Genomic DNA, 72,089 nt, shown 5'->3' with positions numbered 1-72,089 from the left:
AGGTCTTCTGCCCATTTTTGGATTCGGTTTTTTGTTTTTTGATATTGAGCTGCATGACCTGCTTGTAAATTTTGGAGATTAATCCTTTGCCAGTTGCTTCATTTGCAAATATTTTCTCCCATTCTGAGGGTTGTCTTTTTGTGTTGTTTATGGTTTGCTTTTCTGCACAAAAGCTTTTAAGTTTCATTTGTTTATTTTTGTTTTTATTTCCAGTTCTCTAGGAGGTGGGTCAAAAAGATCTTGTTGTGATTTATGTCATATAGTGTTATGCCTATGTTTTCCTCTAAGAGTTTGATAGTGTCTGGCCTTACATTTAGGTACTTAATCCATTTTGGGTTTATTTTTGTGTGTGGTGTTAGGGAGTGTTCTAATTTCATTCTTTTACATGTAGCTGTCCAGTTTTCCCACCCCACTTATTGGAGAGGCTGTCTTTATATTCTTGCCTCCTTTATCAAAGATAAAGTGACCATATGTTCATGAGTTTACCTCTGGGCTTTCTGTTCTGTTCCATTGATGTATATTTCTGTTTTTCTGCCAGTACCATACTGTCTTGATTACTCTAGCTTTGTACTGTAGCCTGAAGTCAGGGAGCCTAATTCCTCCAGCTCTGTTTTTCTTTCTCAAGATTGCTTTGGCTATTCGGGGTCTTATGTGTTTCCATGAAAATTGTGAAATTTTTTGTTCTACTTCTGTGAAAAATGTCAGTGGTAGTTTGATAAGGATTGCATTGAATCTGTAGATTGCTTTGGGTAGTAGAGTCATTTTCACAAGGTTGATTCTTCCAATCCAAGAACATGGTATATCTCTCCATCTATTTATATCATCTTTAATTTCTTTCATCAGTGTTTTATAGCTTTCTACATACAGGTCTTATGTCTTCTTAGGTAGGTTTATTCCTAGATATTTTATTCTGTATGTTACAATGGTAAATGGGAGTGTTTTCTTATTTTCACTTTCAGATTTTTCATCATTAGGGTGTAGGAATGCAAAAGATTTCTGTGCATTAATTTTGTATCCTGCTACTTAACCTAGTTCATTGATTAGCTCTTGTAATTTTTTGGTAACCTCTTTAGGATTCTCTATGTATAGTATCACGTCATCTGCAAACACCGACAGCATTGCTTCTTCTTTTCCAATTTGGATTCCTTTTATTTCTTTTTCTTCTCTTTTTGCTGTTGCTAAAACTTCCAAAACTATGTTGAATAATAGTGGTGAGAGTGGGCAGCCTTGTCTTGTTCCTGATCTTAGTGGAAATGGTTTCCATTTTTCACCATTGAGGACAATGTTGGCTGTGGGTTTGTCATATATGGCCTTCATTATGTTGAGGTAATTCCTGCTTTGCCTAGTTTCTGGAGGGTTTTTATGATAAATGGGTGTTGAATTTGTTGAAAGCTTTCTCTGCATCTTTTGAGATGATCATATGTTTTTTCTCCTTCAGTTTGTTAACATGGTGTATCACATTGATTGATTTGTATATATTGAAGAATCCTTGCATTCCTGTAATAAACTGCACTTGATCATGGTGTATGATCCTTTTAATGTGTTGTTGGATCTTGTTTGCTAGTATTTTGTTGAGGATTTTTGCATTTATATTCATCAGTGATATTGGCCTGTAGGTTGCTTTTTTAATGATATCTTTGTCTAGTTTTGGTATTTGGGTGATGGTAGCCTTGTACAATGAGTTTGGGGGTGTTCCTCCTTCTGCTATATTTTGGAAGTGTTTGAGAAGGATAGGTGTTAACTCTTCTCTAAATGTTTGATAGAATTCACCTGTGAAGCCACCTGGTCCTGAGCTTTTGTTTGTTGGAAGATTTTTAACCACAGTTTCAATTTCAGTGCTTGTGATTGGTCTGTTCATGTTTTCTCTTGCTTCCTGGTTCAGTCTCGGAACATTGTGCATTTCTAACAATTTGTCCATTTCTTCCAAGTTGTCCAAATTATTGGCATATAGTTATTTCTAGTAATCTCTCATGATCCTTTGTATTTCTGCAGTGTCAGTTGTTATTTCACCTTTTTCTTTTCTAATTCTATTGATTTGAGTCTTCTCCCTTTTTTTCATGGTGAGTCTGGCTAATGGTTTATCAATTTTGTTTATCTTCCCAAAGAACCAGCTTTTAGTTTTATTTATCTTTGCTATAGTTTCCTTCATTTCTTTTTCATTTATTTCTGATCTCATCTTTATGATTTCTTTACTTCTGATAACTTAGGGGTTTTTTGTTCTTTCTCTAGTTGCTTTAGGTGTAAGGTTAGGTAGTTTATTTGAGATGTTTCTTGTTTCTTGCGGTAGGATTGTATTGCTATAAACTTCCCTCTTAGAACTGCTTTTGTTGAATTTCATAGGTTTTGGGTCATCGTGTTTTCATTGTCATTTGTTTCTAGGTATTTTTTGAATTCCTCTTTGATTTCTTCAGTGATCTCTCAGTTATTAAGTAGTGTATTGTTTAGTGTCCATGTGTTTGTATTTTTTACAGATCTTTTCCTGTAATTGATGTCTAGTCTCATAGCGTTGTGGTTGGAAAAGATACTTGATACAATTTCAATTTTCTTAAATTTATCAAAGCTTGATTTGTGACCCAAGATATGATCTATCCTGGAGAATGTTCCATGAGCACTTGGGAAGAAAGTGTATTCTGTTGTTTTTGGATGGAATGTCCTACAAATATCAATTGAGTCTACCTTGTTTAATGTATGGTTTAAAGCTTATGTTTGCTTATTTATTTTCATTTTGGATGATCTGTGTATTGGTGAAAGTGGGGTGTTAAAGTCCCCTACTATGATTGTGTTACTGTTGATTTCCCCTTTTATGGCTGTTAGTATTTGTCTTATGTATTGAGGTGCTCCTATGTTGGGTGCATAAATATTTACAATTGTTATATCTTCTTCTTGGATTGATCAGTTGATCATTATGTAGTGTCCTTCTTTGTCTCTTGTAATAGTCTTTATTTCAAAATCTATTTTATCTGATATGAGAATTGCTACTCCAGCAATTTCTTTCTTTTGATTTCCATTTGCATGGAATATCTTTTTCCATCCCCTCATTTTCAGTCTGTATGTGTCCTTAAGTCTGAAGTGGGTCTCTTGTAGACAGCGTATATAAGGGTCTTGTTTTTATAACCATTCAGCCATCTGTGTCTTTTGGTTGGAGCATTTAATCCATTTATATTTAAGGTAATTATCAATATGTATATTCCTATTACCATTTTTTAATTGTTTTGGGTTCGTTAATGTAGGTCTTTTCCTTCTCCTGTGTTTCCTGCCTAGAGACCTTCCTTTCGCATTTGTTGTAAGGCTGGTTTTGTGGTGCTGAATTCTCTTAGCTTTTGCTTGTATGTAAAGGTTTTAATTTCTCCACCAAATCTGAATGAGATCCTTGTTGGGTAGAGTAATCTTGGTTGTAGGTTTTTCCCTTTTATCACTTTAAATATATCCTGCCGGTCCTTCTTGCTTGCAGAATTTCTGATAAAAGATCAGCTTTTAACCTTATGGGGATTCTGCTGTATATTATTTGTTTTTTTTTTTTCCCTTGCTGCTTTTAATATTTTTTCTTTGTATTTAATTTTTGATACTTTGATTAGTATGTGTCTTGGTCTGTTTTTCCTTTGATTTATCCTGTATGGGACTCTCTGTGTGTCCTGTAGTTGATTAACTATTTCCTTTCCCATATTAGGGAAGTTTTCAATGATAATCTCTTCAAATATTTTCTCATTCCTTTTATTTTTCTCTTCTTCTTCTGGGATCTCTATAATCCGAATGTTGGTGCATTTAATGTTGTCCCAGAGGTCTCTGATACTGTCCTCAATTCTTTTCATTCTTTTCTCTTTATTGTGCTCTGCAGTAGTTATTTCTACCATTTTATCTTCCAGGTCACTTATCTATTCTTCTTCCTCAGTTATTCTGCTATTGATCCCATCTAGAGAATTTTTAATTTCATTTACTGTGTTGTTCATCACTGTTTGTTTGCTCTTTAGTTCTTCTAGGTCCCTGTTAAACATTTCTTGTATTTTCTCCATTCTGTTTCCAAGATTTTGGATCATCTTTACTATCATTATTCTTAATTATTTTTCAGGTAGACTGCCTACTCCCTCTTCATCTGTTTGGTCTGGTGGGTTTTTACATTGCTCCTTCATCTGCTGTGTGTTTCTTTGTCTTCTCATTTTGCTTAAGTTACTGTGTTTGGGGTCTCCTATTTGCAGGCTGCAGATTCATAGTTCCCATTGTTTTTGGTGTCTGTCCCCAGTTGCTAAGGTTAGTTCAGTGGGTTGTGTAGGCTTTCTGGTGGAGGGGACTAGTCCCTGTGTTCTGGTCAGTGAGGCTGTATCTTGTCTTTCTGGTGTACAGGTCCTTGTCTGGTTGTGTGTTTTGGGGTGTCTGTGACCTTATTATTATTTTAGGCAACCTCTCTGCTAATGGATGTGGTTGTGTTCCTGTCTTGCTAGTTGTTTGGCATAGAACATCCAGTACTGTAGCTTGCTGGTCGTTCAGTGGAGCTGGGTCTTGGCATTGAGATGGAGATTTCTGGGAGATTTTCACTGTTTGATATTACATGGAGCTGGTAGATCTCTGGTGGAGCAATGTCTTGAGCTTATCTCTCCCACCTCAGAAGCACAGCCCTGATGCCTGGCTGGAGCACCAAGAGTCTGTCATCCGCACGGCTCAGAATAAAATGGAGAAAAGCAAGAAAGCAAGCAAGCAAGCAAGAAAGAAAGAAAGAAAGAAAAAGATAAAATAAAAATTTAAAAATGTTATTAAAATAAAAAACAAAAACTAATTATTAAAAAAAATTTAAGTAATTAAAAAGAACAAAAGAAAGAAGGAAGAGAACTACCAAACCAAAAAGTAAATTCAGCAATGATAACAAGTGCTGAAAACTATACTAAAAACAAAACAAAACAAAACAAAAACCACAAAAGAACGGACAGACAGAACACTAAGACAAATGGTAAAAGCAACGCTATACAGACAAAATCACACACAGAAGCATACACATACACACTCCACAAAATAGAAAAAGGGGAAAAAATATATATGTATATATCCTTGCTCCCAAAGTCCACCTACTCAGTTTGGGATGATTCGTTGTCTATTCAGGTATTCCACAGATGCAGGGTACATCAAGTTTATTGTGGAGATTTAATCTGCTGCTTTGAGGCTGCTGGGAGAAATTTCCCTTTCTTTTCTTTGTTTGCACAGCTCCCAGGCTTCAGCTTTGGATTTGGACAGCCTCTGCGTGTAGGTCGCCTCAGGGCGTCTTTTCTTTGCTCAGAGAGGACGGGGTAAAAGGAGCAGTCAATTAGGGGACTCTGGCTCACTCAGGCCGGGGTGGGGGGAGGGAGGGGTACCAATGCGGGGTGAGCCTGCGGCAGTTGAGGCCAGCATGACGTTGCACCAGCCTGAGGCGCACCGTGCGTTCTCCTGGGGAAGTTGTCCCTGGATTCCGGGATCCTGGCAGTGGTGGGCTGCACAGGCTCCCCGGAAGGGAGGTGTGGATAGTGACCTGTGCTCGCCCACAGGCTTCTTGGTGGCGGCAGCAGCAGCCTTAGCGTCTCATGCCCGTCTCTGGGGTCTGTGCTGATTGCTGTGGCTTGCACCCATCTCTGGAGCTCTTTAAGCAGCGCTCAGAATACCCCCTTCTTGCGCACTAGGAAACAAAGAGGGAAAAAAATCTCTCTTGCCTCTTCGGCAGGTCCAGACTTTTCCCCGGACACCCTCCTGGCTAGCCGTGGTGTGCTAACCCCTTCAGGCTGTGTTCACGCCACCAACCCCAGTCCTCTCCCTGGGATCCGACCTCCGAAGCCTGAGCCTCAGCCCCCAGCTCCCACCCATCCTGGCGGGTGAGCAGACAAGTCTCTCAGGCTGGTGAGAGACGGTCGGCACCGATCCTCTGTGCGGGAATCTCTCTGCTTTGCCCTCCGCACCCCTGTGGCTGTACTCTCCTCCGTGGCTCTGAAACTTGCCCCCTCCGCCACCTGCAGTCTCCACCCATGAAGGGCCTTCCTAGTGTGTGGAAACCTTTCCTCCTTCACAGCTTCCTCCCAGAGAGGCAGGTCCCTTCCCTATTCTTTGTCTATGTTTTTTCTTTTTTCTTTTTTTTTTTTTTTTTTGCCCTACCCAGGTACGTGGGGAGTTTCTTGCCTTTTGGGAGGTCTGAGATCTTCTGCCAGTGTTCAGTATGTGTTCTCTAGGAGTTGCTCCACGTGTAGATATATTTCTGATGTATCTGTGGGAAGGAAGGTGATCTCCTCGTCTAACTCTTCTGCTATCTTGAAGCTCCCCCCTGTAGCTGAGTATTTAGTTCAGATGTTTCCCTGGCACTGTACCAATAGCATCTTTGATTACTCTTCCCTATTATTATTTTTCATCTAAAAGCTCTTTCTTGTTGTTTCCAAACCCATTTAATATTAGAAATTGTGCTGCAGTGTACTATGTATTCTATGTTTGTTTATGCTTTTGTTTTGTTATAAGTATAGTGAATATTATGAGATATATATATATATATATATATATATATATATATAATTTTTTTCTGAAAAGGAAGTTTTGTCTATAGACCAAACATGAACATTCAATTCAAGTTAGTGTAAATGTTTATGATTTTTGTCTAACTTAGTTACGTTCCCTGATATTTATTTGAAAAACCTTGGTTAGATGAAAGAGATCTATATACTCATAAGCTTAATAATGAACTAGGCAATGTAGATTCAGTATTAAAAACCAAAACACACCCATTTAGGTGTTTGTGTTCCAAAATACACCCATTTAGGTCTTTGTTTTCAATGTATTTTCTTTTCCAAGTAGCCAGTTTTATGAGGTTAATATAAAATCAAAGTTATTTAGTTATTTGTTCTCAGTACATGAAAGGCAAAACATTTCCAAACTAAGTCACATTTTTACTGAGATAGACATCCTCAATATATTTATTTATTGTTCTCATGGTTCCAAGAAGAAAATATATGAAATCTATGAACAGTTTGCTTATATCTTATCAAATGATTATGGCAATACACGTTTCTCCTGCTCTCTGAAACTAGAGTGCTTCTATGAAAACTTTCTCAAGCTGAAATGGTGTAAAGCAAAACAATTTTCACTTTTCACCTTTTTTTAGTAAAAGTGAAAATTCTCTTCAGATTTCTTTCTGTTATCAGAAACAGGTACTAACATAGATCTTCCTTTGTAAAAGTGAAGTGGTCTAAAGCAAACTTTTGAAAGGCGAGGGATATCTGTAATCTAGTTGAGGATGTTAAATGTGACCATCTCATATTTACTGCAGGATGGCACTGCTTACCATCTTCTTTTGATTTAAAATGACTTCTTTCTTGTAAGTTGCTCTTTAGTAATTAAATATATTTGCTGTTTTTGATTCCAAGTCTGATGACATACAGATTAACATTTTCTGTGTTTTACTAGCACAAAATGCTTATGGAGTGAGTCCTTCAATTTTATACTAAAGTCCTTCATTTGAATTGGTAACATCGATGACTTAGACATATTTGTTTTGTAAGAGAATGAATGAATGAATGATCAATTTATAATCTAAATTAAACTGATGAAAATAGTTTCAGAACTAAAAATTGAGGTAATTACTCTCTTCTATTAGTACTGACTTTTAGTTCTTCTTTGAATACATATTTTGTCTATATGTGAACCTTAAAGTTTCTCAGTATTTTACTGTGTGCTAATGTATTAAAAATAAATTATTTACAGTTAAATACTCTATTATGATTTAAAAGCATTCTCTCTTTGAATGTGTATTTAGATTTAAAATTCTTATGGGTGGAAGGGCAAATGAGATCTTTGTAGTTCTTGCTGTATATTTCTTAATTAAAAAAGAAAAATGTGGGCTTCCTTGGTGGCACAGTTGTTGAGATTTCGCCTGTCAATGCAGGGGACACGGGTTCGTGCCCCGGTCCGGGAAGATCCCACATGTCATGGAACGGCTGGGCCCGTGAGCCATGGCTACTGAGCCTGCACGTCTGGAGCCTGTGCTCTGTAACGGGAGAGGCTACAACAGTGAGAGGCCCGTGTACCACAAAAAAAAAAAAAAAAAAAAAAGAAAGAAAAGAAAAGAAAGAAAGAAAAAGAAAAAGAAAAATGTTTTGCACAGGTCTATATAGAAGCTTTAGCTATATAAAATGTAAAATAATAACAATGGCAGTAATATAACTTTCAATACAATCATCTAAAAATGGCAGACTTAACAGATACAAATATGATGCTAGCATATTTAATGTGCTACGTGTGTCATCTTTAACACATGCCCAACGGTTGTGATGAAGGGTAAAACCAGGCTTTATGCTATTACTCGGATTCAGTTATAAGGGATTGTCCACCCAGAGCAGGTGGCATTGTATGCACTGTCCTATTTAAAAATCTTGCCATTTGGCACCTAGGCCCTGAGGCAGAATTCCAACCAAATTGTCAGTAGGAATGACGCCAACCTAACAGATGAACGGAAGGCGCCAAAGCTGAGAGTCCATGTTCACGTATCAAATGTGTTTATTTACAGCAGGATTCCCAGTTATAAGTCTTCAAACATGTTCAGAAAAAACTGTGCCAACATGAAGAGGTTGCCCTGCCTTTAATCCCCCTAAATCAAGGATTAACCTTGAATTTATTTTTAGAGATGCAATTTAGCCACAAACCTCTGTTATCTTTTTAAGCTGGAGGAAGAATAGGTAGTTTTGGATTTTTTTTTTTTAAGATTTATTATTTATTTATTTAATTATTTTTGGCTGCATCGGGTCTTTGTTACGGCACGCGGGATCTTTGTTGAGGCATGCAGGATCTTTCATTACAGCGCGAGACTTATCTTTAGTTGTAGCATGTGGGTTTTCTCTCTAGTTGTGGCATGCAGGCTCCAGGGAGTGTGGGTTCTGTAGTTTGTGGCACAAAGGCTGTCTAGTTGAGGTGCGCGAGCTCAGTAGTTGTGGCACCTGGGCTTAGTTGCCTTGCAGCATGTGGGATCTTATTTCCCTGATCAGGGATCGAACCCACATTTCCTGCATTGGGAAGCAGATTCTTTACCACTGGACCACCAGGGAAGTCCTGGATTTATGCATTTAATTGCTCAATCCTTTTTTGTTTATCTGGTTGCTCATTATAATAATAATAAGTTAAATGCCATTAATTGAAAATTTTGTATTGATTGTATTCATACTAAACTATTGTTTATGAATGATACAGCAATATAACATATAGGCCTAATTTTTTAAAAGGATGAAAGTTGATTTCCTTAATATTCCCACAATATTCACTCAAAGCTATAAGTAAGGCAATGAAAAATTACCTACGTTTCACCTTTACAAAAGAGTGAAAATTAATACTTCACTGGGTCATTTTACCCACAGATGACTCGATGAAAATGTGTGACAGGAATAAATTGCAAGTATTTTGTTGAGAGACTCAGTGTGATTGTTCTTAAAAATCTTGAGGGGCTTCCCTGGTGGCACAGTGGTTAAGAATCTGCCTGCCAGTGCAGGGGACTCAGGTTTGAGCCCTGGTCTGGGAAGATCCCACATGCTGTGGAGCAACTAAGCTTGTGCACCACAACTACTGAGCCTGTTCTCTGGAGCCCGCAAGCCACAACTACCGAGCCCACATGCTGCAACTACTGAAGCCCGCACACCTAGAGCCCATGCTCCACAACAAGAGAAGCAACCACAATGAGAAGCCAGCTCAAAGCCGGCGCAACACAATGAAGAGTAGCCCTCGCTCTCCGCCATTAGAGAAAGCCTGTGCACAGCAACAAAGATGCAATGCAGCCAAAAATGTTTTTTGAGTTATTTTTTTTAAATATGTAACTAGGAAATGTTTTAGAGAAAACTGTTGGACAATTACTGTGTTTACTAAAATGGACTAATATGTAGTCCTACTTGAAGTTTAGTGGCTGTATAGTAAAATGTACTGAGACTAAGTCTGATTCTCAAAGGTAGTTAGTGCACTTAGTTATTGGTGTTCTCTTCACATAATTTAGCAATTGACAGGGCAACAAAGTTAAAAAATAAATGCAAGTATTTAAAGGACACAGTTTACAAAGAAAATAAGTACTAAGAGAAAGATAATTCTTTTAGCTGTTTCTAGTGTGAGAACAACATGAAGTTTCAAAAGGCAAACTTGCTGTAAAAGTAAAGCATCCAGCTGCTTTATAATCCATATGAAAGCCAAATGCTAATCTCTAGATTGTTTTACTAGATTGCCTCAACATAAGATGCCATTCTTATGAAAAACTTTATGATTTTGTGAAATAAGTAAAGCATGACAGTTATAGGAATCTTAGACAATAAAGACGTGCACAAAAAAAATGGCTATCAGATCACTCCAAATACATCTGTCTTTAAAATGCAAATATTTTGTGCTATTTGTACATGTGTTCATATTAAAGTGAGATCACATAAAATGTGTTTAGTACTGAAATCTGTTTTTTATTTTTTTGTTTAAAATATATTGGTACCATCTCTTAATTTAAAAAACACACCTATTGCATCGATTTCAAATTAAGGGTGTATTTCAGGACACTTAGATTGTTTGTAATTTTGCATCATTAAAAAAAGAAACTGTATAGTTCCTTTACTATAGCCTGGAGAACAGGTTTAAGTGTTATCTTAGGTTCTAACCCTGTAGATGGTATTGCCTTACTTAATGTTACACATTTTTGTAAGCATTTTGAATTGCCCTCCAGAAAGTTAACTCTAGTAAAAACGCACACCAACAATTCATGAGAATGAGTTCCCCTACAAAACAAAAAACACTAACTGTAATCAAAAAAAATTATCATTTACCATCTGATAAGAAATAAATAGAATGTCATTCAAAATATTTTTTCTATTATTATGAATGACTGAATTATTTGGCCTTGGTTTTATTGGCCAATTTTATATTTTGTGATTCCTTTATTTGAATGTAAGATCCAATGGTAAAAAGTTTATTTTGTTTTGTTCAATTTTCATCTCCAGTAACTAGAACAATTTCTGTAACATAGGAGGCACTATCTTCAACTATTTTGTTTAAATTAAAATTTTTTGAAGCATCATTTCTGTTCTTTTTTCATTTCTACTGGCATGTTGGCATGTGTGTGTTGATTTGTGTTATGTGTGTTTCTTTTAACTGTAAAATTATTAATCTCTTGTCTGCCAAAAATGAACGTTTATTTTTTTCCCAATTACCTGAAATATGTTTATAGCATTTTATCTGCTTCCTTCCCTCCTTCTCTTTCTAATTTTTATCTTAAAATATATACTGTTAAATAGCTCAATCTGTTTCCTTTTGCCTTTGGAGTCATGCTTAGAAATCTGTCATTTTTAAAAGATGTATATTTAAATCCACACTGGATATTTTTTTCTAAAAATGTGTTAGATAAATAGAATTTTCTCTTAATTTCTAACCTGTTATCCTAACACTATTTATGAATTAGCTCCTTTTTCCTGAAATTGAGTTATATATATACTACATATATTAAATATCTAGGAATGTTTGGCCCTATTTCTCTAGCTTTTGATCTATTCTATTGATATGACCATTTTTCCCCTAGTACCTTGTAGTTTTCATTCAATTGATAATGTGTTTTTATAGCTGATAAAGTCCTCTTTACTCTTGATTTCATCTACATGCTGTCTAAATTTTAATAAATATTCATTAAATATGAATTGTTCACCTTATTCTTCATTAAACATGTTTTGAGTTAGTCATCTTAGTCATTTTTTTTTCTTCCATACGTATTTGAGATTTATTTTGGAGGGTTTTTTTTTTTTTTTTTAGTGCCCTACTTGTTTTTTAAAAGAATGTTAATGCTTTGGTTAGAAAAGCAATTATACGCCAACAAAGATGTTAAAAAAAAAGATATTCCAATTTTAAATCAATAAAGGATATATTTTGCAAATAAACATATTTTGTATTTAGGTTAGGAAATTACCTCCATGTCTGTTGTGCCAGTCAACCTGCAGCATTACTTAAATTTAGTTATCTGGACTGTGAAAAATCTAAAATGCCATGTGGCTGCTGCCATTTCTCTTGTGCTTCCATCAGTTTGTTATGTGTTTCCTACCTTATTATTAAAAATGTATTGGCCATGAGTATGTAAATATGAAGTATGTAAATATGTAAATATGAAGTTTGCTGCATATCCACGTATATGGAGGTAAAACTTCAGACACATAAGCATTTAGCTACAGATATCTAAAAATAATTTTCCTTTATCTTAAAATACTGTTTTGCAATCAAGAAAATGTATCATGAGGTAGAATTGTTTTTCACACAGGTAAAGTAATCCTAATCATAGTTAATGAGCAATATACACTTTCCAAAGCCTTTTATATCAGTGGCAGATGAAGAATTCTTACAAAAGAATTAAATGTCAAGGCAAACAAGTATAAGGTTTGTATGGTCAAATCATACCTTTTAAGTGAGGATATTGTACTTGAAAGAGAAAATAACCTCCCATTCAGGTACAGGCTATTCTGAATTCACACATGAAATGCTGCCTGAAAATGAGTGTAACATTTCAAAAAAGGTATGTTAGGTTTGGAAAAGCCAAGAGAACAAAAATGAAATGGTCAAGGGCAGGCGGTTGTTTTCATGGAGGATGCCCTTGAAGTTGCCAGGAGTGGGTTGTGGGGAGAGCCACACTGAGCTCCTCCAATTTTGGCACATATAACTGACAGTATCTCAGTCTCAGATGAAGTGCCACATTAACACAACCACACAATCTGTCACTTGTATTAGTCTAGATTGTCTAAGATGTAAGTATTGATAGGAAGTAATATGTGCGGGACATTTATTCAGGGAAGAGGGAATGGAACCAGACAAGTCTGGAAGAACCTTTGGATGATGTTGGAGGTCTGACCTCTTAAAGAAGAGAAGAAAGAAAGGAAGTGAAACATGTTTTTAAGAAAATTCTAGTAAAGGTATCAGGCAGTCTTGTACCAATGTCCCCACTTAGGGGAGTGTTTCCCAGAAATGGTCCATCTTAGTACATCTGTCATGCTCGGTCATTGATTAAGAGCAGCAGTGAGAATCACAGCTTCCATCCAAACGGGTTCTGCATCTCATAAAAGGCAGCAACTGCGGCTGCAAGTCATATATGTAGGAGAGCCCATAGATATATTGTCATGGCAACCAAAGCATTTGACACCTGTCCCCGCCGTGTTTGTCCTTCTAATCTGGATGCCTCTTCTAACTCTCTTCTCTACAGACTTTCTGATTCTTTATTGAAGTATAAATTATAAAGCTCAGGGGTCAAGTGAGAGAATAAATATGTGTTGTTACATGATTAAAGTGTATGCACAGTGTGAATCATATAATATAGAGTTTGGGTAAATTTAAAATAGACATATTCAAATATATCCCAAGTAAAGAGGATCCTCTCAATTTAAATCAGTTAATGCGAAATTTCAAAGTAAAAGCTCTTTATGTAATTAGACAGCAAAGTGCCACTAACCACTTTTGTTACATTTTAAATGCTTCTTTTTAATGTATTATTTATAATGTTTTGTTCTTTATCAAGGGTTTAAAACTTTCTCCAAAATACTTCTGAAAACTCTGTTTCAAAGTAGATTAGCTATTTTAACTTCTGTTATAAATAATGTAGTTACACTTTCTTTTAAATACAAGTTTAAGTTTATAGCTGATGGAAGCAGGAAGCTGATCACACTTCTCCTAAAAAAAGTGATTTTTTAGAAAAGTATATTGACCAAGAAACCGTTAAGAACTCAAGAGTTCTAATCATGGTGGTCAGGGGACTCTATAAGCTAGTGGTTTAGGGAAGCTTGTCTAGTTTCATTCCCATTCTTCATCCCTGTGGGAGAAGGGATGAAAGGATGCCAGAGCTCTTGGGGCACAGCTGATCCAGAGTGCCAGAAAAGACAAATTACAACTCTCAAGAGATGGGAAATAGTCACAGAAATGAATCACACTTGCTAAGGTGGTAATAGCTGATTGTTGTATGGTAAACAATTCCAGAAAGACTTCGCTGCCAAGAGCCTGAAGGTTAAGGAAAAACATCAGGCAGAATTTCTGACTGCCAATCTGAATTCCAGGTGAGTCAGAAGAAAACCTTGTAATAAAAGGTTATATGTATGATCAGGGTGAATTAGGAAGACAAGTTAAATAGGATTTAGAATTAATGTGCTGCATGTATATTGTCATTTCCTTAGTGAACTGGTTCTAGGGGAATGATAACCTCTTTTTATGAATTTTGAGTTTACTTAATTTATTAATATATTTTAATTAAAACACAAGAAATGGTGTATAACACCCTAATAGTAACCTAAAATACGATAAGGTTATTAGCCAACTGTCTTCCTGAAAATCAATCTCTGAAAATTCCCATTCTGCTGACAAACACATGTTTGCAAATTGGAATCTTGAACACACACGCTTGGGCACTTAGAGGGGAGCTGCCAAAAAGGAAACAAAGAAAATCAAACTTCAGTTATGAATGGAGAAGCAATGCAAAGAGTGCTATAACTTACTCACGTATGAGGGAAAGAAGACTGTATTCTAGTGGAACACACGAGGCCAGGATAAATCACATGACTGTTGTATATGACCTTCTTTCAATAATTAGGAGAAAAATGAATCAAAAGGAAAAACTATCTCCTTACTCTTTGTGAAATATTTAGAGAAAAAACAAAAAAAAAGCATGAAGGCTTACATAAAATGTTCCTTTCCATTAGTATTCATAACTGAGATTGTTTTGGTTAGTTTTATCCAGTTTTATACATTCCAGCTTGCTATATTTTAAGAAGATATTTAGTAATAAAAATGTCTGAACAATTAAAAAATATAAATTTCATCAATAGCATCAATTTAAAAGACATTAGGTTCATATCTCTATACATAAAATTCTAATATTAAGATGACTGTGTATTTAACCACTTGCATGAAAGATTAATATAGATGTTAATTACATGTTTTTGATAACTGAATGCAGTGGGAAAGGGCATGGGTATTGCAGTCACATCCATGTGGAGTTAAATCCTCTATATACCATGTATTCAATATCCGGATCCTGTCAAAATTCTGATTCTCTAACTAAGCTTCTACTTGTTCATCTATGCTATGGGGAAAATGATACCATTATTGTAAAAATTGGGGAAAAATTTCCGTGACTGTTTTTGAAAGTATCAGTACTCATGTGGTAACTATCCAACAGTTGTTTCCTGCATGTTGCAGAATAAGACTGAGTGCTGCTTTGTCTTATTTTAGAGCCACCTTCTAGTTAACCTGTTGAGCTTTGTTTTTATGAGAGAGCTGAGGAACTGTCGTTTTTCCTCTCTCACTGCCACTTTAGTCTCTTTAGGAAAGTTTGCTTCAGTGGAATTTCTAGGTTCCATCCTTTCCAGGGCTGCATAAAAATTTGAAATATTATGGCAAAATGACACCAAAAAAACATAATTCAAAAAGATACATGCACCCTAATGTTCATCGCAAAACTATGTACAATAGCCAAGACATGGAAGCAACATAAATGTCCATCAACAGATGAACAGATAAAGAAGACATAGTTCGTGTGTGTGTGTGTGTGTGTGTGTGTGTGTGTGTACAGTGGAATACTACTCAGCCAAAAAGAAGAATGAAATAATGCCATTTGCTGCAACATGGATGGACCTGGAGATTATCATACTAAGTGAAGTAAGTCAGACAAAGAAAGACAAATATCACATGGTATTACTTATATGTGGAATCTAATAAAAAATCATACAAATGAACTTATTTACAAAACAGAGATAGACCCACAGACATAGAAAACAAACTTCTGGTTACTAACAGGGAAAGAGAGGGAGGGATAAAATAGAAGTTTGGGATTAACATATACACACTACTGTATATAAAATAGATAATCAGAAAGTACTGTTTAGCACAGGGAATTATACTCAATATTTTATAATAACATATGAGGGAAGAGAATCCAAAAAAAGAATAAATATAGATATAGTTATATATGTATAACTGAATCAATTTGCTGTACATCTGAAACTAACACAACATTGTAAATCAACTACACTCCAATAAATAATAACTAAATAATTAGACAACAAAAAATATAGATTTTTATCTAACTAATAGCCATCCAGTAGTAGCATAACTAGATGGCAGGCAAGTCACTGAATCCTACATTTTCACAATGGACTTTCATATTAGGACCATTATAGGCTGACACAACTAAATCTTATCTTTCACTTGCCAATATTGAATTTTCATATAGCAGCTGTTAAAAAAATTTTGAACTATTGCATAGTGATATCATCCAGCCAACAGAGCTCATAAAGTTTATAATATTGAAAATAAAAAAAGATATGAAGAAATAATTAGGTGTGCTGAAAAAAGCCACATCTTCAGCATCAGTCAGATGGTCTGTGCTTCCATGTCTTCAAGCACTTGAAGCAGAACATATCTTTCCAAAAGCCAGATGTTGTATCAGTTATACAGACAGATTTAAGAAGAGCTCATTTATAAATGGTTCGTCTTTGTAATACCTCCTTAACCCTTAAATAAGCAGCAGGTGGCTGTTGATGTTGCCCTTACTGAAAATAAGATATTTGCTAGGAAAGCATTTTATGTGGTTTTATTAATTCCTTCAGCAAGTGTTTACTGACTGTGTCCTATGTGCTAGGCATAGTTCTAAGCACTTGATACATAAGTTAACATAAAGGACAAGATCTCTGCCCTCACAGAGTTTACATTCTAGTAGAGGGAGACAGAAAATAAACAACACAAATATAACACACACACATAATCTAAGGCATTTACATAGCAAGTTAGAAGGGGATAAATGTCAGAAAATAAAAAGGTGGTCAGAGAAAAGTTTGTACTAGGTGTTGCAATTTGGAATAGAATAGTCAGGGTAAGACTCATTGAGAAGTTGACATTTGAGCAAAAATTTAATGGAAATGAGCTTAAAAACTCCTTTTTTCTTCTTTTTTTTTCTTTTCCAAAATGAAAAGATTTAGAAGTCCATTGAGATAGTTTTAAGTTTTCTTTCTGTTCCTTTATCCTCTTTTATAATAAAGAAGCTAAAAATTTGAAAAGAAAGAGCAACTCTAAGCCAAATAATATTCTGAATTGCTCAGGTAAATAGTGTAGTTTTAGAAACTATTCATTCTTCCTCGTCTTCTCATTTTCCTTTTTTTCAAAATTCTAAGCCACCTCCTTCTATCTTATTCTTCTGTCACAGTCCTAAAATGTCTGCCTCCAGAGGGTGCATGAATAATCACAAAGATTCTTAACATGATCTCCTTATACAACTAAACCCATGAATGTCATGAAATATGGCAATGTCAATTCATCAGTTCACAAAGAATACCCATGATATGAAATCTGCACAAGACAGTAAATCCATGATTGGATTATATATTGCTAAGCTAAGGATAATATTTTATAAAATATAGGTACCTTTATACAATGATATTATACTTCATAATATCAATACATTTATGAAGTGATATTATAGGTAATATTTTGCTGGCCTTAATGCTCAGAAAACAGAGTATATTTTACATAGGGAAATTGACTTTTTTTCTGTTTCTATAATTATCTAGCAACAGTATTGTTGGAGAGGAAAATCTCTGGGACTGAGATTTCTCTGGATTAAGTTAAATAAAACATATCAGAAAATGTATGTATCAAAGATCACTGAATCCTATATTATTTTAGGATTATGTTTGTTTTTCACTGTGTATATCAACATGAAAAGTTGGCTGCTGCTTTTAATGTGTAGCCAGTAAAAGGAACTGTGATGAGATGAATATTTCAGCTTAAAAAAATTGTCTTCTAATATGAGTCAACATTAGAAGAGATCAGTAAGCAAGGAGACCCCTTAATGAATCCTTGCTGTACCTTTTGAAAACCACATATCTAAATATAAAATACATAAGAGCTCCAGTTTTCTCTAGAGCCAGACTTTGCTATTTCTTTTCCTGGGCTGGCTGGGTGAGCTATATTGAAAGGATATGTCAGCCTTTCTTGCTTGGCTTTGGTCAACTGTGACACTTGCTTTAAAACCATGAAAACTGCTGTGCATGCTGCTATGTGTAAATGTGAAACATATGAAAATGTGAGAACATAATTTTACATACCACGATTTCAAGCTTTATTATACTGTCTCTAGCTCATTGCTTCTTAAAGGATCAGAAATGGAGTTGCAAATATGTCCCATTATTTGTTCTATGTTAATAGTTTTCCAATATGATTTCTTCCTAGGTTTGAGACAATGTATTCTGACATATCTTTTGAAAATTGGACATCTGCAATAGAGTGTTATATATGAAAGAATAACATCCATTACATTTATAGATAAGCAGCTAAATCATTATATCTTGCAATCTTTGTGTAGTCCAGATGTGTGATATACTGATATTACATTCTTTTCATGTTGCTTCTTACTCTGAATACATAACCCAAGAACTTGTCTTCAATAATCTACTGTTTTATCTTTTATCTGCACATTTGAACTCTAATGTCTGCTGGATCAAACACTTCCTTTCATTAATAAGATGAAAAGATTTTCTATCTATTATTCTCAATTTAAAAAAATAAACCAGTGTATTGTGAAGATTAGAGGTAAAAAGCCAGAGATTCCAGAGTATTCTGTGAGTTCTACATAATTATCAGGAATGTATATTGCATTTGAACTTGAAGCACCTTACAGTAAAATTTGACTTTTTGTCTTGAAAAAGACTGAATAGCATGTTAAAAACAAAGAGAGAAAAGAAACACAAAAAAACAAAAAAAACCTTATCTTCAAAGGTAGTGCTGATTGGTGTAGATGTTTCAATTTTCAGTGATAATACAGGAGTAAAAGAAATTCAAAATGACCTTTAGAGTTATTTTTGTTCCTTAGCACACCACCAAACCCTTACTTCTATTCCTTTATTTATGGTACAATGTATGAAATCATAGCATAGATAAATAAAAAGATCAACATTGAAGTACTCTTCCTTTTTGATAATTACATGATAGCTAACTTCAATGACAAACGTTTTGCTATAAAATGTTAATATAAATCTCCAAAATAGAATCCAACATTAGTAGAGAGCAAATATCTTCTGAAAAATAATTCTATGCATCCAAGGAAAAACATCTATGCTTTTTGGATTTTATATCACAGGAAGTAAAAGCTTTAGGATGTGTGTAAGAGATGAGATTTTGTTTTGTTTCTGTTTGTTTTCTGAGGATGAAGGTCCAGAGAGAATGGTTGTCATTCTCGCTGCTGCCAGAGAAAGGGGAGCCTGTAAAACTATGTCAGATTTAATGTTCCTTAAAAAATACTCGAGTCTGGAGGCTAGCCTTATCTCATCCTTCTGTCTCTTCCCTTAATGACTCCATCTACATTGTCTTGTTTTTCATTATATAATCTTACTTTTGAAATGCTGTTTTCTGAGTATGGTACAAATTCCTTCATTGCTTTTACTCCTCTCTTGATCACCTGTTCAGTTTCTTTCTTGGGCTCATTTCATGTCAGATTTTTTGTCCTATCTTTGTCATAACAAATTATCTCCCCCCACATGTAAACTGTCAAGCAGTCTCACTCCTAAAAGCCAACATAAACTGATAAAGAAATGAAAATTGTTTTGCCTTGCTGCCCGTAGGCATTAAGACTTCACTGATCTTTCATTAATTGGTTTGATGATTTTATTCTGATGTCTTCCTATCAACCTACTTTTTTTTTTTTTTTTTTTTTTTTGGTGGTACACGGGCCTCTCACTGTTGTGGCCTCTCCCGTTGTGGAGCACTGGCTCCGGACGCGCAGGCTCAGTGGCCATAGTTCACGGGCCCAGCCGCTCCGCGGCATGTGGGATCTTCCCGGACCGGGGCACAAACCCGTGTCCCCTGCATTGGCAGGTGGACTCTCAACCACTGTGCCACCAGGGAAGCCCTCAACCTACATTTTGCATCAGTATTTTCTCTTACATTGTAATTGTGTACAAGGCCGAGATTTGCCTACATGTTTGTCTTTGAACGTTGCAATTAAGCAATTAATAGACATCTTTTCTTGTTAATGAGTTTGTTGTTCCATGCGATGCAATATCATTTCACATCCAAACATACTTGGGAGGGAGGTGAGAAGTTGGAAAAAGATTGCATAATTTGCTCATAGTCACACATTTATTAGTAGATCTAGACTAGATGGAGAGGGTTTTCATTTTTTTGTCAGTTAACAGCAAAACATGTTTGTTCAAATAAGTAGTTGTTAATGCATAAGTTTATTCATTAGGCTGACCTTTATTTTACTATTTTATCTGATTTTTCCTCTCTAGAAAGCACCACCCCACGTAGATCTCATAAGAAGTGTGCCTCAGCTTTCTCATTTCTAAGATGGGGATTTATTAAAAGTAAATATAAGCAGTTTAAAAAATATTCTTTCATAGTTTAAAATAATATATGAATGAAAAGTGCTGTTAATATCATTTCTTGAAAGTCTGCCTTAAAGTTTTTCCTAGGTATTTTTTTAATTGCTTGGTTATACACTTTAATTCTCATTTGTTTGCTAAAGGAATATTTACTGATATGCTACTATGTTTCAGAGACTCATGGGTGCTGAGAATACAGCAGTGAACAGCAGATAAAATTCCTGTCCATTCTAGTGGTAAGACTCAGAAAAATAATTAAAGAAAGAAATTGAAGCATGCATATATTAGAGAATAATAAGAGAAATAAAGAAAAATACAGTGGCTATGAGGCTTAGGGGGTGATGAGGCAGTGGAAGTTTTCCATTTTTAATAAGAACAGGGAAGTCCTCCTTGGGAAAATGGCCTTAAAGAAAAAGTCTGAAATAAGGGTGATTACTGGGGGCAAATTATAAATGACAAATGAAAAAGCAAAGACAATTGTCCTGAGACAGTATTGTCCTTGTCTTATTTGAACAATAAGAAGACCAGAAGTGTAATGTAGCTAGAGGGGAATAAGGAAAGAGTAGTGGGGCATAAAGCCAGAGGTGTGAAGTGGGGAGTGTCATGTAGGGGCTTTGTAGAATTTGGACTCTGACCCTCTCTTTTATATGATAGGAAGATATGGAAAGTCTGAGCGAGGTTCACTCTGCCTATTGTGAGATCAAGAAAACAAAGAGGAACAGAAAGGAATCAAGAAGAACAGTTAGGAAGCTATCACCCATTGGCCAGGTCAGAGAGGATGATGGTGTTGACAAAATGGCAATGAAACAGGCAAATTTTCAATGTGTTTTAAAGATAGAGATGACAGTATATCCTGATGGGTTTAATGTTGGTGGGAGAAGAAGACAGGAGCCTAGAACATCTACAAGGGTTTAGGTCTGGAAAGATGGAAGAATGGGGTTGCCCTTTATTGAGGTATAGGAGGAGCCATTTGTATGTGGGGGGTTGGTAAGTGTGATGATGTTGGTATATGTGTGTGTTGGGGGAATTTATAAAGTTTCTTTTATTGATAAGTGTAATATAATTATTAGATCAAGTTCTCTAGTCCAGCCTATTACCTTCATTCACCCCATAAACACTTAGTTGTCAGTTTCTTTCTTTTTTTTTTTTTTTAAAGAAGATGTTGGGGGTAGGAGTTTATTAATTATTTTTTATTTATTTTTGCTGTGTTGGGTTTTTGTTTCTGTGTGAAGGCTTTCTCTAGTTGTGGCAAACGGGAGCCACTCTTCATCGCAGTGCGCGGGCCTCTCACTATCGTGGCCTCTCTTGCTGCGGAGCACAAGCTCCAGATGTGCAGTCTCAGTGGTTGTGGCTCACAGGCCTTGTTGCTCCGCAGCATGTGGGATCCTCCCAGACCAGGGCTCGAACCCGTGTCCCCTGCATTAGCAGGCAGATTCTCAACCACTGCGCCACCAGGGAAGCCCTGTCAGTTTCTTTTGATTTTACATTGGTCTGCTCTCTGGATCCCATGTCTCCTTCCTATATGCACTGACTAACATTGCCCTTCAGTCCTTCTTGCCTGAGTTATTAAAACAGCCTCTGAATCGTCTCTCTGCTACTTACCATTACTCTATCGTGTTCCTCTCAAGCACTGAAGTCAAATTAATATTTTGAAATGCTGTAGAGATTATGATGCTATCCAGCCCAAAGATGTTCAAAGACTCACCTTCCTTTCCCTACCCATTTCCGATCCTGGTATTCAAGACATTCCAAAATCTGACCCCAAACTTATATCTTTTAAATTTACTTCACATTAGTACTCTTCACTAATTACTGTTCTATCAGTTGAATAGTTCCTTATGACAGGAATAACCAACTTCCTCCTTACCTTCAACCCATTTTCACTTGACCAAAACCCTTTGAATTGGAGGTCAATGCTAATTCTCTCACCTTAAAGACATACTCAACTCCTGCCACCAATAGGGAGTAATCAATCTCTACTCAAACTCTCATTTTTATTTTTTATACTAATTATTTATGTCCATGAGTTTAAAGTTGTATCTTTCCTTATAAAGTGATTCCTCCAGAGAAGATCTTACTTGGCTAGAAAAGATAATCCAGCTAGAGATGGACCTTTCTATGGTCAAGGTGTACAAATTGCTGCATAACAGTGTAACCGATACTGGTTTTTAAGACCAATGCAATCATACCACTGCAGTCGATGTCAATTAAATTCTTAAGACATTGAATGCATTTGTTTTTTAATTTCACTTGCCTCATTTGAATTGGAGAAATGAAATTGTTCATAATATCAACAAGATAGGATTATCTTTACAAATGGAAAAGATGCAGTATTTTAATCCTATATTGTACCCATGCAACGGTATTCCTATGATTGTGTATCTTGAGATAAATTTTGATACCCATTAGATAATAGGCCCCATAGTCAAAAGGAAGCAAAGATTTAAGTTTTTCACAGAAATGACCTTTCATTACAAGAATTATTTTAAATGTCTATTCTTATCATCAAAAACTTAGTCTAAAAGGAGGAAAAAATCAATAAACCTATTTAAGGTTGGTGAGACAAAGTAGATGACATAGTTGGAGCAGTTAAGCACAGAGGAAGATGGAAAGAAAGTGCGTTAATTTGGACAGTAAAAATTATCAAATGTCCTGCCATTTTAAATGTTATTAGGACCAAATCTGAAGAAGTACATAACCTTTCAATGAGCCCAAGTTAAATATTCTAACTTAAAAATAGTATAGTTGTAGTCAAATTTGCACAATTATCAAATAATTGTGATAGAAATCAAATAAACAGGTTTAGAAATAAACTCAGATGATACAAATGCCACTTAAAGGGCTTAACTGAACCAAAGCAAACTTCGTTCATCACAGACTAGAACTTGTGGGCAGAAGGGCTTGAAGATGCCCAGGATCCTTATTCTATAGACCCAGTGGAGGCAAGTACTTGACCTACAGGATGACTGGAAATATCATAGGGGCTGGGCACTCTGCAGGCCTCTTTTCCAGCAAGAGACCCCTCTCATTTTTATTTTTATAGGGCAAGCTTGAGAGAGTTCTTGATAGAAGCAAGAAAAAAGCAGTATGTATTTGGGCACCAAATAGCCTGAACTAGGATATCGAATCTTTAAATGTGTTACTAAGAATATTCGATGCATAGACCTAAGACTACAGGAAGTTGGAATCAGCTGTGGCTTCTTCAGCAGGAGGGAGGGAGAGCCCCCAGTCTCAACTATCACATTGGCAAAGAAAGTGCTCCTGGAGCCATATGTGGACAATAATTCTTGTCTATCTACAACCCTGCTTGTCTATCTACTAAGCCCCTCTGATGAAATCTCAGAGCCGAAGCTAGGGCTTTTTGTAATAACCAGGCTGCAAGGTGAAGAAGAAAGCCACCGGTGTCATAGAATGTTGAATCTATGATAGGCCTTTCAAAAAAAATTGATTTCACACCTTTATAGGCCCAAAGAGGTGAAAAGGTTTGACGAAGGTCACTCAGCGACCCTATCACTGTCAGAACCTTGACGAGACGTGAAATCTCTTTTTGTTTTTTCTATACAATCTTGAATGAAATCTTGTGGAGAAAGAAAGAGAGAGAATGAAAGAGACAGGAAGGAAGGGAGAAACGGAAGATGGAAGAAAAAAAGAAAATAACAAAAGTAACTCAGCGTGTAGTCTACTTTAATCTACATGAAAAGACAACCCACAGGATTATTAAATTGGAGAAATTCAGATCTTCATTCTGGCTATGCCTGAAATTCCCAGAGTTTACAAATGTTAAAGAAAAATGTTTTCTATCCTTAATCTTTTGCATATCTCCACTCTTAATTCTGAGCCTTAGCCCAAACTTTTGTATCACTGGGCCTGAATTTCCTGAACTGTACTTTGTAGAACATGAACTTTATGATATGCCAATATTAATAATACTGTCTCAGGAGACAAACTGGGGGGAAACCTGTAAAAAACTAACAATTCACTCAAATTGATTGCCCAATTCTACTTCTAAAATTAGCAACAATCTTCAAAAAATTTACCTTTTTGTTATTTAATTGTCCTGCCAGGATGGTTACTTCAGCAACAGGGCTCCATTGCAAATTCTGATAATTAATATAAGCAACTATTTAAAACATAATAATGTTATTTTTATAAAGGTAATACAATTCTGATAATTACACAAACGTAAGTTTATGAAGAAAGATCTTTTTATACATTGTTTTAAATTCTCATTTGGGAGTTTCTAAGACAGTTTTTTTTTTTTTTTTTTTTTTATTACTGGTACCCGGATTTTAGTTGCAAGTTTTTTATTTATGAGAAATGATATTGCTCTTAGGAGATATTATGGCACTAAAATATCCAGAATCTACTCTAGCTTCAGTGACATATGCTATATGAAATATGTGTATGTTAGCTTTATGAGACATCATTAACTCCTTGTCAGAAAATATTATATTATATAAGCAGACTAAAACTCAACGCTTATTCTTTATGAGCATTTTTTCCTATAGGTTATTTTTCAGAATATTTAAAATAATATTTGCTTAATTCAGTACCACTTGTTCCACTTTGTGTTCTCTGTATATTTTAGCCACAAATGTAGTTTGATCAAACAGAAACTTTCATAAGTTGAAAGTTTCAGATATTGGAACTACCTGAAATTCAATATGACTTCAAAAGAAATAGATCAATAATGATCTGTAATTTGTGTGCCTTTGTTCAGCCATTCTGTACCTACCACAGAAACCTCTGCATTCACTGTCTTTCTGATATGCATTATTCAAAGCTCAGTGCATTTGCAAATGCTCACTGAAGCCCTCAGGAATGTTCTCTAGCTATTAGCTCCTTTCTTTGGGTGGAGGGTTGGGGGGTTATTAAAGCAGTTATGTTTGTAAGGATAAACATGATTTAGAGGGTAGAGGAGATAGCTGACATTTTTAGTTTTTGATGGCTCTAAAGCTTGTTTAATATGAACTATCTTTACCAAAAATATAAGCACATCGTACATATTCTAATCTCTGAATTTTCACTTTAAAGGTAACTATACCTACACATCTATAAATATAATTCAAACATATAACCAAGTGTCCCATCCACTTGACATAGTGCTGTCAATATGGGTCAAAATACATTAACTCATCTATTGTCCCACATACTCACATACAGAGAGTAATAGTTAATCTGACCATGCAACTGTTTTTCTTTTAACAACAGCATACTTTTATATTCAGCTTCAAAACCTAAACAATGAAAATGTGTTTTTACCCTATAAAACATATTTGTTTCCATCCTGAGATGATTTGATTCATTCATATATTTTTTTTCTCTAATTAGTCCCTCATTGCTACCACAGTCATTTCCAGCTGAAGTTAAATTTGGATTTGGAGAGCTGAGCATGATATCGAAGAATAAATGTAAAGACCAAGAGGGTTGTTTAATTTAGAAATAACAAGTTGGATTCTTTAATATATAAATAACTCAAGCCTTCAGAATTAATGATCACCTAGATAGGAATTCTCAAATCTCTTTACATATTAGAATCATTTGGGATACTTTATACAAATATAGATGCCCTGTATAATAGATACATGCTGTACTTGACCTTTAAGGTACTAGGTGCAAGTATGATATAAAAAGATCCCAGGGGACACTAAATGTGTTGATAAAGTTGAGAACCTGTGATTTGGATGAGATTATACACGATCATTGAAGCCATGACTCAGGGTGAGATCCCTTAAGTAAAGCATCTAGACTAGAAAGTGAAAGGGTTTAGGAATGAGCCTGAGTTTTTCGTTCCAAGGGTGGGTGGATACTAGTGATCAAGCACCAAAGATTAAGAAGAGCTTCCTAGCAAAGTGGGAGGAAATCCTTGAGAACAGGACTCAGTAACCAAGAGAGAAGAGTGTGTCATGTTTGTCATAACACTGGCCACTGCTGACAACACCATTAAAATGAGGGTCAGGGCTTCCCTGGTGACGCAGTGGTTGAGAGTCCACCTGCCGATGCAGGGGATACGGGTTCGTGCCCCGGTCTGGGAAGATCCCACATGCCACGGAGTGGCTAGGCCTGTGAGTCATGGCCACTAAGCCTGCGCATTCGGAGCCTGTGCTCCGCAACGGGAGAGGCCACAGCAGTGAGAGGCCCGCGTACCGCCAAAAAAAAAAAAAAAAAAAATGAGGGTCAGCATAGAATTTACAGGTGTCTTTAGGATAACTGTGTTGTTGGGAGCAGAAACCGATTGCAAAGGATGTAAAAGGTAAACAAATAGAAAATGTGGACAACAAGAGAGAATGCGGATTGTGAAAAGGAGGGAGATGTATAGTCAGTTGAAATGGAGTTGAATCTTAAGAAAGGTGATTTTGTTTTAAAGATGGAAACGATAAACATATTTAAAGTGTTGAAGTAAGTTATCTAATGAATTAAAGATAAAAGAGAGGGAAGGTAAATATGATAGTGTAGAGGTTCCTAAGAAAACAGAGAGGCTTGTGGTTGTGATGGATAAAGGTAGAGGTGGAGACGCATAGCCATTTAGGCTGTTAAAGGAGATGTGGTACATATATACAACAGAATGTTACTCAGCCATAAAAAAAGAATAAAATAATTCCATTTGCAGCAACATAGATGGACCTAGAGATGATCAAACTAAGTCAAGTAAGATAGAGAAAGACAAATATCATATGATATCACTTATATGTGGAATCTGAAAAAATGATACAAATGAACTTATTTACAAAACAGAAATAGACTCACAGACATGGAGAACAAATTTACAGTTGCCAAAGGGGAAAGAAGGGGGAGGGATAAATTAGGAGTTTGGAATTAACAGGTATACACTACTGTATATAAAACAGATAGCAAGATCCTACTGTCTAGCACAGGGAACTATATTCAATACCTTATAATAACCTATAATGGAAAAGAACCTGAAAAATTATATATATATATATAATACGTGTGTATATAAAACTGAATCACTTTGGTGTACACCTGAACATTGTAAATTAACTATACTTAAATAAAAATAATGGTTAAAAAAATAGAAATACTCAAAAAAAAAAAGCATTTGGATTATCCACCAATGGTATATTAGTAAACCATGAATTTTTGGAGAAAAATAAAACCTGACTTTTTAGCACTTGCTTAGGGAAAAAAAAAAAAAAAAGAGTATCACATTTTTTTCTCCTGTAAGTGACTTGCTCAGGCTTCAGAGAGGATTTGAATGTGTCTCCTGAAATTGTAAAATTCACAAATTCGACTCAGATTTGAACTGATCTACTGTCTTATACATTGAGGGGTGATGGGTTTGGCCTCTTCTTTTAAATTAATATAACATATTTGGAGAGTAGCTAGTTCACTTTAAAACATGCTGTCTTTTAGCTGTAGAATGTTTGCCGCAGCAAAACGCAGAGCCTTGAACTAGGTTCAGCGCTGCTACCTCGTTAGCATGTTGCTCTAATGGCTTTAATTTGCCTATTTCCCATAAGTTTAGCTATATAAGCATTTCCATAAAACACTCTATTATAAATGTTCAAGTGAATTAAGATGTTGAGCTCCAGGACTGTGGATATTTTGAAAGAAAAATGAATTCTTAGACCTGTGTTATACATTTCCTATATAGTTTCCTGTGCTTGCAAATAATGACCACAAAAAGTGTTTAGAACAGAGTTGCTTACTATAGACATAGAGGAAACACAAATTATCTCAAATACATAAATGCAAAAGAACTAAATCTATTGCTACAGTATCTACTGGATTTTGTGAAAAAGGATTTCTCTCTGGATATAATGCATATTAAAAAACCAGAGTGTGAGAATGTGGTCAGTTAGGTATGATATTTTCTTTACACTGAGTTGGAAAAATTATCTTACTATCTGTGTATTATACTGAATTTCAAGCACATAAAGCAAGCAAAACACTCCTTGGGATAAAAACAGCTTGTGCACCATTTAAAGCCAAGTATATTTTTGTGAAATAGAATGTAATCGCTTTTAAAAATGTGTAATATTGTCTCTTAAAGGCAAATGCTATGCCATTCACACGAATTATAAATGAAGGACCCAGGTTAAGGACTAAAGAAAAAAAATCAATCTTGAAATTGTACTCACAAATAGCATCGTTTCACATAATTTTTAGGTCTACAGATCAGGGGCCTGTCTAATATTAGTATAATGCACCACAGGCTGTACAGCTAAGTTATGTTCCAGTGAACAAATCCAGGATTTAAGATATGTCATTTCAGTGATTGCAGCTAGTCTTAAAATATGTTATTTTTCCCCATGATTGGCTTGTTTTCAAGTATCTGATCCTTTCATTCACCACATGAATTACCTTTAAGTACTTATTCACATCTGAGATGGAATACAGACTGTATGACAAAGATCATCTGTGTCTTAACATTTCAACCTGCTTTTATTTCTGACCTATTCCATTAATGACAGACTCCTGTTGCACCAAAGGATATTCTATCTAGATTTTATGTTAATTAACATAAAGGTTTACTTTTATGTTTTGACATGCAGTGTTGCAAAAGGAATCAAAGTCACTGGCAGACATCTTGCAAACTGTTTCAATTATTCTATGTACTTTAGGCAGTTAGCATAACATGTTTCTTCATGGAGACTGTGATTTCAAAGTGTCGCCATGAAAACCAAAACAGAGCAGTTAGAATTGCTCTGTAAAGCTACTTTTTGTCAATTCATTGCATTCTTTGAAGAATTATTTTCTACCTCCGTCTCAGTTCAGCATCTCTAATTAATAACTTACAATAACAAAATCTTGTAATAATTTTAGAAGGGAGTCTTGTTTAAAAGAGTTGAAATGCATTGAGTGTTTTCGTGCAGGACACAGCTTAGCACGGCATAGAGGCAATTCCATTTGATCCTGACCATGACCCAGCATTAACATGTCCACTGAGAAGGAAGAAACGAATGCTTCAAGACTTAAGAATGTTTTCCATAGTCAGACAATTAGGAAATTTCAGAGCGAAGGCTCCCCTTATATCTGTTCAACAACAAAACATGGATTTTATTTAATGTGAAATTGTATATGATGTTATAGGATGGATTTACATCTATTTTCTGGGATCATAGGCAACTTCAGTTTTAGATTTCTTTTTCTTCTATCATTGGCAGCAATAGTTATAATTACCCACAATTATAACACTAATTACTATTATTATGAATAATTAGTGTTTTATCTAAATTCAGTCTGTTTAAGTGGATTCATCTGAAATCAATGGCTTCTACTTAGTGGTGCAAGACACAGCATCATATCTCCAGCTTCTTCTATGTTTGCAGTAGGAAGATGGTTTTTACCTTCCAACCATGCCCTGTTTTTCTGCATAAAATGTGTTCAGTCATGGGAAGTTTCCTGCATGTTTCTGCTCAGTTAAAGCCTATAACCACAGAGAATTCCTCATAAATCATAGCATCTCTATGCTGGAGTAAAATAACTTTCGAATATACATCAGATAAGCATTGAAAACAGATTGTGAAAAGAATAGACTTTGAGTAAATTACTGGAAACAGGGATTTTCTTTTAGCCATGCTGGGGGGATAAGAAGAAGGTTGAGAATTGGTGTTGCTTTCTTATAAGTAAATAATTGTTGGGTCTTTTTAAAGTCACAATTAATGATTTTGAGTGCAACCATCTTCTTTCTTTTATTTGCTTCCTCTAGATGCATAGGAGGCCATAGCTATGATTCTCTCAATAATGTATTTAAAGGAAAAGATAGAAAGGAAAGAAAAAAAAAGTAAAAGGAGAGGAGAGAAAAAGAAAAGAGAAAGGGAGAGGGGGAAGGGGAGAAAGGAACAACATAGTCTTATGAGACGAAGGAAACTTGAAAAGTAAATTTTACTAATCACAGAAACATCATAGGAGAGAGGATTGCACTTTTTTAATATAACAATCAAGACCGTTTTATTAAAGTCAGATGAAATTTTGATCTGAGGATCTGAAGGGAGGTTTTCTTTCTCCCAGAGTTTCTGCTTGGCTTTTCATTTGTCCCAAGCTAAAAGAGGGTGGGTAGCTGGAGGCAGCTTGTAGCTGAGGACCAAGACACCAAACCCCAAATGTCACAAGGGATCCCAAATCCCTTGTCCCTAGTGTTAGACACACTAATTCCAGACAGAGTTGCAAAGGAAGTTGATAATGGCAAGGGATCAAAGGGATTTTGAGCCTGAAGAAGGAAGTTTAGGGAACTGTGTTTCAGAAGGCTGTTGATAATCCCAAGCACAGTTCCCTCCTTTACCCTCTCAGAGTTGGAGAAGGCTCCTGGGAAACTCTTGCTTTAACATTAGAATATGATTCCAAACATAAAGAATTAAAGCCCACTCTCTGAGTATGCTGAGCTATAGAAGCTGGAGAATACGCCTGATGCCTGACATTTCCAGGGCAAAAGAGAAAGCCAAGGAGAGAGAGGAAACAATGGAAAAGGGAAAAAGACCAACCTGGACTTCTATGAAATATGTACTAAGTTTAAATCACTGAGAGGCTTGTTAGGGGACAAAGACATCTCCTCCATGGCTGTGTAGAACACTAGCCACTAGTGCTGCCTGCCTGGGGCAGAGACTGCTAAAGGGAGGCACGAAAAGAGCCAGTATCACAGGATCAGAGCTGAGAGGTGTCTGCAACAGAGACACAGTGAGCACCCTCTGAGAGACAGGATTAGGCACACCTGCCTCTTTGCTGTCTAGCAAACATGTTAGAGAGGGAAGGACCTCAGAGAAGCAGAGAAATCTCAGCTAGAAATCTGTGGACAGTGAGTTAGATAAAGATGCTTGAAGTTACTGAATAATTACCTGACTGAAACCATTTTAAAGTGAGAGTGACTAGAATATCATAAAATAACAACATTAACTTTTCTTCGACCAAACAGAAATGGGACTGCAGAAAGAAAATTAGATTCATTTAAGGAAACAGAGTTTTAGGTTTCATACTTAGGTTTCTGACTGTGCAGTTTGTCTCTGTTACATTTATACAGAGTCACTTCTTTTTGACTCACCCCAGAAATGTGTGGCATAGTACTTTCTGTGTGAGAGCAGAAATGATCAGAAATGATCTTATTTTTGGACTTACACTTCAAGAAAACCAATGTCTCTCTAAGAAAAAGTGACTGTGGGTCAAAGAAGACTAATGAATGTTAAAGTCTGCCTGGCTGTTGATTTTATGATTCTTAAATATATCTTTCTCCATCAACACCGACTATCAACAAGCACATTCTGATCTTTATGCAGGAGCAAAGCCAACACAAAGATGTTATGGAATAACAAGAACAAAAAAGGGGCAATATTAATGCAACACAATTCACAGTAACAAAGAGGTACTGTCTCCGTAGTGTCCTGGTATGTTTAATGCAAGGAATTACTAGTAAGTGCCTTTGGAATTAGAATATAACAACCATACAGACATATATCAAAAGTCCAGGTTTGTCATGTCTTTATCAAAGTTAATTAAAATGTATAATCAGAATGTAGAATAAGTGATTAAAGCATCAAGCCAGCAAAGCCATTCATACATTGACTGTACTTACAATCATTGGTCTCTAACTTTGTTTCCATATCATGATTTTTTTCCCAGCACTGTATAAAGTTTCTAATGACAAAAGTGGATGTGCAATTTTGTAGACCACTTTTGACAAAGTCATGTGTATAGATAAATTTGGGTGAGCATCTGAAAAATGCTAAGTATTTACACAGACCTCAAATGTTACCCCTATTCCTCTTTGGTGACCATATCAGAGTTTATCATTAAAATTAAGGTATTTTATCTTTAGAAAAGTCAAATCCCTAAAAATGCAAATATGCCTAAAGCAAACAGTATATTAGCTTTCAATTATTCACAGAGAAAAACAAAAATAGGTAAAAATATAACAAATGTAGATGTGTTCTAGAAGCAAAGGGGAAGCTTATAGAGGAGCCAGCATTCATTATCAAGTCTTGGAGTATGGGTGGTGGCTGATGACGTGAACACAGATTTGAAATTGAATCAACAAATAATGGGGGGGGGGGGAAACAAGTGTCTTTGGGAAGAGCTGTACTTCGTTTTTAACTTGATCATAGATCCCATACTTGTTCTAGTAAAAAATAAATAATTAAAACATCTCTAGCAGAGGAATGACAGAATAAGTACTATGTACCTTATTATAGAATGAAGTAATGAGATAGCTAGAAATCAGAAAAAAATCATAGCAGAATCATGAGGAGGTGATAAAACAGAGCAGGTGAGTTTTCACGAGTAAACAGGTAGAGAGGGGTCTAGAATGTGTAGTGCTCTTCCAAGCAGAGAAGCTTTATGGGTCCCTATGTTGTGTGTGGAGAGGGAGGCTTGGAGGAAATAGGCAGAAAGATTGATGGTGGAAAAGTACTTCAGGTAACTTTTACAGCTTTACATTCTTGCCTGGGACCCGTAGACAATGTTTTGTTTTGTTTTTGTTTGTTTGTTTGTTTATTGTCTTGTATGAGGAAGTTGCAGTGATTGTGTGGGGAGATTTTAAATAATAATAATAACTCTTATTTTGGTAGAATAAAACAGAAAGAACAACAAAAAATAATTATAATAAATAAAGACCCTGAAACTTCTCTTTCTTATCTTACCCTCTTTTGTGCTTGGTAAGCTGGAATTTTCCATTTTCTCACTTAAAGTTAGATCGGAATTTCCCAGAGGTCCACTACTGTTCCACCAGGTGCTGATAGATGTTACAAAATAAAGCAAATCAAACAAAACAATAACGACAACAGTGATAGCACCTCCATGGTCAATAAAGTTGTGAAAGTTGCAGGTTAAAAACTAAATAGCTTCCATTACTACAATACTTTCAGTGACTTTAATAAACCACTTTGCATTTTAAGGTCCAAGCAGAGAATATATAATGCAGCACTTGCAAACATTGTCTTAACATATATATTACTTTGTTTCATTGTTAAGTAGAATGTTGCATAGGGCTAGAAATTCTCAGAACATTTTTGGAAATTCTACTTTGTAGATTTATTGCCCTTTCCATCATCCTTATAGGAAGATGAATAGCTGTATGATTATCAACTACATAATTCAGAAGATGCCACATGATCAATCTATGTCATATTTTATTGTAAGTAAAGTATGCTTTTATCCAAGATATCATTTTGAATATGAATGAAAGCATATATTAAACTTAATTTGTTAAGTTCATTGTTCATTTTACACCCATAGATAGTTGTACTAGCAAATGATGAATCTACGCACTTAAATTGTAAATTTGTAAAAGCCAAAACATAGAAAGATAACATGTCTTTTTAAGATGAAGAAACAATAAAAAAGATTTATCCTCCAATGTAAAAGTACCAATAGAGCTATCTTTATTTTTGAATCTCAATTATACTTTCAATCAAGGAATATGAAATTGCATTTAAATACATGCTTCTTTACACAGCTGTCAGCAAGGACTTATCCTTCACTTAGAATTTAATCTACTCTGACATTTGCTGAAATTTAAAGATGTGCCTGGACATTTATTGTATGATTACCTGGTTCTCAGAAAAAAAGGATGAAATTCTAAAAGCAAAACCAAAAATATTTAACAGATTTAGGTTAGTATAGACCAGACAAAAATGTTAGGTGAATACTTTACTGTATTATCTACTGTTAATAGAAAATTCATTTTGCTGCCTAAACATTGATGTCATTCTCTCTCTTCTTTTGTTTTTTTTTTTTTTCCATACGTGGACCTCTCACTGTTGTGGCCTCTCCCGTTGTGGAGCACAGGCTCCAGAGGCGCAGGCTCAGAGACTATGGCTCACGGGCCCAGCCACTCTGCGGCATGTGGGATCTTCCTGGACTGGGGCATGAACCCGTGTCCCCTGCATCAGCAGGCAGACTCTCAACCACTGCGCCACCAGGGAAGCCCTCATTCTCTTTTTATTAAATGTGTGACTACATTCTGATATCTCTTGTAGGATATTCTTTTCTTTACAAAAACTCTACCATTCATAAAATTAAAGAGTTCATTAAAATCTTTTTTTGGGGGGGAGGGGTGGTACGCGGGCCTCTCACTGTTGTGGCCTCTCCTGTTGCGGAGCATAGGCTCCAGACACGCAGGCTCAGCAGCCATGTTCACGGGCCCAGCCCCTCCACAGCATGTGAGATCTTCCCGGACCGGGGCACGAATCCGTGTCCCCTGCATCAGCAGGCAGACTCTCAACCACTGCACCACCAGGGAAGCCCTCATTAAAATCTTTAATAGGAAAAAAAAGTCAGTGTACAAAATATCCAGCAGTGGAAATATAAAGCATCATAAGACTTGTTGAAATGTGCTTTTCAAGGCAAAGCACAAAGATGTAATCAAAATAAAATGTTAAAAAATATTAAAAATAAATGAAATGCTGTTGGTGCCTCTTTCTCTCTCCCTCTCTCTTTCTCTGTCTTTGCCTCTATTTGCTATCATATTTCTTTTCTATCATCTCCTTTCTCTTCTCTCCTCTCTTCTCCAAGGTCAAACTTTCCATGTTAATTGGAGGGCTCTAATTAGTGCCTTATCTCATTACAAAGCCAAAAAATTTCCAATTAATTCAAATTTAATAAACTTGACAGCTTCTATTCAGAGGAAGAACTGCTTCAAATTACCACCATGCTTTTCATTAGATTAAAGTAATAATGTATTAAATAATATAAAATTTGGGTTTTTTTTAGGAGATAACACTAGTCGGCATTGGAATAATCCAAACACTATGATATTACCATATTTATTTACAACCACAATGTCATAAGCTACAATGTGCTAAGAAAACTCAAGTTGCTTTTTTCAGCTATTTCTTAACATCATTTTTTAGCTTTCTTAGTCCCTTCCCACCTCAATAATGTCATTTGCAGAAGTTTACAAATTTCCAATCAAATAAAAATTGAATAATATAAGCTAAGGAAATTAATAATACTTAAAAGGAAAAAAGACCCTCATAGTGTAACAGAACTGTATTAATTTTGAAAATGTCTGACTCAACCTCCTCGTTTTGTTGAAAACAAAATTGTTACTTCCCTGGCAGTCCAGTGGTTGAGATTCTGAGCTTCCACTGCAGGGGACATGGGTTCGACCCCTGGTTGGGGAACTAAAGATCCCGCATGCCAGTGGCATGGCCAAAAAAGCAAACAACCACCACAACAAAAAACTATCGAAAACAAAACTGAATCCCTTTAGAGTTGGTGAGTCTTGCCGAAATTCACATTGCTGATTAGAAGAACAGTCAGGATTAATCCTGGCCCTCGTTCTAAAGTTTGTTTTAATTATGCCATGTTTGTCATGTTTGTCTACATGTTATTCATTCCTTCAGCAAGTATATCTTGAGACCCTGATACATGGTGGGCACTGTTCTTAGCTCTGGGAATAGACTCATGATAAAAACAAATGGAAGAACACACACAAAAACAAACCCAACAAGTTCTGCAGGTGAGGAGATTCCATTCTGGTCAGGAGCAGTGACAAACACTGAACAGACCAAAAAATAAGATAAGGTTTAGAGTGGTGGTAAGTCATGTGCATAGCCCCACCCAGACCCACTCACAGGAGGGAGCTATGACACAGAGTTCCTGGTTATTGAAATCATCTCCATGAAGAATTGATAGTTGCTTGAGATGTGAATTATGAGAAGATGGTAGGTCTGGTGGGGGTTGGGTGGCAGTGACGGTTTCAAGCACTGGGAAGAGCAAGTGTGAAATCGGCAAAATGGGAATGAGCTTGGCACATTGTTTCAGAGAAAAAAAAGAGTTGTCAACTGTGGTACAGTGAGTTAGAGGGAGAAGAGATCATTCAGGATGGTGTAGACCCTCCTTAGAAGTTTGAGTTTTATGTTGTGATTTGGGATAGGGTTTCAAGACTCTATGGTATCAAGCAAAATACTAAGTAAATGTAAGGGAATACAATGATGTGGCTTTTTACTTACTTACTTACTTACTTACTTACTTACTTACTTACATACTTCTAGAAGACTGTTGACTGATACCTGGAGAGTGGATTTGAGGAGATTACTGTTGGGTTTAGGAAGACAATTAAGAGACTACGTATGGTAGAAATGATGGTAGAACTTTGAACTGGCAGCAATGGAGAAGGGTTACATTACATGGAGCTAAGATGGAGCTTGGGAGTGAAGCCAGCAGAAATCAGGAGTGTGACAGAAAAAGAGAAATGATGGGCTCCTCCTAGATTTTTGGCTTGAGACTCTGGGTACGAAGAAGGTGCGGGTATTTAATATAGTGTTTTGAAAGAGTAGACAAGTAAAGTAAAAATTAAAAAAAAAAGAAAGTAAAGCAGAAATCAAGCCTTTTAAATTTTATTTGTTAAGTTTTTGTTTGTTCCTGGACATAATAAAGTAATTGTGTACATGCATTGTGATGTGTTTTTTGTCAAATTCATAAATGCTGCTTACATTAACAAACTGGCTATAATTTTAGGTAAAAATTGTTTAGTGATTCATGTTAGTTTGTAAAGGAAATAGGCATTATTCATGAAGAATACCACTGTGAAATACTGTTATGTTTTCAATAACATTTCTCAACATTTTTCTCTAACTTTATCTAAGAATTATTAGACTTTAATAATAATTTTATTGTCATGGTTACTGACTGCTGTATGCTATTGTGTACTCATCTATAGAATTCAACTTAAAATATTCAGATGTGTGTTAATAAAATTATCAATTCACAGAAAGGTAAGCATATGGTTTCCTGAATTTACAAAAAATATGGTTAGCATATTGTTTCTTAATGTTCCCACCTATCCTAAAAGCTGAAGCTCTGAGGAAATGAGCTTATGCATACTCAGAAAATAATGGGGTCAATATCAGGAGTTCCTACAGAGAAAAATACCACAGACTATTTATCAATAACATAGATTCACACACATAGATACTCCAAAGTAAGGCTTCCCTGGTGGCACAGTGGATAAGAATCTGCCTGCCAATGCATGGGACACAGGTTCAATCCCTGGTCTGGGAAGATCCCATATGTTGTGGAGCAGCTAAGCCCATGAACCACAACAACTGAGCCTATGCTCTAGAACCCATGAGCCACAACTACTGAGCCTGTGTGCCTAGAGCCTGTGCTCCACAAGAGAAGCCACCACTACAAGAAGACTGTGCACTGAAGCAAAGAGTAGCCCCTACTCTCCACAGCTAGAGAAAGCCCACGTGTAGCTATGAAGACCCAACACAGCCAAAAATAAATAAATAAATATTTAAAAAATGATATCCCAAAGTATCCAATATTTAATTCATTTTGATTTAAACTGATGTTAAGTGACCAAAATGTTTTGAAATTTTCTTAATCAGTTGTTCCTCTTTCAGTCTCATGTAGGAAAAAGAGATATAGTGGATGAAGCAAGTGCATATAGAGAAAACAAAAATTAGAGCTACTAGAGGATTCATAGCTATAAAAGGAACTTTGCTCTGAAATTTATGTAGTGTGTCTTTTATTTTTTAGATAAAAAAAACTAAGAAATAGAGAACCCAAGACCATATATATACTTATCAGCAAAGCTAACACAGAAACCCAGGCCTCTTGAATTTCAAGTCTATAGAGATGTACAGATTTAATCTTCAGTAATTTTATATTCAAGATTTGTGGATGCATTTTATTGGCTCTGCTTTTATTGCAACTTAAGGATGCCAGATATGTGGTTGAGGAAAAATATAAACTAAGATTTATTCAGTTTAGAAAATAAATGGATGTAATATTTGAGATTAATCAAAATTGAATGAATTAAGTGATAGAAAATAGTTTCCTTTCATAGTTCTGGCATTAGGGTTTAAGGGGAGTGGAGTTAATAAAAGGAAAGATGGCAGATAAGAACCATCTTACATAAGGGTAAATTTCTTTTGTTCAGTAACACAGCATATCTGGGTTAAATGAACTATATATGAATTAGCAAAGTTAATAGAAAACATTTTTTCAAATGCAATTAAAACTCTTCAGTATATGGTAAATGTATTAATTGCATAATCTACACTCTAAGCACTTAAGTTGCAAACTTTTATTGTGTCATTGAAATTAAGTAGGACATTATTTTATCAGTACAAAATTATTACTACTTACAAAGAATGTACCTACTGCATATATAAGAATCCCCTAAGCCATGGGATAGATTAATTCCTTTCCTCAGAAAATTTTTAAGCACCTGCTGTGTATAAGGCATCGCTCTAGCACAGCAGAATAAAATTAGCTCATCTGTAATTGGTGAGATCACAGTTTTACATTGAAGAAATAAAGAAGAATTTATTAAAGAGAAGAAAGTTAAAAATGGCATAAAGGATAGCTCAGACATAGAAGAAGATGCTGAATCACCCTCAGATTTGGGGAATGGAATGATAAAACTTGAAAAATGAGAATATGTTTTTATTTCCTGTTCAACTAAGCCATCTTTCAGACTGTAATAGAAATTGTGACTTTATATTGATTATTAAAGGATTAACAGACATGCAGGGGACCTTGGCTTTGACATGGCAGATTTTAGAGAGACCTGAACATTTTTGAACAATGGTAATATGAGTTGTGTATGTGCGACAGCATTGGAGAAGCTAAGGTTGGAGCATGTAATTCAGCAAGTACTGAATAGCTACTGAATGAACAGATGAACAAGTAGTTATTTCTTCATCCAAATGCCAAGGATCTACTAAGTGGTATCAGCACAGAGTCAAATGCCAATCCATATGACTTTTTTCTCTTTTATTTTCTGTCTTTTATTTTTAACAAACAAATTAAAAAGAAAAATGAGTGTGACATCTTGCCAACTTAATTATAGAAGCTAACCATCAGAAAGGATGAAAGAAAGTCAAGGTAGAGTCATGGTAATAAGCTAGGTTATGCTGCAAAATTACACAACCTCAAAATCTCAATGGTTTATTATGATAAATGTATGTATCTTGCTTATCAAATGTCCAGTGTGTTAGCTGAGAACTTTAATTCCTGTGTTCTGCTGTTACCCAAGCTAATGGAGTAGCCATCACCTTGGAAGTTGACAGTTGCTATAACAGAGGTAAAGAGAATACTGACAAATATAAAGTGTCATATTGACTCAAAGCTCAAGAGACGTAACTACTTAAATGGCTGCACCCATACAGGAGGGATGGGGACGTGCAGTCCTTCCATTTGTTCAGAAAACAGAGAGCTGGAAATATTTCCTAGGTTTCTAGGACGAGATAGAGTAAGACACCTTGAAATAGGTGAAATTATTTTCTAATTTTCGAGGGTCAGGGATATATAAATACTGAGTTTGATGTCTGATAAACTTAGCCACTCTTCTAAAGCAGCCAAGGGAGCATGGCTTCATACTGTTGTTAATATAGGAACTGGAGAGTTATAAATTATCTGGGATGAAAATTTGGTTGTCGTTGAATGTAATTTATAGATGAAGCTATAGATGGGAATTTACGGGAACATGAGAATCCAGAGAGGTCAGCAGAAAGGTGAAGACAGATTGTTAGTAATTGGTGCTGAGGGAATGTGGAGGAGGAATACTTAATAACCAGAAGAGAAGAAAGAATAGAGGGAAGAAAATAGGCACTGCATTCAAGTGTGTTGTAAATTAAAAGAAGAGTTTCAGGGAGAAGTAAGTGGCAAGCAGTTTCAAATATTAAAAATGAAGTTGGACAAAGGAGACAATGTTATTGGAAATAGCACAATTATAATAATAGCTAACATGCAATCTGCACTTACTCTGTGCCAGACTCCTTTTAAGGGATTTGTATGTATTAACTCATCTCAGTTTAAAATTCTTTATGACAGATAAAGGCACAATGATTGAGGTTAAACAAAAACAAAAACAAATAAACAAGCAAACAAATGAAAAGTCACATAACCAGTAAATATAAGAGACAGGATTTGAACCAAGCTTTCTGGCTGCAGAATCCTGGTCTACTCTTAACCAATGATTTATATTCTATTGTGGGTTGCTAGGCATTTTTTCCCCAAATAATGCAGAGGAATAAGATCTGGATTACAAACTAGTAATAATGATAAATGGGGCATGGAAACAACAAGTACTGTCTACGTGCTTGTAGAGTTTAAATATGAAAGGGCACAGATTTCACATAATTGAATGGAGTGCATAGTAAGAAGAAGTTGAGACTTTTTGACCTGATTCATTTTTAGAAAAGAAGACACCTAAATACAATTAGCAAAAAAAGAAGGGAGAAACTGAATTAAACTTTGTAGTACATCCACTATTTATCATGTATTTTATTAAGCATCTAACAAATGTCTTTATTCAATTCATTGAAAAGTTAGACACCTTCCTCAGTTTGCAGAATAATTAAGAGACAGCATCACAATTCACATCTAGATTCCTTTGGCTTCAGAGCCCATATTCTTTTTACTACATCATGTTGGAGGACACAGAGGAAAAAAAAAAAAGAACCAACTAGAGAGAGAGAATGCATTTATGTATATAATAGAGGGATAAAGAGGTAGTTAGAAGTACTAGAATTCAATGCAATTTTTAAAATATTTTCATTTTCTGAAACTGAAGGGAAAGATACCAAGAATATGGGTTCATAATATGCTGAAATGACAATGGTTATATAAGAGGATGCAAGCTAAATTAATAGCAGTAATAAAACACACACTGAACACATATTTTAACACTGCTTCTGTTACCAGACCAAAGTTGTCTGTGTGCAGTCAAGCCAATATACTGACACTGGACTGTGGTGAAAGAGCAGTGTTTATCACAGGGCACCAAGCAAGGAGCATAGGTAGCTAGTGCTTAAAAGGCACAGACTTTCTGAAGGCTTTCAGGGAAAGGTTTTTTTTTTCTGAAGACAAGGTGAGGGAGGCGGGTTGTGGGTTGTGTGATCAGCTCGTGGATGTTCTTCTGATTGGTTGGTGGTGAGGTACTAGGGAGTCAACATCATCACCCTCTGGTTCCAACCAGTCTGGTGTCTACGTGCTTGTGGGCAGCATGCACTTAAGTTCGTCCACCTGCTGGGGGTTTCAATGTCTGCAAAACATCTCAAAGGACATGGCTCAGAATATTATCTATATGTAGTCCTTGAGGAGGAACTAAAGGTCCTTGACTTTGTTTAATGGCCAAACTATTATTATTTTGTCTTGCTTGACTGTTTTCCATTCTTTCTGCATTGTCTCACTTCTCTGATTCAATTTATTCTTTGAAATTTTTCTACAGACAAAAGGCAGGAGGAGGACATGGAGGGAGATGTCCTGTTCTGGGAAGGACCCATAGGGTCCTGCTTGGTTACATTGCCACTGAGCTATGGTTTCTCAGTGTATGTGGGGAAACCTTGATGTGATTTCAGTAAAATTACTATCAAGAAATAGCTGTAGACATTTCTGTTGTGCTTAACTCTGTCACATATGTGTTGATAAGATAATTTAGTTAATGTCTTTTTCTTCAATTTGAGAAGCAGCATCCCTGTCTTCAGTTATTGCCCAATAGGAAAAAAATATCTTTCAAGGATTAATCTTCACAATTAAATTATCAAGCCAGGTGTGAACTATTATTTTATGTACTTTTTCCTTAAGATTTAAAAAATTCATATTTTTCATTGTTGTTAGTATCATGAACACCAATTTATTTTTTAGTTGCTTTGCAGACTTTATTTTGGTTGACAACAAACTATAGGAACTAGGGCATATATATTTCTTGCCTATTTAGATAATTAATATTCTGACCTAGGCTTGTATAAGATGGAGAGGCTGAAATGAAGGAAGGAGGGGGCATCTATTTGCCTAAAGCAAGATTCCACATGTTCCTTTTCTGTTTCTTCCCTCTTCAACATGTTAACAATTCCCTTTACAAGTTATATGAGATAGGACATCATAATTAAGCAAGTCAACCTGTCACTCCAACCTGTCTCTCTACACTAAGAGGTTTTGCCAAGAACAATTATTTTGCGTGTGTGTTTGTGTGTGCACATGGGTGTTTAATTTTCTTATGAATATCCAGCATTCTATGGCATTTAACTTAGCATTTTAGATGAGACCCAACCCTCTACCTAATGTCAGTAAATTAAATAAATACCCAATTTTCTTGCTCCTATGTGTGAAAGCAATAACGTGTATGATTTAAGGGGTATGTGTGATCTCTGTGATCATTGTTTTATATACAAAAAATGCCAGATTTTAGAGAAAGGCACAGAATTGTCTGTATCTGGGTACAGTTGACTATGGATTCCTGTGGCTGAGGCACACCAGTGCTCTCACTGTTCAAGAGAAAGTCATTTAGTACACCCAATTCTTGGACCTTTAAGATTTGGAAATATTGGAAAAACTATAACTTTCTTGGCAACTTTTATGCTGCTTTCTAATGGTTGTTTATTGAAATACTTTCCTTCATCATATGTTAGTTAATCTTGGTGTTTTTAAAGTTCATTAAATCAGTGCACCACTTTCCCTCCCTGTTTTCATTTCCACCCACAAAAATACTTTAGAAATAGAAACAAAATCGTCATTTTGACTTTACAACTACACAAATTTAGCAGATTTAAACCCTTTAAACAGTTTGCTGTGAAATATAGTTTGAATTCAGTCAACAAAAACATCAGTCTTCAAAGAGGCAAATAAACAACTCTAGGCACATATAATGTATATTACTTTGGAAAAAAATGCCTTTTCACCCTAATGTGCAGTTTTCATCTAAAAAGCTCAGTTTCATAAAAGGCAATAAAAATGTGTCCTTTCTTCCAAATTAAATAAATCTGCATTTTCATTCATGTTTATATATGTAAAAATATGAATGTTTAAGGTTGATGTAGAACAGAAACTGATCATTGTTAAAAAAAATAAAGGTGAGATAATGTTAGACTGTCAGTAGAGACTTCCATACTCAGTGAAGAGTATTTTGTGAGTATTAGGGAAAGTTCTTGAATAATGATCACACTGTATCCTATCTCTTGGTTATAGTTGGGATATTTGTTGCTTAATGAGAAAATAAATATCAAGAGAAAGGAAATATTGTTTAGTTTCCTTTTGGCTTCCATTTCCCCATTTTTACTCTCCAGTTGGTAGGCAATGCATGTAAATGAAATACAATGCATGCAGTTCACTTGAAACTCTTAAGGCAGGGGTCCCTAACCCCCGGGCCAAGGACTGGTACTGCTCCGTGGCCTGTTAGGGACTGGGCCACACAGCAGGAGGTGAGCAGCCGGTGAGCGAGCAAGTGAGCGAAGCTTCATCTGTATTTACAAACGCTCCCCATCACTAGCATTACCGCCTGAGCTCCACCTCCTGTCAGATCAGCGGCGGCATTGGATTCTCATTGGAGCTCGAACCCTATTGTGAACTGCGAATACGAAGGGTCTAGGTTTCATGCTCCTTATGAGAATCTAATGCCTGATGATCTGAGGTAGAGCTGAGGCAGTGAGACTAGTGCTGGGGAGTGGCTGCAAATACATGTCATTATTAGCAGAGAGGTTTGACCGCACAGAGACCATAATAAATCAGTTACTTGCAGACTCGTATCAAAACCCTATCAGTGAGTGGCAAGTGAAAACAAGCTCAGGGCCCCCACTGATTCTGCATTATGGTGAGTTGTATAATTATTTCATTATATATAACAAAGTAATAATAATAGAAATAAAGTGCACAATAAATGTAATGTGCTTGAATCATCCCGAAACCATCCCCCTCTCCAGTCCGTGGAAAAACTGTCTTCCATAAAAACGGTCCCTGGTGCCAAAAAGGTTGAAGATCACTGTCTTAAGGCATTACTGCTATTATATTTAATATGCATGAATTAGCTAATCCCTTTTCTAATGCTGTTCTAACTTTAATTTGTATGGCTTGTTAGGGTTTTGTTTTCTTTGATGTGAGAGAAAATCTGCAAAAATCATGTTACATGTTGGATATGTCTCATTGATAAATTATCTGAGACCAAGCTATTAATAGGATACTAACAGATCTCCCACAATCTGTGCCCTGAGATCTATTTTCAAACCTAAAGCCCACAGTGTAATGTAAATCATTTTAAAGCATAAATCGATTCACTGCACAGCCCTACCAAAATCTCCTCAATGGATTTTCCATTACTCTTAGGATAAAAGACTTCATGCCATGCACACTCTCCTTGAACTTGCCCTCCGTTCACACTGGCTTCCTTCTCTTTGATTCTTTTAAGTTGCTATGCACTTCCTATCTCAGGATTCATTATATTCCAAAATTTACTGTAATTTTTCAGGGAATTCGCCCAGGACTAGGACTGGGCTCCCTGTTCCTTGTTCTTAACACATCCTGTATCTTCCTCATAACATATCAGAGTTGGTAAATATCTATTTAGTTGGATGATTATTTGAGTAACTCTTTTGCTACAACTAGCCTATAAGCTCAATGACAATATTGACCTTGTTTTTTTGCTCATCCTTTTATTCCCAGTGCCAAGCAAATTACAGACCAACAATAAGAACTCATCCTTAAATTAATGAACCTTACTTGTGTGCACATTATTAAACTTTATGTTCTGTATTTCTGTGTGGATTTGTAAAGAATGTATCTCTTGGGGCTTGAACTTCTGTAACATTTTTTTTCCAAAAATATATGTTTTCTGAATTTTGCTCTTATGTATTACCATCATTTTAGATGGTCTTTTTGAAAAGCTAACTGACTCCCAAAAGAAGGGGAATGTCAGAATATGCTTAGACTTTTTAAAGAGATCTATCAGCTAACGTCATAATAATTATGACTTTAGGAAGAAGAATTTCCGGCTGGGTGACAGGGGTTGGAGCATGATAGCCATTGGAAGCATGAGTTATAAATATTAATCAAAATCCTATATAAACCAGACAATTCAGGCCGTTCAACCATAAGGTCTACTTGCAATGCAATCTAATAATTGTATTTTATAAAATATGTAATAAGTATATTTTAGACACATAGGAATATGACATGCCCAGAGTTCATGACTAAAATGGAATTGGTAGTCATGTTTCATGTTCTTGTAAATAACTATCCCCTCTGCCTTGGCTGGATTTGGACCATTTAGAGGGGTGAACATAGTTGATGTCACTTTATAAAAATGGTGCTTTACTTGTGTGCCTGAGCACAGTTTACCCCCAGTTTTCAGATAAGGAGTCTGAAAAGAGACCAGGCTCAAAGCCAACGGGCTCCTACTTCTGGAACAAAACACCTACATGCTTTGTGCCTGTAGCCCTGCCTGATGCCCTGAAACCTTAAATAGGCTCAAATCAGTAGTAGAACTTGGAGGTAACTGTGTCATAAAAAATATCTTTTCTTAAACTGTCCTCTAAGTGCTTACATACCACCTCTTAGACTATCACACTCTAAATGCAGGAAGCTCATGGTTCCAGATTCCTCTAGACACTGGGGCTGCTTAGACCTTGGGACACTGATGCATCTTCATGTTCTTCCGTGAATAACAAAGGAAGATTCCCGGGATCCTCTGCCACTTTTATCCTTGATCTTGCTTGTAAACTTTGCACCGTTGTTTGGATAGAAACTCAAAAGTAAAGAAAGTCTGAGTTGTGAATTTTGCTGATCCTTAAACAATTCTCATGTTGGAGTTTTTCAACCACTTTAATTATACTATATCTAGTTAAAAGCTGTGAAATATAGACAGAAACACATCAGACACTTAGCTTTATACTCTACATACACGGAAAGATAAACACATTATGCAGAAGAGGTTTAAGTTATTCTTCATCCCCACAGCCAAAAACACTCCCCTGGGGTCCCCCCCTTAGTCCTTGTAGCTATGACTCCACAAAGTCTTCCGTTCAAAACAATTTGATGGACCCATGGTTTAACTGCCTCCCCAATTAGATATTTCCTCACTACAGACATCATATTTGGTTTACTGGAATGGTACTCCTTCCTGACATTTCAAATTGTTCAAGTCACAAACTAATTTAATGTTGAGTTAAAGCACATGGTCTCTAACATATATAGCAATTAGATGAGGAAAAGCATATCAACAAAGTATCAAAAGCCAAAAGTGTGTGGAAGGATGGTGGATTAGGAAAGCAGAACTAAAAAGATGCCTGTGTATCAAAGGTTCCTTGCCTTCAGGATTCTACAAGCCAAATAATTTCTAAGGAACATTGTTAGCAATACTAGTACAACAACTACTATTGGTTCTGTTGTTACTTCTACTCTTAATAATAATGTTACCTACAATTATTTTGCTAGAGGAGGAATTAAGTATGAAAAGAAAAAAACACATTGAATATGGCCATGATCTCATAATTCTGAACATTTGAACACCCAAGAGCCACAGTCACAATACAAATGAGAAGAGAGTTCTTTACATTGAAGCATATCCTACATGTTTTCCTTTACTTCTTGATCCCTGTGGACCAGAGAAAACTGCAGCCAGAATTAGCATTTGTCTGGATAGACTTTCAGGAACCAAGGCTCCAAGAATCTGTCTTCAAATCTTCTTAATTACATTCAGTCTCATGTAATCAGCAAGAGGTTTAACATGCTCCCCAATACATGTATGTTTTGTAACAATAAATTATACATATATATTGCTACACTCCCCTATTATGCAAATTATATAGCATAGACCAAAATAGATGAGAATGTTAAAAGGATGAATTGAAATGAATTTAAGTTGAAATTCTAATATATTTTCCTGTACACCAGTGAAAAGTTTTAACAACCCTGTTATACTCAACCCAGTTCAGAAACCTGTCTGTACAATGACTGCTCTTACCTTTGTGTAGGGGTAAGTATTGTGCTTCTCAAAAGATTCTCATGGAAGGAGACACAGTAAAGCCTGACGTCATTCATCAGGCTTCTAAAACCACATCAGCCTGTTTCTAACAACCCATTTCTGTGTTTTCCACCTGCCTTCAGGTCAGACTTCTAAAAATTATCCTTCCAGTGTATCTCTTACAATTTTCTTTATTAAGGTGAATGATGTGTGCTTAGATTGATCTTATAGAGGCTTTAACTTTCATTTGTTTTACATATTCCATGGAAGCATTAATTCTTTCTGTCACCATATGGACAAGATGGGAAAAAACATATGTTTTTTTAAAAAATCACTTGTTTAAAATAATTTATTTTAATGAAGAGTACTCTTGTTGAGTGGTAGTACATGACATAAATCTAGAACTAGTCAAATATCAGGACCTGATGGAGATTTGGCAAGCACCAGTTCAAAAGCACAGCCGTCTCATAGATTGTATGCTCTATTTGTTAGACCTGGGTGGCTAGCCTGTTGTGAAAATTAAGATAGTCTGAGGCAGTTTTGTATTCTTTTGATGATGACCCATTTATCCTTGAGGATGTGTGAAATAGCATCTAAGGGCTACATAAAATGCTCTTTCACTTATCAACAGTGGTAACTTGAAATCAGTTCTTTTCCCACATTCCCTGTAAAGTGTGTTAAAAATGTGTTACTAAAGCCTAGTGTGACAAAGCTCTTAGCTGGAAAAATATATTCTGGTCTTGTTAATGTGGGAATAGATAGCAGGGAAAGAGGGGAAAGGATCGAAGTCAAAATATTATATATGTATATATATACATACATTATACACACACACACACACACACACACACATACACTTTAGTCTAGGTGGAAATTATGTCTGAATTGCTCAGATCCTATTATATGTTCAGTTTCCTATTGGAAACACTTGTGTGAATAAGACTGGGGAGATTTGGAACTACTCTGTTGACCAAAAGGGGGCTTACACGTCCCTGCTATAGAAACTAAGGTTCAGTTACCCTAAGAGAAAAGATCCCAGGATATTTTTCAACATCATATTGTAGAGTTAATTTTGTTTTAATCTCACACTTCAAATATTCAAAAAAAAATTCTTCATCGTATTGAATGGTAAATTTCTCTTCATAAAAATTATTTAATTTTGTGAATTCACACGGAATTGTCCTGCCTGGCTAAATCCCATTTGTAGAATAACACATTTTAATTTACTACTCCTAAATGAACATATTTTAACCTATAAGATAGTTCATCTAAAATATATTTCTTCTTGACTATTTGCAAAATCAAGGTCCCCAAGTTCTTGTTTAGGAAGAAATGGTTTTTAGGAAGAGATGAGCCTAAGTCTTCTACCTCTGAACATTATAATGTTTTGTATCATCTTGAGAATAAATCTGCTAGAAATAACCAATGGTTTTTTAATGTTACTGTTGTTTTTGTTTCAATGTATACCTTGTGTTGACATTTATGGAACTTCAACTTTAGGAACTCTCACCCTCCCTTTCAGTTGCTTTGGCCAAATGGTTTGGAATCATCCTGGTTGCATCCATTTTGACGCCAAATCACATCCAGTTTATCCAGAATCTGACATTGTCTGGACACCAGCATTTCCATCCAGAGTTAAGCCAACATTCTCTCTCTCTTTAGTGCTATACTACCCTCCTAATGGACCTCCATGCTTTCTCCATGGTCCCCCTAGAATATTGATTGAAGTCATGATGTTTCATTTAAACCTCCCTCACACCATTTTGGAGCCCTATTCAAACACAGCCAAAATTTTCCCATTTCAGAGTAAAAGAACGAAATCTGTTACATGTTTCATAATGCTCTACATTGCCTTCCCCCAGCTCTCACTCCTTATGTTTCTGATTTCATTTCTGACTGCTCTCTACCTTACTCACTCTGCTCCAGACACACTACTCTAACTTTTGTCTGGAAATCCAAGATTTCTCTGCCTAGATGTCCTTGTGCACGTTTTTCCCTTCCCAGAAATGCTCTTCCCTTATCCAAACTGCTTTATTCCTCTGTTCCTTCAGTATCCATCATACCTTGAATTGCATCTTCACTGACTTTTATTCCTCTTTTATACATGTATATTCAGCATGTATATCATACTTCATAATCTACTTATAATAAGATATTATTGTTTGCCTTCCTCACCAGGATATAAGATGAGATATCTTGGTCTGTTTTAATGACTGCTGTATCTCTGGAACAGTGCCTGACATGGAGTATACACTCAATTAATATATGTTGACTGAATGATATTGTTTATTCTCATTTTTGAATTCCCAGGATCTTAGAACTTAGCACTGTTTTGAGAGTCAATTACATGTGCAGATACTCTCTGTTGTCTTTTAAATTTGAAATTGAACAACTTTATGTTATTCTTGATGAGTTAATTATGTAGAATGAGGCAATTTGCTTCATTGAGTAGACAACTTGCCCAAAGGAAGGATTATCAGTCATATTGCTTTATAACCTCAATCTTCTAGACTACTGTAGAACCCTCAATTTTGATAGCAGTCAATGCCTTGAATTTTATTTTATCATTATTTGTAGTACTATCAGTTACATAAGTGAATATATAGCATTTAGTTATTGAATGGGGTATAAGTAAAAAAAACAAAAAAAAACCAAAGAAACCCTATTTTTCTTGATTAAATCTTCTATAGATTTTTTTTTTAATTTAGCTAACTGAAAGATCTTAAGGGAGAGAGAGATCCCACCCCCCCAACTATGGGACTAAATTATGGCTCTTTTAAACACAACTCTTCATCTGATAACTGGAAACATCTTAAAGGAGGGCCCTGCTGCTGCCCACAGAACACCTCTCTGCAGAGTCAAGCTGGTTTTCTAGCCAGGCGTGTTCCCTTCTGTTCCATTTTCCTAAAGAAATAAAAGAATTCTACAGCGGGCTAGCTCAGGTGGCCACTGAATAATAGGGGCTACAGTAATTTGGAAAGATAGATGCCTTCTAGTTACGTATCAGAATAAAATTGTTGTAGGTATTATCGAGGAGAAGGATCTCAACCTTCCTGCTGCACAGTTGTTTTCCACTGTTTGGTTCAGAGGATAGTGTGAAGGGAACTGTCTTATTGTATACCGCATCCTGTAAATTAATCATGATTTCAAAGAGGTGTCTCTTTGAATCACACCACCCATTACCACCCCGTTACTCAAGCCCCTTTAAATTTCCTAGGCTTAAAATTATGCTGTCATTGCTTACACTGAAAGGTGTTGTAAGAAAAAGTGATTGGACACTAATTCTAGTCACTTGTGAGAATAGAATTCTAATGCTTGTGAGAATCTTTACCTTAGGTTATGTAGTATCCAGTTTAGAAAGACTCACAGGACAAAGCTTTTCATGGCCTTGGTGTTTCTCCTGTGCCATTGGCCTGTTTTTGGATTGTGGATGCTGTGGCACATCAAATGAAATCCATTACTTCTGTTGCAATAAAAATAAAAGCTAAAGCCGTGGTCATCCTCTAGGAAAAAGTTTGAAGCCCTCTACCCTGATTGAGATCATGCTTTGAAGTCAAACTTGCTGAATTTCAAAGCAGCCTCTGCTGCCTTCCCTGCAGCACGACCTTAGCTAGTGACTCAGACTCCCTTTGCATCAGCTTGGTGAGTGAGGAGAACTCTTAGAGGCAAGTTGTCCTGCTTATACATGGCAATTTGTAAAAATGCTTAAAACCATAATTTATCAAATTAGAAATGGGGGGGGCAGATTATGGAGTCATTATCATGTATTCTGTATACTAATATTTTGAATTTTTAAAATTAACACTATTCCATTTTTATTTTACCTTGTTTTCTTCATTTACTTCTTTTAAAATAATTTATTATCCAAAGTGTATTATATATTTTAAATATATATAGGTCCTCTCCATTCAAAAACTGCATTAATTTCTTTCTGATAAGAGATAGATAAATAGAATAGATAGGTAATTAGAATAGATCCAAATGGATCTATCTATCTATCCATCTTATATCTATCTTGATATAAATATAAAACACATGTATATAACTAATAATAAATTCTTATTTACATAATAAAATCTGTATTTACATAGACTTATGGGTTTAATAAGTTGAAAAGTTTCTTCATTCATTTATCTCACTTTCAAAAAGATGGTGAAGATCTAAATAGCATAGTGAGATTATTGTTTTTTCAAACCAGGAGAGAATGACCATGCTTTCTGGAGTTGTATCCTGGGTTCGATATGTGTAAAATGCATACAAAAGTTTAAGTGAATTTAAGATGCCACAATACCTTAAGGAATAATGCATTACATGTATTATAAATTATAAATTAATTTACCTATACCATGTTATACTGAAGCAGATTTAGGGTCATAGAAGAAGCTTTGATTTTAGACTAATTTAGTAACATTAAAATATTATATAAAAAGTTTAGTGGGAGTACTGCAAATTTAGTGACAATCTATTATAGAAATTTGTCAATGGCTTGATATTCTCCTGTCAAGTGTGATTATAAATGTAGAGAATGTAATTCACTGTGAATCTCAATGCATATATATATCTAAAGTGCTTGGAGATTTTTCAAAAGTTACTCTACCCTGTAATCCTTATGTAATTGGTAATCTGAAAAAGTGTTTTAAAATTATTTTCTTTCTTTATTCATTGTCTATTATGGGTCCTCTGGCTTCCTTCCAACCAAAATCATTTTTCTGTTTATTCCCATCATAATTATATAAGCTGATACTATAACTCCCTCATAGAGATCTAAAATTCCATGGTACTAGAATTTGATATAATGATACACAATAGTATAAAATTATAAAAAAACTTGTTTTTTATTGATGCTATTCTTGTTGTTATAAGATAATTATATATAACGCCCATGGTACATTTCAAAGTATGCATGTGCCAATTTTAATCCTAACAGTGGAGAAATTTGACAACTTCAGTTAGTGGACAATCTAAAATATTATACTTTTCTTTTTTAAATTATCTTTTTCTGACAAAACATGATCAAGTAAAATTACCCCCCCCACACACACAGAATTCAACTTCACTTTGAATATTTCACACATTGCTGATGTACAACAGCTAAAGTGAAGTGACAGCCTTTGTTAGTATGCTTACATGATAGTTCCTATGAGGTTTTCTTTTTCTTTTTTGGAATTTATGTAATTATCTATCTATCTATGGAGAGTTAGAAGGAATGGATTAAACATATTTACACTAAACCACTTAGATTTTTTTCTTTAATTTTTAGCTCATACTCTTCAAAAGGCTGTGGGTGAGCTTACAAAAATATATATACATATAGTAGACAATTTTAAAACAAGGTAAAATTAAGAGACATAGAAAAAAACAGGACACATAAAATGAAGTTAGGTGCAACATAATTTGATTATTGTTACTACTTTAAGCTAAATAATATAGTATACATTTTATTGGGATCAATAATCTACTTTCCTTGTTAATGAGATACTGTCAGCACACATAAATAAATGTTTACCATTATACCTAGCTGTAAGGCATAAAACTAGCCTTTAGCAGCCCTTCTTATCATCTCCCATTTAAGGGGAAACCAAATCAAAACCTACAGACCACACTGAAAAGCAAGCAGTGTGTATTTGTGGTACATACTTCTTGGTTAATAGACATTATTGCTTTCCTGCCATGGGTTAACAGGATACATTAATTCACCTTTGAGGCTTAATCATATGCAAGGAAATGGAAAAATGTTTGATAATAACCTTTATGGGCCGTTGGTTGTAAAGATGCTTATTTATTAGGCAAAACAGCAATTTGGGGTAGATAAGAGGATCAATAATGGTCTTGAAGTGCTTTCTTAACCGTGCATTTTTCAACCCAGAACTTACATATGTAAAATATGACAGGTAGTAAATATTAGACTCTAAAGCAATGGATATTTGCCGTGACTCAAAATGTGTATAAATTGTCTATTCTGTTATTTAACAATTAATACACATTCATTAAAAATATTTATTGAGGGCCTATTGATGCCCTTTAATTAGGGGAAAGTAGACAGAATAGATTCAAAAGGGCACATTATATAATTATGTATATTAATGAAGTTGAGTCTAGCCTAAGACACCATAAACCAACCGAGAATAATTTCTATCCTATGTACAATTATTTCAGCTTTTGTTAGTCTTGTGGTTTTTATATATTGAACTTCAGATTTTATAATATCATATTTGCATAATATAAAATCCATCAAAAGAAGTGGCTTATATAAATTAATTATTCAAAAAAATTTAGTCATGCTAAAAAGCAATAGTTTACTATGATTTTCCTTCATTTACTTAAATATCTCCAATTCTTTTCTAAAATTGATGAATCAGACATTGATATTTTAAAGTTTATTTATTACTCTATCTCTTATTGAATAATATATGAAATTTATTTTTGGCCATGGAAACGTAAATTTCAAATACCCCAGAGGAAACATAATTATCCTGATTTTTAGTCAGACAACTCTTTCTACATTGTGCAATTCTTTTTTCTCTTATCTAGTAACATTCGATTAGTGTCCTTTCTTCTTCAGCCAGCACATATTTCTTCCTTATTAACCCACTGGTAGGTGTCTTTGGATATTCTTCTGACATTGTCTTTTTTCAGAACCTTTGTCTGTACCCTCCCTGCCACAATCCTGCACAGTTTTGGCTCAATCATTACAGCTGCTATAGGTTGAGTGGTGTCCCCTGAGAAGATATGTTGAAGTCCTAACCCTCAGTACCTGTGAATGTTATTTGAAAATGGAGTCTCTATAGACAAACTCATTAAAGATGAAGTCCTAGAGTGGGCTGTAATCCAACATGGCAGGTTTCTTTATTAAAAAGAGAGAGAAAAAAAAAGACACAGACAGATATACACAGAGGAAAGATGATGTGAAGACATATGGGGAAAACGTCATGTGATGATGAAGGCAGAGAATAAAGTAATGCTTACACATGACAAGGAAATTCTGGGGATTGCGAGCAATACCAGGAACTAAGAGAAAGACATGGCATATATTTTTCCCCAGAGCCTTCTGAAGAAGCATCGCCCTCTGACATTTTGATTTTAGACTTATAGGCTCCAGAACTCTGAGACAATAAAGTACCTGTTGCTTTAAGCCACCCAGTTTGTAGCTCTTTGTCATGGCAACCTTAGGAACCTAATATAACTACCATTGGTCTCCTCAACATCAACAGCCATAATATAGAGCCCTTTCAAAACAATGGCAAATGAAATTGGAGATAGTTCCACCACAACGTTAGTAAGGCAATCTGTGCTTTTGGTGATCATTCTCTCCACCTTTGACTAGAGCCATTTCTCTCCTTTATTTCTTTATTTCAACATCTTTCTCTCCTCAATTCCAATTACATTTAGCAGCAACCGTGTTTCCCAATCTCAGGAACTAAAGCATTGAGTGGGAATTCACTGTCTCTCAGTTTGTCCACATTCATTCTTATTCCCCATTTTCACGGCTAAATGAAAAACAAACAAACAAACAAAAATCCTCTCATTTTCTGCCAAAACCGAATGCCTCTACCCATGTTCAGATACAGTTTCTACATCACTACCAGTATCCTAATTCTGACCTTTGCAGAAGGTTCAGTCCAGGGCTCAGTCTATTTCAGCTGAAGAGGGCATTTGATATCTTCAGAGAGTTAGTGAATTAAAGAGTTCTGAAAACTGGATATGATGACCTGACAATAGCAGAGAGGAAGCTATGAAAGAAATTACAGGAGAGTGGAGGTCAAATCACTGAGGTAAATCAGAGTGAGCAATAGGACTAGAAAAGCCAGTAGGGCCAGAGGAGATATTCTGAACATAAGAATTTGCCCTATGGTAAAATAACGGCAGCTTGGGATCAATGAGTGCCTTGACAAATTGCTTTGGACTGTTTTGCTTTGGGAACCTACTTGTCATAAAAAATCAAAACTTGATGCTTTGATGGTTTATGGTTTGCCTTATATCTTTAATTGTTTTCTCTTTCTGGAAACTAAACATTTTCCCCTTCTGCTAGCTCCTTTTGACATGCAATAAACCTATTTAAAATCCTCCCATCTTTTAAAAACTAGACTTTAAAAACCATTCCCTCAGAAGAAATAACAATAAAACAAGGGCTTCCCTGGTGGTGCAGTGGTTGAGAGGCCGTCTGCCGGTGCAGGGGACACGGGTTCATGCCCTGGTCTGGGAGGATCCCGCGTGCCGCAGAGCAGCTGGGCCCATGATCCATGGCCGCTGAGCCTGCATGTCTGGAGCCTGTGCTCCGCAACGGGAGAGGCCACGGCTGTGAGAGGTCCGCATACCACCAAAAAAATTAAATAAATAAATAAATAATAATAATAATAAAATAAAACAAATCCATGCTGTTTCTAAATTATGCCTTTCTATACAGCCACATGATTTCCTTTTATTCCTTAACCTTTTGAAATATTTGTTCAGCTTCTGATGATCTGAGTTTTTGGCTGATTCTTCAGTGGTCTCTATATTGTCAAAGGCAGTGCAGTTTTTGGTTCATACCTTTTTTTAAACGTTATGTACTCTTTCTAAACTTAACTACCCATCACCAATCTCAAGACAATCCCTCATTCATTTTCACTATCTTCCTTCATTTTTTCTTCCCTAGTCTGTCTCTCTTAGTTCACCCCCCCCCCCGGTGGTCAATGTCTCTGAGAGGTCTCTTCAATTTCTATGTGATCAGCTATCATCTATTTGCTAAAGGCTCTCAAATTAAGATTTCTGACCCAACATTTTCCTCTGAATTAAAAACTCTTGGATTTACTAATTCCCAAGCAATGTAAAGCTTGGCATGCTCCAAGCTAATTGTATTTCCTCTCAAGAATATACCTTCTCTTCTTTTATAAATTGTATTCATGACATGACTAAATATCTCTGGAAACCATATTTTTTTCATTTTTACCACTACTCTCCTAGTTGAGGACTGTGTTTTCATTCCCTTTGTCTGTTTCAATATCACCTTATTTGGACATTTTGCATTCAATTTTTGCTCTCTAATTCATGCCATATTCTGCTCCTGAAACTATAATCTTAACACGTTGCCACCTTTCTTGAAATTTCTCAGTGGCAGTCATAAGCTACATAAAATCAAGTCCAGTTTCATAGAATGATAAACAATGCAGCACTCTTCTGAACTGAGTCCACACCTCCAATTCCCATCTCACAACTTCTGCATCTGCTTTTTCATTTTTGGCTATAGAGCTACTACTGGTAGTTTTTCAAATTAGCTAAACTTCCTCATGGTTCCATGGCTTTGAACATGTTACTTCTGCTTGGGTTGCCTTTCCAATCAAACATTGTTCAATAGATTATCTCCTAAAGCTGGCATGCTTATCAAGATGAAACTCAAATATTACCTTCTTGGGATTTATTTTAATCCCTCTAGGTTTGGTAAGATGCCTTCATTTGGGAACCAGCATTATTACAGTTAATTACTTGAGTTATGCAAAGGCAGGGCTTATGCTTCATTCACTTTTGTGACGTCATTACTCAGCCCAGGTCCAAGTCTAGAGCAGGCCTTTGAATATTTGTTGATTACATGTGACTATCTCTGCTCTCTCCCACTTTGGATCTTCACACACAAATCTGGCTGGAGAGCTGCATAAGCACTATTGACACACTTCTTATTCTACCGCTTGAAAAGCATGCTTTCTTTGGTGTTAGTCTGTGTGTTAAGCAGTTATTTTCAAACATTAATGTGTATAAGAATTGCCTAAAGAGCTTGTTAAGATAGTTAGCTTGGACTCATACCCAGAGGTTTTGATTCAGTAGGTCAAGGTAGGGTCCACAGCAGCCTAACATGATCACAGGTGCTTCTTCAACAGGATGATTCTGAGAACCCCTAGTGTATAATATAGTTGAGAGGAAAGAAAAACGTTATTTCCCCCTGCCTTTGGAGAACAGTCAGGCAAGCTATCTGAAGTCCCTTTGTGAAATTATGTTACTTTTTATCATCTTTAAATTTTCAAAATTAGATTTGTTTATTCCAATTGTCTTATGGGTAGAGTGGTGATAATAGCAATATGTTTAGGTGACGAGGATATGAAAATAGAAACAGTGCTCTTTGTGTACCTTTCTGCAGGGTTCCCTCTGCCTATTCCTTTTAAATGCATCACCTTTTCCCTGCTTATTGTTATATCTTTATTGAATCTATAGGTTAATGTGTATCTGGTCTATAGAGTCTTCTTTGGTTGTACTACTACTACTAGTAGTACAATTTTAAATTTGAGAAAATTTTAAAGTATATTTAAAAAATGTATTTGCTTTTAGATGTCATTTGATGTCAATACAAAGTAGTAGGTTTAACAAATTAGCTGTTTTTATTTTTATTTCACCAGTTAGAATGTTGAGATTCAAAGATGTTCACTGCGGTCCTGTGATTAGAAGGTCCCAAATTTGATACTAAATTTGTAGACTGTCACCTAGATCAGTGGGCATTTAAATGCACCACTCATCAGACATAATGGGTGCTCATGAACATTTATGTAGATCAAAGTGGCTACAAAACATGCTGACACTGACATCTTTAGTGATAATATTTACAATATGAAGGACGGAGCTTTTAGAGCCAGACTCCCGTAACTCAAGTTTAGCTCAACAAATTACTACTTACTGTATATCACTGAGGCAGTGAGTTAACATCTCTTAATGAGTTTATGATTCTCATCTCATAATTATCATTTGTAAGATGGAAACAAGGATTGTTGTGAATATTAAATGAGTTACTATATAGATATTGGATTCTGGAAGATAGCATTAGTGCAGAAGAGAGATTAGATAAGAGTGGGTTTATGAATAGGAAAGAGGTCAATTAATTGAGTACATGATCTGATGCCACTGATCAGATAGAATGTGGAGAAAATTTGACATGATACAGGTATCATGACAAGATAATATAATTTACATGATATTACTAAAAATGACATCAAAATTTAAAAAACAAGTCTAATTAAATATGAGGAAAGTTGGTTAATTTCTGGAAAAGTAAAATTAAGTTTAAGAAATGTGAAGAATTATTCTTTTGAAATTTATCTTATTGTAAAAATAAATTGTTGTCATTTAAAAATTGTAGTTATTTTAAAAGATGAAAGTTTTAAAAAATTCCATTCACCTGAAATACAACCTATATTATTCATTTTTTAAGTGTAAAGGGATATGCCATCTTCATGTATGTAGGGGTGTGTGTGTGTGTGTGTAAATTTATTGTCACTATAAAGGGTTTATCAAGATAAAATTAAATGTTTCCCCTTTTACTACTCTTTATTTTTTATTTCCTTAGGCCTCTCTTTCTTGATAGCCAAATTATTTTGATGTCACGATATACTAATTTATGTGCTACAAAATTAGAGTGGGGTTATGCTATACTTAGCATAACAATAACAAAAGGTCTGATCAGGAGGAAAAAAATAATGGCCAGTGTCCATTAATTTGTATCACTGGGTAATGGTTTGTGTGTTTTTTTTTTTCCTGAATTTAGAAGGAAATACTTGTCTTTTATAAAGCAGTTTGATTGAAATTAAATCTTCTTCACATATTTTTAACTTGTACATTCACCTTCACAGACATGCTTAAATTTTTATAAATGATTTCTGTTAGATTTAAAGATTTCAGTCACCTGAGAAGACGCAGTGCAGTGAGATTCTGCATCTGAACTGGTAACAGTTCATTCTTTTCATATTGCAAAGTATATTCTTGCAGAAACGGAATTTATGACATAATTTTCTATGTAGGTTGCATGGCATCTGATCCATAGTGACAGAAAAAAAAATGATTCTAGAATATCTGCAGTACATTTTGTTGAATGTTAACAGGTTCAGATGTGTTTCATTTCTGACCTTGTGCAATGCTTTCTTGCTTACGAAATGCTTTATACATCAAATGCACAAACAGCTACCAGGGCTTCAGCTGCTCGCACAAGGATACATTTCCAAAAACAAATGTTGTTCAGGTCAGTTTCACCAATGTCATTTTTCTTCTATTATTTCATGGCATGAGAAATGCGTGATATATTATATTACATTTTAAATGTGATGCAGAGAAGTCATAATGCTCATTTGTTTCATGTGAATACTCCTTGTTCTATAGTATTAAGAAAAATTTATTCAAGCTATCAAACCAGCTAATATTTCCAGTCAGATTTAGAGAACACTGCTTCTGTTATGAACTGCTCATAATAATTCAATATGTGTGTATGTGTCTGTGAGTGTGTGTGTGTGTAAATAGTATGTTATTTGAGTTGAAAATCCAAGTGTCTAAACATTGTAAGCAACAGCAAAATTCTGAGGCTGTGAATTTTTAATATTTGTATATGTTTAGGATATTCACAATACTTAAATTGAGAAAATATTCAGGGTGCTAAAAGAAGCAGAAAAGTTTTAGATTATTTTCAAAAATCATAATAAACAGAAAGTAATCAGATATTAGAATTAGAGCCACCTGTGGAGAATGAGGCACAGTTTTATCCTTGAATTCAAATTTGAATACATATTTTTTAGATATTTCTATATGTCTAACATTCTAAAATGGGTGACTTAGAGACTGATCAATTCTGATTTGGCAATAAGAGATTATAGAGAAACTAAGTTGAACTTCTTTTTGAGTATTATTTCACAATAAGTTAGTGCAATTTTCTACAAATCGAAGAAGAAAATCACACCTCTAGTTGCATTATTTTGCCTAATACAAATCCGCTTAGACACAGAATCAGAGTTCTTGCACAATAACTCTTAGGAGATTTCCAAAATGATACTTGGGTGAAAACGTAGCCCATATTAGCAATGAAATATCAGGATGGTCTTCTGCTCATTTAATTTTTAAAGGAAGATATCCAACTTAAGAGGAGAAAAAATTCTCGAAAACAACTATTGTCTAGGCTGTAGAAACTATGAAGAATTAATGCAGTTTGCAACTTTGTGAGAGATGCTGTGATGCAGGTGAATGTTTTTTGTTTTATCCAATCAGTGTCCTCCCTACACAGCCCCTGTAGTGTGCGTTTGGGGAATAACAAGTATCCCCTTAACAGTTTCAATGAGCTGTATCATGAACTTGGTCACCGGAGATAAAGGCAGGAAATGAAGAAATATTGTGCAAGCTGGTCTGCTGAGTCACTTCATTCTCCGGGATGCCAAGGCTGTCACCGATGTTTAGATGAAAGTGCTGTAGATCTAGACAATTATGTCAATACAGGGCACGTTAGAAAAGGGTTAATGCACACCAAGATTTTGAATATTTTCTCAACCAACAATCATGAAGAAAAATTGTAAATTATTCTCACAGGAAGAAATACACCCAAATAGCAAGGTGTAATTTTATGTATCATTTTTTCTCATTTAAACCTCATATTCTTCTTGCAAATGAAATATACACTATGATAATTTAAATTACTGATACATTGCACTTTTTTCTCACAATGAAAAGCATTATTTTCTTTTAGCATAAATATACAGATAGTTATTGTTATTTAGCTACTATTATAAGTGGCAACTACACAATATGTGTAGCTTATTAAAAACTGCTACTGCTATGTGTAAAAAATTACCTAAGTAAATATTGAACTTGTCTGTCTCCATTAATATCAAGATTTTAATTTTTAAAAGACTCGTTCTACTGACAGTAGTGGCAAAGTAAACAATGACATTTTAGAGCTATCACCCCAAATACCATATTTATATTTTTATTACGGGACTGTATGGTGTGCATATAATTCCTTGCTTACATACCTTGTTCTTTCATTAGCCTTTGAGCTCCCTGAGTACAAAGGTGATATATAATTAATACCTTTATTTCTAACATTAAATACAACATGTGGTATGTAATTGGTAATAAAAAGTAAGTATATGTCAAAAATAGCAAACACAAATACACAAGGGGAAGTGAAATAAATATATTGATATAATTTCATTTAATATTATTTTAAAACAATACCATTAAATGTACTCATTCAGTTGGAGAGCTGAATGACAAGATACATTTCCTTCATCTCAATAACCAAGTTTAGTCTTTGGAAAAGTCAGTTCTAAAGATAAAGCATATAATTGAAGTTCTAGGTTGTCATTGAGCTTGATATACATTAATTATGAGAGAGCCTGCAAACTCTATTTTATTTGTGCTGTAACTACTGCTAGAAATCCAAATGAATGCGGAAAGGGCTCTCTCTGAGATGAGATGGCTATAATATAACTAGGCAAAATGCAGAAACACTGTTGTCTAGAAAAATAACTTCTGTGATGAATTGACTCTCAAACATAATAAAATATACCAATATTTTTGCTTGTTTTTCCCCTTGGAAGAGTTTTTCAAGTAATCCATACAGATGAATTGCAGTACAGCATTACAAACCATGTGTGAGCCTTGGGAATTAGCTTTGCACAGTATAGCTGTGGCACAGAAGTGAGTTCACCAGCCTCAAATACAATATGACTTCTAATCCTTACATTGCATTGCAAGATCCTATAATAATTAGGCTCTGATAGTTGAAGTCATAAAGGTGTCAGCTAAAAACGTTAGTTAAAAGAGAGAACTCCCTAGTGAAATCAGCAGGGTCTCAGAGAAAGTCATTAGTCAATGAGGTCAAGTAGATTCGTGGTCTGGTACTGAGTGTTTAGATGCAAGACAAAATTTATTTTTTTGTACAGGCCATAAGTTGATTGGTCTTAGGAGAGTGACAGACATCGCTCACAAGAAGGATGTAGGCCTAATCCTAACTCAAATGTCAATCCTTCAGATTTTAGTGGGAAAAAAAAAACACGAGAAGATCAGGATATACATTTTGATTAATCAGCATGTTTTGTGTCTCATAAAATCCATTATGACAAAGCCAAATTATAATCTTAATGATTCTTAATGGACTCAAAACAAGAAAATTAATTGAATAAATCAGTGGAAAATGCCATAGAGGAGTGCTTGTCTCCTGTCACTGTCAAATAGAGCATACATTCTCAGGTCCCAGCATCATTTCTCCTCAACAGCATTGTGGAAAAGCTGACACCTATAAAAGAAGTTTCCTGATGTTCGGGCTCCATGTGGTCATCTACTTATTAGTAAACCCAGTTTTCTTTAGATACGCTAACATTAACAGTTATACTGGTGTCTTCTAAACTGTGCTCCTTGGAACAGTCTTTGGGGAAATGATAATAATGATGGCAAGAAAAGTGATCCATGATCAAAAGGTTAGGAAAATTATTGCAATCTGTACAGTCCTCAGAGAATCACAATGCAAAGGAGGGTACTAAATATTCAGGCCCACATTAAAAAAACATGCACACATATAACATTCAACATTGTTTAATGAAGCATTTCCATACAGTTTTTCCCCAGGACACGTGGTAACATCCCAATATACAAGGTTTCCTGGAACAGTGTTCTTGTACTGAAGTTCATATTTTGCTTTTGCATTTATTAAAATATCCATATGCTGATCTAGTAAAAGCACATGTTTTTTTCTTGTTTGTTAATAATAGCTTTATTGAAGTGTAATCAACATACTATAAACTGCAAATACTTAAATTTTACAATTTGATAATTTTCTGATATTTTTACACATCCATGAAACCATTATCAAAATCAAGATAATGAACATGAAAAAAATGTCTAGGGCTTCCCTGGTGGCGCAGTGGTTGAGAGTCCGCCTGCCGATGCAGGGGACACGGGTTCGTGCCCCGATCCCGGAAGATCCCACATGCCGCGGAGCGGCTGGGCCCGCGAGCCATGGCCGCGGAGCCTGTGTGTCCGGAGCCTGTGCTCCGCAACGGGAGAGGCCACAGCAGTGAGAGGCCCGCGTACAGCAAAAAAAAAAAAAAAAAAAATGTCTATAAGCTTCTTTGTAATCCCTCCATTCTGACCCAGGCAAACAATGGCCAGATTTCTGTTAGTATGCATTTTATGACTTGTATAAATTTTATATAAATTGAATCTTACAATAGTTTGGTTGTTTGGTGGAGGAGATGGTCTAGTTTATTTCACTCAGCATAATTATTCTGTGATTCATCCATGCTGTCTTTTTCATTTTTAGTGCTAAATTATACTCCATTGTGTAGATAAATGAATACACAAACTGTGTTATATCTATCTGTTCAGGAACATTTGTTTGTTTGATCATTTTTTTCTGGTTTTTGGCTATTACAAATAAAATTCTATAGACCTTTGTTTACAAGTCGCTGTTTAGATATATGCTTTCATTTCTCTTGGATCAATGCTTAGGAGTGGAATGTCTGAATCATATTATAGAAGTATGTTTCACTTCTTAAACTATCAAAATATTTTCCAAAATGTTTTTACCATTTCACTGTCTCAACAGCAGTGTATGAGATTTCCTGTTTCTCCACATCCTCACTAATACATGCCAGCATACAACTTTATTATTTTTAATTTTATTTTTTGAGTATAAAATAATATTTAATTGACATTAATTTTTTCCTGGACACCATCTCTTTTCTTTTTCTTTTAATAGATCTTTATTGGAGTATAATTGCTTCACAATACTGTGTTAGTTTCTGTTGTACAGAAAAGTGAGTCAGCCATATGCCTAAATATGTCCCCATATCCCCTCCCTCTTGAGCCTCCATCCCATCCTCCCTATCCCACCCCACTTGGTCATCACAGAGCACCAAGCTGATCTCCCTGTTCTATGCAGCTGCTTCCCACTAGCTAACTATTTCACATTTGGTAGTGTATATATGTCTATGTTTCTCTCACTTCCCTGCTTCCCCCTCCCACCCCATGTCCTCAGGTCCATTCTCTATTTCTAAATCTTTATTCCTGTCCTGCAACTAGGTTCATCAGTACCATTTTTTTATTGCATATATATATACATTAGCATACAGTATTTGTTTTACTCTTTCTGACTTAATTCACTCTGTGTGACAGACTGTAGGTCCATCCACCTCACTACAAGTAACACAATTTAATTTCTTTTTATGGCTGAGTGATATTCCATTGTGTATATGTGTATCTTCTTTATCCATTCATCTGATGATAGACATTTAGGTTGGTTCCATGTCATGGTTATTGTAAATAGTACTGCAATGAACATTGTGGTACATGTCTCTTTTTGAATTATGGTTTTCTCAGAGTATATGTTCAGGAGTGGGATTGCTGGGTCGTATGGTAGTTCTATTTTTAGATTTTTAAGGAACCTCTATACTGTTTTCCATGGTGGCTGTATCAATTTACATTCCCACCAACAGTGCAAGAGAGTTCCCTTTTCAGCATACCCTTTCCATCATTTATGGTTTCTAGATTTTTTGATAATGGCCATTCTGACTGGTGTGAGGGGATACCTCATTGTAGTTTTGATTTGCATTTCTCTAATGATTAGTGATGTTGAGCATCTTTTCATTTGCCTCTTGACCATCTGTATGTCTTTCTTGTTGAAATATCTATTTAGGTCTTCTGTGCATTTTTTAATTGGATTGTTTGTTTTTTTGATATTGAGATCCATGAGCTGTGTGTATATTTTGGAGATTAATCCTTTGTCTGTTTTTTCATTTGCAAATATTTTCTCCCATTCTGAGGGTTGTCTTTTTTGTCTTGTTTATGGTTTCTTTTGCTGTGCAGAAGCTTTTAACTTTAATTAAGTCCCATTTGTTTATTTTTGTTTTTATTTCCATTACTCTAGGAGTTGGGTCAAAAAAGATCTTTCTGTGGCTTATGTCAAAGAGTGTTTTTCCTACATTTTCCTGTAAGATTTTTATAGTGTCGGATCTTACATTTAGGTATTTAATCCATTTGGAGTTTATTTTTGTGTATGGTGTTAGGTAGTGTTGTAATTTCATTCTTTTACATGTAGTTGACCAGTTTTCCCAGCACCATTAATTGAAGAGGCTGTCTTTTCTCCATTGTATGTTCTTGACTCCTTTGTCTTAAATTAGGTGACCATATGTGCGTGGGTTTTTCTCTGGCATTCTATACTGTACCATTGATCTATATATCTGTTTTTGTGCCAGTACCATACTGTCTTGATTACTGTAGCTTTGTGGTATAGTTTGAAGTTGGGGAGCCTGATTTCCTCCAACTCTTTTTCCTTCTGAAGATTTATTTGGCTATTCGGGGTCTTTTGTGTTTCCATATGAACTGTAAAAATTTTGTTCTAATTCTGTGAAGAATGCCACTGGTAGTTTGATAAGGATTGCATTGAATCTGCAGATCACTTTGGGTAGTATAGTCATTTTCACAATATTGATTCTTCCAATTCAAGAACATGATATATTTCTCCATCTGTTTGTGTTATCCTAGGTTTCCTTCATCAATGTTTTATAGTTTTTTGCGTACATGTTTTTTGCCTCCTTAGGCAGATTTATTCCTAGTCATTTTATTCTTTTTGTTGTGATGGTTAATGGGATTGTTTCCTTAATTTCTCTTTCACATTTTTCTTTGTTGGCGTATAGGAATGCCAGAGATTTATGTGCATTAATTTTGCATCCAGAAAACTTACCAAATTCACTGATAAGTTCTAGTAGTTTTCTGGTAGCATCTTTAGGATTTTCTATGTATAGTATCATGTCATCCGCAAACAGTGACAATTTTATTTCTTTTCCAGTTTTTATTCCTTTTATTTCTCTTTTTTTTCTCTGATTGCCGTGACTAAGACTTCCAAAACTATGTTGAATAAGAATGGAAAGAGTGGACATCCTTGTCTTGCTCCTGATCTTAGTGGAAATGCTTTCAGTTTTTCACCATTGAGTATGATGCTTGCTATGAGTTTGTCATATATGACCTTTATTATGTTGAGGTAGGTTCCCTCTATGCCCATTTTCTGGAGAGTTTTTATCATAAATGGGTGTTGAATTTTGTCAGAACCTTTTTCTACATCTATTGAGATGATCATATCATTTTTATTTCTTAATTTGTTAATGTGGAGTATCACATTGATTGATTTGCATATATTGAAGAATCCTTGCATACCTGGGATAAATCCCACTTGATCATGGTTTATGATCTTTTCAATAGGGTTGGATTCTGTTTGCTAATATTTTGTTCAGGATTTTTCATCTATGTTCATCAGCAATACCAGTGTATAATCTTCTTGTTTTGTGATATATTTTTCTGGTTTTGGTATCAGGGTGATTGTGGCTTCGTAGAATGAATTTGGGAGTGTTTCTTCCTTTGCAGTGTTTTGTAAGAGTTTAAGAAGGATCGATGTTAGCTCTTCTCTAAATGTTTGATAGAATTCTCCTGTGAAGCCATCTGGTCCTGAACTTCTGTTTGTTGGAAGATTTTCAATTACGGTTTCAATTTCATTACCTGTGATTTGTCTGTGTACATTTTCTAACTCTTCCTTGTTCAGCCTTGGAAAATTGTACCTTTCCAAGAAATTGTCAATTTCTTCATGGCTGTCCATTTTATTGGCATGTAGTTGTTTGTAGTAGTCTCATAATCCTTTGTATTTCTGTAGTTCAGTTGTTATTTCTCCTTTTTCATTTCTAATTTTATTGATTTGCATTCTCTCCCTTTTTTTCTTGATGAGTCTGGCTAAGAGTTTATCAATTTTTTTATCTTCTCAAAGAACCAGCTCTTAGTTTTATTGATATTTGCTATTGTTTTCTTTGTTTCTGTTTCATTAATTTCTGCTGTGATCTTTACGATTTCTTTCCTTCTACTGACTTTGGGTTTTCTTTGTTCTTCTTTCTCTAGTTGTTTTAAGTGTAGGGTTAGATTATTTATTTGAGATTTTTCTTGTTTCTTGAGGTGAGATTGAATTGCTAAACTTCCTTCTTAGAACTGCTTTTGCTGCATCCCACAGGTTTTGGGTCATCATCTTTTCATTGTCATTTGTTTCTATGTATTTCTAAAAATTTCTTCTTTGATTTCTTCAGTGATCTCTTTTTTATTTAGTAGAGCACTGATTAGCCTCCATGTATTTGTGTTTTTTACAGTTTTTTTTCCTGTAATTGATTTCCAGTCTCATAGTGTTGTTGTCAGAAAAGATGCTTGATATGATTTCCAATTTCTTGAATTTTCTGAGGCTTGATTTGTGACCCAAGATGTGATCTATCCTGGAGAATGTTCTGTGTGCACTTGAGAAGAAAGTGTATTTTGCCATTTTTCGTTGGAATGTTCTATAAATATAAATTAAATCTATCTGGTCTATTGTGTCATTTAAAGCTTGTGTTTCCTTATTTATTTTCTGTTTGGATGATCTATCCATTGGTGTAAGTGGCATGTTAAAGTCCCCTAATATTATTGCATTACTGTCGATTTCTCTTGTCATGTTTGTTAGCATTTGCCTTATGTATTAAGGTGCTCCTATGTTGGGTGCATAAACATTTATAATTGTTATATCTTCTTCTTGGATTGATCGCTTGATCATTATGTAGTGTCCCTCCCTATCTCTTGTAACAGTTTTCATTTTAAAGTGTTTTATCGAATACAAGTATTGCTACTCCAGCTTTCTTTTGATTTCCATTTGCATGGAATATCTTTTTCCATGCCTTCACTTTCAGTCTGTATGTGTCCCTAGGTCTGAAGTGGGTCTCTTGTAAGCAGCATATATATATGGATCTTGTTTTTGTATCCATTCAGCCAATCTGTGTCTTTTGGTTGGGGCATTTAATCAATTTACATTCAAGGTTATTATCAATATGTATGTTCCTATTACAATTCTCTTAATTGTTTTAGGTTTGTTTTTGTGAGTCTTTTTCTTCTCTTGTGTTTCCTACCTAGAGAAGTTCTTTAGCATTTGTTATAAAGCTGGTTTGGTGGTGCTGAATTCTCTTAGCTTTTGCTTGTCTGAAAAGCTTTTGATTTCTCCATTGAATCTGAATGAGATCCTTGCTGGGTAGACTAATTTGGGTGTAGGTTTCTCTCTTTCATCACTTTAAGTATACCCTGCCACTCCCATCTGGCCTGCAGAGTCACTGCTGAGAAATCAGCTGATAACCTTATGAGGATTCCTTTGTATGTTTCTTTTTTCCCTTGCTGCTTTTAATATTTTTTTTTGGAATTTAATTTTTGTTAGTTTGATTAATATGTTCTTGGTGTGTTTTTCCTAGGGTTTATCCTGTATGGGACTCTGTACTTCCTGGACTTGTGTGACTAATTCCTTTCCCATGTTAGGGAAGTTTTTGACTATAAATACTTCAAATATTTTCTCATCCCTTTATTTTTCCTTTCTCCTTCTAGGACCCCTATAATTCGAATGTTGGTGCATTTAGTGTTGTCCCAGAAGTCTCTGATATTGTCTTCAATTCATTTCATTCTCTTTTCTTCATTCGTCTCCTTGGCATTTATTTCCACCATTTTGTCTTCCAGCTCACTTATTTGTTCTTCTGCCTCATTTTTTCTGTTATTGATTCCTTCTAGTGTGTTTTTCATTTCAGTTATTTTGTTCATCTCTGTTTGTTCTTTAGTTCTTCTAGATCTTTGTTAAACATTTCTTGTATTTTCTCAATCAGTTCCTCCATTCTATTCCTGAGATTCTGGATCATATTTACTATCATTACTCTGAATTCTTTTTCAGGTAGATTGCCTATTTCCTCTTCATTTATTTGGTCTTGTAGGTTTCTACCTTGCTCCTTCATCTGTGACATATTTTTTTGCTGTCTCTTTTTTTTTTTTTTTAAAGTGGAATTGTGTTCCTGTCTTACTGGTTGTTTGGCCTGAGGCTTCCAACACTGGATTTTGTAGGCTGTTGGATAGAACTGGGTCTTGGTGCTGAGATGAGGACCTCTGTGACACCTCACTCTGATGAATATTCCCTGGGGTCTGAGGTTCTCTGTTACTCCAGTGGTTCTGACACAGAGCTCCCACCTCAGGAGCTTCAGCCAAACCCCCAGCTCATGAGCCAAGATACTGCAAGCCACATGGATTGGCAAAATAAAAAAAAAGAGAGAGAACAGTAGCAAAGTAAAAACTAAAATTATACCAGGAAACTAACAGATATGTTAGGAAGAATATAAAAATAAAAATATAGATGAATCAACAACCAGAAGGTACAATAGTACCACAATAATAAAAAAGAGGAGGAGGGAAAAGAGAGAAAAAAAAAAGGGGGTGGTGAGGCCTTGGCTGTGGAAGGTGGATCCTAAGCAAGAGCAAGGTTTGGGTGGTGGGCCGGGCCTATGCTTAGGACCCACAGGGCTGGAATAGTCCCTGGGGGCTGTCAGGGGTGGAGCTTAGGCTCAAGGAACAGATGAGGCCCAGGCATGACCCCACCCCTGGTCTCAGAGCGTGGGGGACCTCACCTGGCAGGCCAGCACTGTTCCTGGGCTTGAGTGGGTGGGACAATCACCCTCCACTCCTCTCCCACTCCTTCCAGAGGGCCCCTCCCACCTACCTCAGCTGAACTCCCCTCAGCCTCCTTCCTATGCTCCCAGGACCAATGTGGCTGGGGGAAGAGGGGGCCTTGGAGGGCAGCGGACCGGCCTGGGAGCTCAGCAGGCTCCCCAGGCCCGAGTGGATGAGGCAAATGCCCTCCACTCCTCTTCCATTCCTCCCAGTTGGCTCCTTCCACCTTTCCTTGTCTCCCTGGCCTCAGTGGCAGGATACAACTTTATAATTTTAATCATTCTGATATGTATGTGGTTATCACTAATCATGATTTTAATTTGCATTTCCTTAAAGATTATTGATGTTACTTATCTTGGCATATGTTTTTTTTTTTGCCATTTGCATATCTGCTATTTCAGTGTGTGTATCTTGTGGCCATTTTGGGGAAGGTGGCATAATTTTTTTTTTCTTATTAATTTATGTGAGTCTTAGGTTTTTGCTATGCAAATATTTTTTTTCCAAATCTATGGCTTGTTTTTCCATTCTCTTAAGAAGGTTTTTTGAAGAGAAGTTTTTAATTTAATGAAGTCCAAATTATCAATTTGTTCTTTTAGAGCTTGTTCTGTTAGTTCCATACTTAAAATACATGCATATATACATGTAGCACCCAAGGTCAGAAATGTTTTCTACTATGTTTTCTTCTAGAAATGTTGTACTTTTAGCTTTTATCTTTAGATGTGTAGTGCATTTTGAGTTAATTTTTGAATATTGTGCCAGGTATGGATCCATGTTCTATTTTTTAATATAGATATTCAAATGTTTCAGCACCAATTGTTGAAGACACTACACATTTTTTACTCTGAACTGCCTTTGCACCTTTGTTGAAAATCAGTTCTCCTTATATATGTGGGTCTATTCCGGACTCTACCCCCTTTTGGCAATCTGTTTGGTTTTTCTACATAAGTAGCATATTGTTTTGATTAATGTAACTATAATAACACTTGAAACAGAGATAGTTCATATCTCAAATGTGTTTTTTTTCAAAGTTGTTTGCTATTTGTGTCCTTTGCATTTCCATATAAATTTTAGAATAATTTTGTCAATTTCTAAACAAAGTCAATTGAAAATTTGATTAGAGGTAAATCTATATATCAAATTGAGAATAGTGATATAAATATTGAATCTTCTTACAGATAAACATAGTATATTTCTTCATTTATTTCAAATTTCAATTTCTTACAGCAGTGTTTGTCACTTTTATTGTAAAGGCTGTTCACATCTTCGTCATATTTTTCCCTAAGAATTTTATGGTTTTAATGATATAGTTAATGGTATTGTGATTTTTAAAATTTTGACTTTCAGTTGTTGACAACTAGTGTATACAAATATGATGGATTTTTGTATGTTGATCTTATGTCCTATAGACTTGCTAAACTTGCTTATTAGTTTCTGTGGCACTTATTATTTTTTGCATATAGAAAGTCTTGTCCTTTGCAAATAAAGACCATTCTACCTCTTTCTTTCCAATAATATGGATGCTGTTGTTTATTTTTCTTGCCTTACTGTACTAACCAGAGCCTATAGTACAATGCTGATTAGAAGCAATAAGTACAGACTTCCATGTCTTGCCAGTAATTTTAATGGGAAGGCATTCAGTCTTTTACCATATTGCGTTATTAATATTTACCTTTATTAATTTTATCCCAAATGTACCCATGAAGTGTTCTCAATCAGAGATAGATGTGCTAATTTCCTAGCTCTGCCATAATAAAATACCATAAACTAAGGTGGTATTAAATAAAATGTATGGTATTAAATGAAATACCATCAATTAAGGTGGCTTAAAATGAACTTTATTCTCACAGTTTTGGCAGCTAGGAGTTTGATATCATGTTGTCAGGAGGGCTATTCTCTCTCTGAAGACTCTAGGGAAGGATCAGTTTCATGCTTTTCTCTTAACTTCTGGTGTTGCTACCAATCCTTGTTGTTCCTTGGCTTAGAGATACATCCCTGAAAATCTCTGACTCCTTTGTTATGTGCTGTTGTCCCTCTCTCCTTTTAAAGATGCCAGACATTTTGGATTATTACCCAGTCCAAACCTTCATCTTATCTTGTTTACATCTGAAAAGATCCTAATTCCAAATAAAGCTGCACTCACAGGTACTGGGGCTTAGGACTTCAACATATCTTTTTGGAAGACACAGTTCAACCTATAACAACTTACCTCTACAGGTGCTTAATTGAATCTATATGTATAGGTACCTCATTTTATTGCACTTTGTTTATTGCACTTTGCAGATATTGTATTTTTTACAAGTTGAAGGCTTGTGGCAACCATGTTCCAAGCAAGTCAGTCAGTGCCATTTTTCAGTAACAGTGGTTCACTTTGTGTCTCTGTGTCTCTGTATATCTTTTGATAATTCTCACAGTATTTCAAAGGTTTTCATTATTATCATATTGTTTATGTAATTTGTGATCAGTGATCTTTGGTGTTACTACTAAGACTGGCTGAGGGATCAGATGATAGTTAGCATTTTTTCGCAGTAAAGATTTTTTAATTAAGCTACGTACATTGTTTTTTAAGACATAATGTCATGGCATACTTAACAGACTATAGTATACTGTAAACATAACTTTCACATGCACTGGGAAACAAAAACATTCATGTGACTTGCTTTATTGCAATATTTGTTTTATTGTGATTGTCTGGAAGAGAACCCACAATATTTCCAAGGTACATTTGTCATGTGCTGGCATAGCTTTGATGTGAGCACTGTTTCCATGTTTGGGTGTCCATCATGGTAGTCACCTATTTACTGACAGCATTGATGATCGACAACTGACACCCCAAATGGGTAAGCCAACAAATACTAACA

Source organism: Mesoplodon densirostris, chromosome 3, assembly GCF_025265405.1.
Source record: "Mesoplodon densirostris isolate mMesDen1 chromosome 3, mMesDen1 primary haplotype, whole genome shotgun sequence".
Classification (NCBI taxonomy): Eukaryota; Metazoa; Chordata; class Mammalia; order Artiodactyla; family Ziphiidae; genus Mesoplodon; species Mesoplodon densirostris.
Note: the sequence above shows the minus strand (reverse complement) of the source record.